Below are 72089 nucleotides of genomic sequence, written 5' to 3'. Positions count from 1 at the left end.
GTACGTCTGGAGAAAAAGCTGTCAAACAAACAAAACAAACAACTAGAACCAAAACATGCCAAACACACAGGTGTCAACAAGTAAAAAAAGAAAAGCTTTTTAAAAAGATAGCATAAACAGACCTAAGGGATCTAGAAAATGACCAGAATAAGTGTAGGCACACCCCATACACTTGGATTGGCAGATTCAACTAAGATGTCGATTCTCCCCCAAATTATTTTATAAATGTAATGCAATCCCATTTAATCCAAATGGAGTTTCTGGATGAGTAACTCGGCAAAAATCTCCTCCAAGTCGTGTGGAAGAATATCTGTGTGCAAATACTGAAGATGTACACACCCACAGTTATATGTGCTAGCAGCCACGGTGTGTGCTAACAGGGACAAAGGAGCCCAGGGACTCTATATCCCCCCCTTTCTCCACCTCTCCTTCTCCTTCCAATCGAGGTTGTAAGAAAAGAGCGACTGTCCTTTCACACTTAGCCCTGCAGCAATATTTTGAAACTTTTTTGACCATGACCCATGTAAAGGAATATGATTTACATAAGGACACACATATATTATTGAAACAAAAATTTTATAAATAATACTCTGACTACATGTGACTTATTTTATTTTATTCTATTCTGTGGAACTCTATAAGAAATAATACATGGTCAGAGCCCTCTTAATTGAGTTCATGGTTCCCTAATGTGTCAGGATGTACAGTTTTTAAAAGCACTGCCCTTGGGACATCTGTCCTGCTTCCTGGTCCTCTAAGGTGATCTCATCACCAAACCCATCTTACTGGCCGAGCAGCAACCCCTTTGGCTGAAGTCTCACTCACTTTGCTTAAATATGAAATTCAGAAAGTGCTTCCTTTAGATTTCCTTCTGGCCTGAGAATGGAGAGAACAAGTCTGTCTCAATTGATGGGGAAACAAAGGAAGGGAAGTGGAATTTGTGGTTTGTTTTTTTATATAATGATGATGGTGATTAAATAAAGCTCCCAGTCGTTGCTTGCCGGGAGCCAAGGCTCCCGTCTCTGCGTGATAGCTTTTCCTGTCCATTTGGTAGACCCATTCAGCTCTTCTATTCCATCAGTTTTTAAAAAACAGAAGGAGGATTTAAGAACATATTCAACATTATTTCATGGAAGACAGTAACCTTCTAATGCAAAATATTTGTTTTTAACTGCACAGATCTAAAATGCCTTCTAAAAACAAAGTCCAAGCTACAACTCTTCTCGTGCCATAAAAATTTTAAATCACACTGATTACCCATCTGGAATATCTTCAAATTATTCATCTCTTAGTAGACTAATACTCCCTTCAGAAGCAAAACAAGTAAATATACAAAGAGAAACATGATTAATAATTTATTTGTGTTCTGTTTTTCAGGACAAGTCCCTGCTCATTCATGCTCTCCACTGAAAATGTTTCATAACTATACCCCAAAACAGGTATGATAAACTGTCCCCTGACTATCAGTTTAAAGGAAAGGGAGAGACATGAGAGCATGTGTGTGTGTGTGTGTGTGTGTGTGTGTGTGTGTGTGTATTTAAACACGTTTTACCAACTCTTACCTCTATTCTGTCGTATATCTAAGAAGTTCAGTTTTGCCTCAACAAATCAGTTTTATGGATAATCAGACAAATGTATTTGATTGAACAAGCCACACTGCTTACACTTAAGACAACATACTATTTTTTAAGAAGTTGTATCATATTAGGCTCGCTGTTGCAGAATACCTGATATCCTACTAGACAAATTGCTAGACAAATTATGTACACTCAATCAAAACTGCACAGAGTCCCCTATGAATTGCCAGTAATTCATCTTTAATGCTTTTCTATCATTTTCTTTTCACCTCTGTCCCCTTTCAGCATCCTTTCCCCATCAACAACCTACAGGAACCTCTACTCCCTTGCTGCCATCCAAAGAGAAATCACCAGTTTCCTAGTAAAATTTTATATGCAGTTTCTATCATGAAAACTTCAAAATGTAATGTTTTCCTTCCTTGAAGTACATAAAGAGAAAAATCAGGCTATATCTTATATTGTTAGTTATCTATTCAGTATACATACCAATATTCTTTCTTGAGAATAGAACCCCCATATTCTTTGAAGTGGCAATATGGCTAATTAAATATTTATTTTCCCAGAATTCTTTGCCTCTTAGAGTGACAATGTGACATATTTCAGGCCAACAAGCCCTAAACGGAAGTCTACTGGAAGTCTTCAGGGAAGCCTTTATTTTCTTGATTTTTAGGGAACAGAAATGGCTGGCACTGCCTTTCCATCTTCTTTTTGCCCTGAGCAAAAATGTGATGTCTGGAGCTGAAGCAACCTTCTTCAGATCATGAGGCAAAAAGCAAGAAAATCACAAAGACATTAGCTCTGAGATCTCTGAGCCACTGAACCAACACTGGCAGCCCACTCCCTTCAGACTTCTATTTTTATGAGAAAAATGAAAAAACCTTATTTGTTTAAGCCATTGATTAGTCAGATATTCTGTTACTTGCATCCTAACTGAGGTAACATGAAAGATTTCATAGTAAGTTCCACAGCCCAGCGACTCTGTTGGGGGTGCCTCAGGGGCTAAGGTGGAGAATACAGCAAAGGCTAAGCCAGCAGAGAAACTCTCCTTTTACTGGTATCTGATTTCCCCAGACTAGCTCACCTTTTATCTTTTATACTGAGGTTATAATTAAGAATTCATTTGAGAAAAATAAATTATTCTGTTTAAGACTCTATGTTTAAAACCACTGGATTAGATACACTTGGATCAGAAGATTTGTTGGCTTTATTATGGACAAAAGCCTAAAGAAATGAATCATTACTAATGGGATTTTAGCAATATGATGTCTATAAGAGGAAGGGATTTTGATAACGAAAAACTAGCCTGGATCCTCTCTGATTACCTCTCTCTCTCTCTTCCCTGCATGTGGCCTGTTCTGAGTACCAGGCTGACGTCATATATTTTTTCCAATTAGGTTGATTGGTTGTTCTACCAAGAGATGCAAAGAGGGCCCACATAATCCTATATTGTCACAGAATTCAGGGATCCAAGCCTGAGTAAGAGGTAAATACAGAGACCTCAGGAATGTTTCTAAATTAATAACAGGTGCTGCATAAGAGCAGAAGCTGCACAGAGGTGGGGAGGCATTTCTCTGCTTTTGTATCTCTCTAGAGTCCCCAGTGACCCTGGTCCAGGGAGGAAGGCTGCTTTGTTGCGAAGTCTTGAGACCAACATTCTCATGAGTTTCCTTCTGTACCAAAAGGGCTTGATGCCTATTTTATGTAATGTTGGTGTCCTGAAATGGTCTTCATACCCTGAATTTTGGTGTTCGGACTGGAAGTTTAAATTCATTATGGCCTTTCACAAGTTAAAACCAAGAATTGTTTAAGAATGAGAATAGTGCCCACCCACCTCTCCTCACCTCTCACAAACACACCCTCCTGCACATTGAAACCTCCTCAGACATTCAGTGTCCGTAGAGTGTGGGCTTTAGAACTAGAGAGGCTTGGGTCTCATCCCAGATCAGCCATTTACTGCCTGTGTGACCTTGGCTAATCACTGAACGGCTCTGTGTTTCAATCTCCTCATGCCTAAATGGAGTATGTATAAGAATAGTACCTACCTGTGAGGGTGGTTATGAGGCTTAAATAATTTAAAATATGCAAAGTGCCTCCAACAGTTCCTGGAACTTGTTAAGTGCTAAATGAGTGTTAGCTATTATTGCTGTTGTTGTTACTTGCCTGCTCCCAAGTTTCATCTCCCCATTGGTAAATGGGGATAACAATGCCCCATACAGTTAGCTCTTAGCAAGTGGAAGGACAATCAGTTGACTTACTAGCCTTTGTTGGTGGCTCACAGTTTCCCCCATTGGAAATGCTTCTCCCCTAGGCTCTGCCTGCTCAGAGCTGCTCAGCACCTTAGATCCTGCATGATTCAAACTTCCTGTGTGAAGCCTTCTCCAGGTTCAGAAGTCCACCTTGTCTTCTCCTATTACAAATATCCACAGCTATTCGTATTGGTACCTTGCAATTTAGTACCAAATCATAGGTTGTCTTTTTTGCTCTTTATCACTTCAATTTCCTATTAAAACTTTAAGCTTCCTATGTGCAAAGATTCATTTCTCCATGTTTCTTAATACACTTTGGTATATCACCCAATGCTGGGAACATGGGACACGCTTAATAAAAATTTGTTGATTGCTCTACTTATCTTTAAGTCCATATTTTTATATGTATGCATGGAGTTCCTTTCAAAGCAGGCTACACCTGTAGGACAGCAAAGTACCACAAAAAGCATTCAGTTGATCTCACCTAAACTAGAATTGGGCATAAACCCAGTAACAGAGGAAACTTGGAAAGAGTTTCCTCCCTCTGTGATGCTGGGGGGGACACAGATGTTGAGTGAGGCAACATCTTCTTGATCTTATTGCATCAATTGAAATTCCCCCTTCCCCTAGACCTTCCCATGGCCAAATTCAAGAAACAGACGTTCGCATAAAAAAAAATCTCCCTGGAGTTAGTGTGGCTGTTTATCCAATTTTCACCCTGCCATCCAGACTTAGGTTATGTCCAACAGAGCCCAAACAACAAGCTGGAGTGTACGAACTTCAGCCTGTGGAAGAGGTCAAGGAGAGGTGAGATGGCCATACATGAGGAGTGCTGGAGAGAAGATCTCCCCTTCATGAGAAGTGGGACAAGAGAAATTCATTTCCCACAAAGAGAAAACTTCTTTTCTCAGCTCTGGATCCATAATCCTTTTTTTCTTTTTTATTGATGTATGCAGTTGATTTACAATGTTGTGTCAGTTTTGGGTATACAGCAAAGTGATTCAGTTATATATATATATTTTTTTCAGATTCTTTTCCTTTATAGGTTATTAGAAAATTTCTAATATAATTCCATAATCCTTTGATTCCTACTATTTTCTATGTGAAGACATTGTCTTTGGACCACCTTTCTCTGCCTCCATTACCCCTCTCCGGTCCCCCAACACAAAAAGTAATGTTTATAAATTTTCTAAAACTGATAGGTCCACAGAGCTGTTCCGTATTGATGAACTAAGGGTGTGTATTTCTTTCTTTTTGATTTTCCTGTTGAATCTGTACATTTTGATTGTAACATGAGCTGTGAGTAATTGCTTCAATGCAGATAATAGCTCTGTCTCAGTGATGTACGAAGCTGTTAAGTTCATCTATTTCAACTTTTTTCCTCCAACATTACCTTAGTAAGTTGTATGTGAAACATGAAGAGTGTAGGAGAGATGCTTTTTAATGCAATTTACAACATCTCAGAGGTGAGAATTGAAAGCCCAGCTCTGATTGCAACATCTGCTCTGAACAAGGGCATCAAGGGACCTGCCATCAGATTTTTTTGTCTTAAGGATGATCACCATGTATGTTCACAAATAAAAACGTGAAGCATTCTGACAGCCAAGCAAACCGTGAAGAATTAAACTTCCGAAACAGGAAAACACACTGCAGCATCCTTGCTGCTATTCATTTGAAGAAACTACTCCATTCAGAGCTTCTTCACTTCCTTCCCCGACTGCCTTCCCAATCCCTGTCAGGTTCATCCCTCACAGACATGTTTCTGCACAAGGGCAAGATTCCATTTGGAGAGGGATTGGTCCAATGTTGAAAGAATCAGTTTCTTAATGATAAAATCAGACTTCTCTAGTAAAGATGTTTGAGTCAGTGTATTCAGTAGCAGTGAAAAGTGGTTTGTAAAATAACCAGCACTGCTCAAGACATAAGTTTTCAGTGACTCACCAATGCCTTCCCAGCAAGTCCCTTGAAATTTCAGCCCCTCTGTTCTCTGGCCTCATTCTCTGGCCTCTGGTCTATCATTTTTACTACAATCCCTGCTATACTTCAGTGAGCTCCAGACAACGTGGACCAGCCTGTCTTCCCTGACCATTTTCATTCTCATGGTCTTCCCTGACTGCTTTTCTTATGCCAATATTTACAATGCAAATCCTCTCTCCACCTTGTCACTGACCAAAACCCTACCTCCCTTCAGTGCCTAATGCAAGGGCTCCTTCTTCAGGACCCTCTCTTGATCATTCAGCTGGATGTGACCACTCCATCCCTTACAGTGCTGTAGACCCTTGCTTTTAGCATATATCACATTCTGACTCATGTTGTAGACATTTGTTCACTTGCTCAGTCCCCCCTACACCACTGCAGTCTCCAGGAGAGTATCCGATAAATAAATATTTTGAGTACAAAACACAGTGCCTCGTTGCTGTGGACTGATCGTATCCCCTGCACCAAATTCATGTGTTGAAGTCTTAACCCCCAATATGACTGTATTTGGAGACAAGGCCTTTAGGAGGTAGTTAAGGTTGACTGAGATCATAAGGGTGGGGTCTTTCTTTCCACACACACTGAAGAATGACCATGTGAGAACACAGCAAAAAGTGGCTGTGTGCAAGCCAGGAAGAGAGCTCTCAAAGGAAACCAAACCCCGCTGGACCTTGCTCTTGAATTTCTCAGTCTCTGAGCTGTGAGAAAATACATTTCTGTTGTTGAGCTGAGTAAGACATTCATTCGTACATGATGAACCATCAATAAGCATAATGAGTTTGAACACTGACTCCATGAACGGGGATATCAGGAAGATGGTAAAGGTGATATCTGAGGGGTTTCATCCCATCTATTGACCACATTTGTACCCCTTTCACTGGCTAACTGGTAGTGTGAGATATTTGGGGGAATGGGGTGAAGGCTAAAGGTTTTTTTCGATGTTTTTATTTAATTTTGACTTTTCAAAATGTAAAGTAATATAAAAAGGAATACATTACAAACACAGTGTAAGAACTGCTTCTTGGTCATTTTCAAAAGCCAATCTTCACTGGGACGATTCAGTCCATTCCAATAAAAGCCGCGCAACGCTTCCACGGTCTTCAGACATCAAAAACTGCACACAATGGACAAATTCTTAGGGACTTATTCAAACCAGGTTGATGAGTAAAAAGAATGTATGTGTTTATCAAATAGGATATCTGGTATCATGTAGACAAAATCACAATGTGATTGGCTCTTTAATCGGTTTGTTATATCATGAAAATCTGGCCTAAAATCCAGTTCTATTTTACAGGCCAAGCAGTTAAGAGAACATGTTTTGTACTGTAAACTTACCACTCATTTTACTTAAATGGTGTAGTGGATTAGCTAGCGTTCTCCAAAGAAAGAGGACCAATAAGATGGAGATAGCTAGATAAATTTAAGGAATTGGCTCACATGATTGCGGGGGTTGGTAAGTCTGTAGAACAGGCCATCAGGTGGGAAATTCAGGGAGGAGCTGGTATTGTAGTCTTGAGCCCAGAATTTGCAAGCTTGAAAATCAGGCAGAGTTTCCATGTTGCAGTCTTGAGGCAGAATTTCTTTCTTGGGGAAGCCTCAGTCTTTGTTCTGATTGGATGAGGCTCATCCTCATTTTTAAGGATAATCTGCTTTACTCAAAGTCTACTGATTTAAATATCAGTCACATCTAAAAAAAACATCTTCATGGCTACATTTAGACTGGGGTTTGACCAAACAACTGGGTACCATAACCTAGCCAAGTTGACAAATAAAATTAACCATCAGAAATGGAGACAAAGCTCCAACTAAAGGTACTGAGCTTAGAGACATTTTTGGCTCTGGGTAATATTGTTTCCCAACAATCCTTGGGAATCCCTTCAACTTGGCTAACTTTCTTGAAACATCTAAACCAAAAAATCTACTGGACCCAAAACTGAAATAGTGAAATGTTCTGAAAGCTCCTCCAGTGCAGTAGAACAAAGTCCCAAAATGCTTTTGCTTATTTGGAAAACATTTTAGGGACCATCCCAATGAATCCTAGAAAAGTACTGGCAACCCAGTTTTCAAAGAACAACTTACTGATTTAATCTGAAATAAAGTCTAACAGTTTAGCTAAATAATTCTTCAATACTGAAACAAGAAGTTGATGAGAGAATAAAGTTGATGACAGAATAGAACAATGAGTGGAGTACTGCTCAATAAGAGAAAGATAGTTTTTTCTTCTCTACCTCTCTTAAATATTGTTTTTTATGGCTTCTTGGTAGGAGAAAAAGACTCTTTAAAACTATGACCCAATGTCAGGGAGAAAACAGACTAATCTCTTAAACTAATGGCTGCTGTTGAGGATTCCTTTAGCTGTATTCAGCCTGGAAAAAAAAAAAAAAAGAACTTTGCAATAAACGACCTTCATGGAAGAAGAGTATTCATGTTAATTAGTAGATCTTTTCAAATATGATTCATATATGCATTAGGCCATGCCATGCTGAACAATGCACACATTGTAGTAAACATCAAGATAAGTCTCAAGTATGGTTATCAAAATTTTAGAAAAATCTAGCAGGGATTTTATTTCATAAGATTGTGACTTGCTGCTCCTAGTACATTGCACAATGGTATCTCTCCTAATGGCTTTTAGCTTTTGCCACTGCCAACTTTTATATTTAAAATCCATACAATTATGAACAATTTATGAACATTATGAGGCTTTTCTTTCTTGCACTGATTCTTACTAATTCAAGCCAGCTTTTATCCTTTGCAACTCAAATGCATTTTGCTTACAACACGAAATTCATTCTCACATATTCCACTTTATTCATATTATTAGCATTCCTTATTATGCCTATTTAATTTAAGAATGCATTTTCTCCATTAAAAAATTAGAATATGTGGAAAGAAGTACCAGAAGGTGATTATTTGCTTTAGTTTGCTTTTATTAACTATGGAAGGCCTCATATGTTCTTTCCAAAGTTCCAAGCAAGAGACAGAAATGCTAAAAAGCAAAAGAATTTTTTTTAATTAAAATAAAAATCTTCTATCATGGAACTTCTTTATGGTATATAAGATATCAAATTCAATGAGGAGAATACTGAAAATCTCTTAATATTATGTGAATGGAGAAAGGATATACATTTGCTAGCATTCCTTAAGCAAATACACCACAAAGTATGGTTCTTTGGAGATTAACCCAGCAAGATTCACCTTGAAAAAAGCAAAAAGTATGAAGTCAAGTGTGCACTTACCCACCTCCACACCCCACACCTCCTCCACACCCCACTCTTCTGCTAAAACAGAACAATTAATGGGTCAAGTGTTAGCATCTGTCCTTACGTTAAACTCCTTCAATAAAATAGCTGGGAATTTAGGGTCTGCAAGAAATAAGTAACCAGTTGGAGTTCCTTTCTTAATTTTGCAAGCACTGATTGGGGGCTATCAGCCAACTGATCTGATTATTTTTTCCATGTGTTGCCTAACAAGTTTGAATCTTCCCACTTCCACTCCAAAGTTATTGATTTAACTGGTCATTTTAACAGTGAGGACAAATCAAAGAACTCTATGTGATTGATGGGAGCAGTCTCCTCTTCCTCAGGCCCCTCACCAACCTGGCTTCTCCACCACACACACTGTGTACTTTGGTTTGCAGAGTAGGGTCCTATATCGACCACACTGACTGCATATAACAGGAAGAACAGAGTATGTGTGTTATTTCCCCCTTACACTGTGTTTAAGGATTACAATTTGTTATTGGGTTGAGACTTTAAGATCTATAGACACCAGCTGATTTTGTCTTACTATGAAATCCAAATCAATTAATGCCATTTGATTTTTTTGGAACCTCAAGCATCTATTATGTGAAGGACACCATGCTAGCTACTTTTGATAAAACATATTACCCACTAATCATAATGCATCTACAAGAATTTCGGCCCAGATTGTAGAGATGAAAATCTTTGTTCCTTCACTTACTAGCTTTGTGAATATGCACAAATTATCTCTCTGTGCCTCAGTTTTCTTACCTGAAAAATAGAGACAATAATACTACTATCTCATAGAGTTGTGAGGATTAAATGTAATGCATGTAAAACCCTCAGAACAGAGGGCCCTATTCCTCCCTGTATATCTAGATCTTATGCCTCTAGAGGCCCCTGGGATATTTCTCTCCACCTATTAATCCCTAGTATTTTGGCATTTTCAATCTCATTCTTGGCTTAAAAAAAAAAAAAGGATAGAGTACAGTCAGCTCTGCAGGACCCCATACTCCCTGTTCTCCCAGATAGCACATTGTGCCGGTACTTGATTACCTCACTACATTTAGTGGGCTCTAATATCTTGAATGAAAATAGAATCTTTTAGTTAAGACCAATAAATGCCTTGAAAATACAACTATAAACTGATCTTAGTTAATTAGCCTCCTAATTATTCTTTCCTGAAACCATTTATTTTAGTTCTTCTACAACTATGATCAGAAACAAAACATCAGAAAATAGTAAGAGTACTCTTTTCTTTGCTATCTTGGCAATTAAGGTTAATCAAGTACACAACTGATCACATAGAGATCAGTTACTAATATTTGGAAAGTATGTTTCAGCAATATCATACATAAATTTTCTACCGAGTTTTGAAAAATAGAAGCAAGGTGGGAGGGGAATCTTTCTGTATTCTCAATAATGATGTAATGATGAGTATCAGCAATCTAAGTTTAAATTCTAAAAACCCAAATTAAAATATCAGAAGTATACCTTTTTTATAATGTTAATTGTCCTCTTTATTGGGGTCTAACCAGCCAAGTATTTATTTTCACCAAGTGTTATTTTTAACAATATATTTTAGGATTGATGCTTCACCCCCAAATGCCATGTTGATGTATCATTTTACAGTAGTTATAGGAGCCTGTGAATTTGTACCTCTTGACCCTCCCATGAGGGCTAGGTCAGATTAATCATGGCACTATTATGTCATGCATTCTAACAGTCTGCCTCTGGAAGAAAGTCATGTCTGCTGCTGTACAATTATCTAAGACTGATGATACAGACTAAAGTCATTATAATGCATTTATCTGGCACAGATCCTCTCAGCCATAGTTCCAACCTCACAACCCAGTTAGTAGGCACGTAGGACCCTCCTAAGCAGGACTACATTTTCACCATGCTGGTAGAAAGCAAAGGATCTTCAATGGACATACTGCATGCAAAATAATATATTCCTTTTAGCAAGGGAAGACCGGGAATGTTGCTTACTGGAGATGGATCTACATCATGAGTATTATTCCTCCATCAGCTGGAGAGAGACCAGATCTGGTGATTCTTAAGAAAATCAAACAAAGACCTATCAATAACCAGGGTAGAAGAACCTCCATTTCCTAATTTCTCCACATTGAACCTCTAGACAGTTGCGAAATATTTGTGAAGTTCAGATATGAGAAAGTAAGGTGGGATGATAATCAATGGTCAGCAATGTGCTATTCCCCCATGGACATCATAGGAGGAGAAGGGCCTGAAAAACCACTGAGAGCACAAAGAGGGTTCACCTTGTTCTGGAGTTTCCTGCTCATCCCTTGACCCTCACCTGTTTCAATTTAACCCTTTATTCATTTCTTGTTGACTTCTATAGTGCATTGTACTCTCCTCAACTACCAGCCCATCCGGGACCATCTCTCAGAAGACGTTATTTTTTGTTTGTGGAACATTTGAGGTTATCAGGCATGGCTACTTCAGATTCTCATGAGTCCACCTCAAATTTCCCAATATCCTGTCATCACTCTCCAAGTCCCATACATCCACCTGTACTCTGGATTCCAAGCCTCTGGAACTTTCCCTTCACCAAAAATCCCCTAGCATTTTGGAATCTTCAATCTCTTCTTTCTCAGTTCTCTCTCTCTCTCTCTCTCTCTCTCACACACACACACACACACACACACACACACACACACACACACACACAGAAGCAATTATAATTGCATCCCTAAATCTACTATAGCAAAACAATAATAAGTAGGAGAACAGGCAATAAGCAAAGGAGTAATCAAGATTGAGTAGATTTCAGCCAGCAAGGAACACAGGAAGAAAATAATCCTTAGATAACTTTATTGATGTATAATTTATATATTATTAACTATCAATACATCCATTTAAAGTGTACAATTCAATGAGTTTTGACAAATATATGTATCCATGAAACTGTCACCACTATCAAGATACAGAAAATTTTCATAATTCTCCAAAATTACCTTGTGTCCTTTGACCAACCATCCCTCCCTCTACTCCTGGCCATAAGCAACTATTGATCTGGTTTTGATTAGATTAGTTTTCTGGATAGATTACATTTATATAAAATGCTATAGAGAATGAAAACTAATCATACAGCATGAAATCTTTTGTATCTGCCTTCTTTTACTTAGCAAAATCACATTGAAATTTATTCATATTGGTGTATATATCAGGAATTCATTCTTTCTTATTGCTGAAAAATATTCGATTGTATAGATATACCACTATTTGATTATTTATTCACCAATTGATGGACATTGGATTATTTCCAGTTTGGGGCTATTTCAAATAAACTGCCAGGAACATTACACACAATATTTTGTGTGGGCATATATTTTTCTTCCTTTTGGGTAAACACCTAGGGGTAGAAAGGCTGGTGGTATGGTAGGTATATGTTTAACTTTTTAAGAAACAGACAGTTTTTCAAAGTGGTGGCACCATTTTACATTCACACAACAACATATGTGAGTTCTGCTTGTTCCACATCCTTGCCAACATTTAGTATTATCAGCCTTTAATTTCAACCATTCTAGTGGGTACGTAATGGTATCTCTTTGTAGTTTAATTTGCATTTCCATGATAACTAATGATTTTGACCACATTTTCATGTGGTGAGGCCATTGTATATCTTCGTTTGTGAACTGTGTATTCAAACATTTTGCCTATTTTCAGAATTGGGTTGTCTTCTCATTGAATTATAAGGATTCTTCATCTATTCTAGATAAAAGCAGTTAAAAACATGCATTGAAAATATTTTCTTTCATTTTGTGGCTTGCCTTCTAATTTCTTTAAATTATCTTTTGAGGAGCAAAATTTTTAAATTTTAATAAAGACCAATTGTCACTTCTTTTTTCTAAAATCATAAAATAGTTTGAGCTTTGAAATCTGCAACTGCCTCAAGGTCCTAAAGATTTTATCCTATATTTTATTCTAGAATTTTTATAGTTTCATCTTTCACATTTAGGTCTATGGCTCAAAATCACTTAAAAATAATATTTTATGATTAAGAAAGTAGCAAAAGTTATTCTAGAAAAAACACACTAGTGACTCATCATTAATTTTTTATTAATGTTCATGCTTCCAAACATTCCAAAGTTCATGTTGAGTTTAGTTTAGTTTTGTCTTGGAGAAGATGTTAAAGGAGAGAAGAGAGTTGCATATACTATGTAAATCCTTTGGGTTTTTCTATTTAAATTTTTATTTCACATAATTTTTTAAGCAGTTTTTTATATTCCAGCATATGTTAAGGACATTTTCCCACAACTTTTCATATATGAAAATATGAAATAGGTGCAGAAAATCCCATCTTATTAATATACAAAAGTCTATTTAGCCAGTCCCTTTCTTTGGTATTTGTCTTGTTTCCAGCTGTTTACAACAACAATAATAGACCATATTGCTTTAAATATCTTTCAACATAAGTCTTATATCTCTGATCATTTCCTTAGGATAAATTTTTATATGTGGATTTATTAGTTTAAAGGATAAGAAAAAAATTAAAGCTTTTGGTATATATTTCCAGAAAGAATATACCAAATTACAGAACTCCCAGTAGTTTGTGAAAGCACATTTGCACCCTCCTCGATTTGGGGCGTTGCCTTTTGTTTTAACCTTAAAAAATCTGTTAGAAATAAATAATAAATTATTGTTGCTTTCATTTGTGTTTCCTTGATTTTAGTAAGCCTGAATTTGTTTTCATGTTTTTCAATCCTTTGTGTTTCTTTTTTGTGGATTACTTGTTCAAATTCTTAGTCTATTTTTTTCTATTAAGATTTTTTAAATGTATTTATTAAGTGCTTCTTATATATTAACTTATACCAATCTATTAACGTATGTTAACCTATTTCTGTGTAAGGCATTTCAAATATTTTCTTTGATATTTGTTATTTAATTTTGCTTATGATACTTCTGCAAATGTTTAAGATTGTATAAAGTCAAATCTACCAAATTTTGGATTAAAAAGATTTTCTGCACCTCTGTATCATACATCTTTATAGATAGATACACTAATATTTTCTTTTTCATCTTTTATGCACTGTTTCTACGTTGTAATGCTCTAATCCATCTATGATGTATTTTAGTATGAAGTGTGAAGAAGGAATGTGAATGAGCCCCAGTTCCTTGTAAAGCAGAGCCTGAGGAAAAGCTTACATATTAGAGGTTTGGGCGGAAAGGAATCCCAGGGCATCAAGAGTGAGAAAAGGAAAATGAGGAAGTAAGGAAGGGAAGGAGGAAAGAAAATCAAACGTGGTGCATTGTTACGAGGCTAGCTACAGTTTCACAGGAAAACACAGCCATTGCCCAGATGCAGGATTTCAACAGAGGGAGAGGCTGACACAGCCAATGCATGAGTCCAATGGAGCAGAGGGGGATGAGGAGAGAGGAACTGATCTGTCCACTCTGTCTCCTTTCTTTTGATGGCCAAGGTTTGTGCTTCTGAGTTGCATTACCTAAACATTCCAGGCAGCTGCTGGGAAGTCTGGGCTCCATCGACTCAGTTGATTCTTACGTGGCTGCTGGAACTGCTATGTCTTCTGTGTGACAGAAAGAGCAATGGAGGCAGTGCCTGGAGCCTGGGGAAGCAGTGCTGTTAGGAGATGAGGGATGGCAGCTCAGGAGGAGGCAGAGGCCGGTAAATCCAGGCAGGCATTTACACTGGTCTAGTAGAGGTTATAACTTATAGTCAACCATTTATTCTGCTTCATCTAGTGGGTACTCCACCATTTTCTCACAAATTTAAATTTCAACTTTACCTTATTCTAGGTTCTTAATTGTACTAGGGTTTCTTTCTGGTTCTAAACAATCTATGGATATACAAATGTACATTTATAATAACTTATAGCTTTCTGATGGTACAAATTCCCTCTCATTTTTTTCAGTGCTTTTTCTTGGCTTTTCATACATGAATAAGCTCATGTATGTAGGTAAAGTTATAATTTTAACTAGTTTTATAAAACAATTGGGGATTTGTGTATAAATACATCTGTTTGGGGACAATCAATATATTTATACTCTTCTATTTCACCATTCATGAAAACAGCAGCAGCATCAACTTTTTAAAGTTTTTTTAATGTCTCTCAGTAAAAATTTCCAGTTGTTTTTCATGTAGCTCTAACAGAGCTTTTATTAAATTTTTTCCTAGATATTATAACTTTTTGTAATTTTTGTTAATCTGGTGGGCAGAACTGTTTTCATTGTGCTTTTTAATTGATAATTTCTAGAATCTAGTAAATTTTTCTATATTAATTTTGTAACTGATCATCTTTTTAAACCCTCTAACTAGTCCAAATAATTTTCAAATTTATTCTCATGAGCTTTCTAGATAGACATATAGTCTGTAAATAATAATTTTTCTTTCTTCTCCAATAATTATTTTTCTTATTTCTCTTTTCTGCCCTTTTCCATTGGCTATAACTTCAGAATAGCATAAAATGAATAATTATGATGTCATCCTTATCTTAGTCTTACCTTTAATAAGAATGTTTCTGCTACTTTACTTTTAAGTATTGTAAGTATTGGCTGTTGGTTTCAGAGAGAAATTTTATTTTATTTATTTATTTATTTATTTTAACATCTTTATTGGAGCATAATTGCTTTACAATGGTGTTAGTTTCTGCTTTATAACAAAGTGAATCAGCTATACATATACATATGTTCTCATATCTCTTCCCTCTTGCATCTCCCTCCCTCCCACCCTCCCTATCCCACCCCTCTAGGTGGTCACAAACCACTGAGCTGATCTCCTTGTACTATGCAGCTGCTTCCCACTAGCTATCTATTTTACGTTTGGTAGTGAATATATGTCCATGACACTGTCTCATTTTGTCACTGCTTACCTTTCCCTCTCCCCATATCCTCAAGTCCATTCTCTAGTAGGTTTGTGTCTTTATTCCCATCTTACCCCTAGGTTCTTCATGCCCTTTTTTTTTTTCTTAAATTCCATATATATATATGTTAGCATACGGTATTTGTTTTTCTCTTTCTGACTTACTTCACTCTGTATGACAGACTCTAGGTCCATCCACTTCACTACAAATAACTCAATTTCATTTCTTTTTATGGCTGAGTAATAGTCCATTGTATATATGTGCCACATCTTCTTTATCCATTCATCTGTTGATGGACACTTAGGTTGCGAGAGATTTTAAATTGTATCAAGTTAGTACATTTTTATAACGAGGTTACTAAAAGCTTTTTAAATTGATGATTGATGTTTAATTTCTATCTTTTCTCTTGATTAGGCTGGCCAGAACATTGTCTGTTTTACTGGGAAAAGGAGGTTGGAGCTTTTGATCCAATGTTCTTCTTAATTGGACACTGGCCTTCCATTTAGGGCTCAGATGTTTCTCCAGGGAAGGACCCTCTGCTCTGTCCTTCTGATACACAGGACACAAAAACCCTCCGTTTTGGGTCAGAATGGCCATCTACCATCTGACACTGCTCTAATGGCTGAGCTGCTAAGCATTCTCACAACTGTTTAAATTTATGTCACCTCAAATTTATGGTCTGAAAACCTATCTTGCTACAAGCATAGCAGTACAATCTACACTTGGGCTTGGAGTATTTTATTATTTGTTTGTTAATTAAGGGGGCACAATACATTGATTTTTATCCATGGACAATGCTATTCTTTCCCTCGTCTTTGACATTTGGACACTAGTGATTCCAGTCCCAATATATCCTAATGTTTAGTTGCTTGGCTTTTATTTTGATATAAAAACTGTGGGTTTTCATACTTCATTAAAATAGAATATGATCTCTGTTTCACAATTTATTTAGCTGATTGCATGTCCTTAGGAAATTTTTTTTCTTTTTCTGACAGTCAGAAACAAATTTCCCTCAAGAAATTAGGAGGGACGTGGGATTCCATGAAATCCTTCCATTTCTCTATTATGCTTATACCTAGTCAAGCCTTCTCCCAATTCCCAGATTTGCTATTCCACCCCTTTATCCATTTTCTTACTCCTTTGCCACCATCAACCCTCCTCTTTCAGCAAATGAATTTGCCTCTTACTTTACTGAGAAAACCAAGGTTAACAGGTGGGAATTCCCATCATTGAATCTATAACTAATTCTGGAGTCTTCCTTGCCTGGTCGACAATTTGCCCCCTTTCCTCCAGTTTCATGGGATGCACCATCTGCCCTTCAGTATGAGCTCAACCCCTTCAACTATTCTTCATCCAATTCCATCACTTCTCTTCAGATACAGTATTTACCTCTGCTGGACTTTCCACTTGTCCCTCTTTGTTGATTTGTAAATTTTAAATTTAATTCTTCACTTTGTCTTTGAATCTCTCTAGTTCCTTACTTCTTTATCTTTTTCCTGCCTGGTCAAAACTGTAGAATCCCAGCAGTTCCTTCTCCGGCTCTTCTTCCCCTGCCTGTTACTTAATGTTGACACACTCCCTCTATCCCAAGATTTTATTTTTCGTAATGTTTTTATTTCAGAATACATTGAATGAGATTTCTCCCAGGTAATCTCTTTTACTCCCTGAACTTCTACTGGTCTCTATGTTGCTGAGGCCAGTGTTGTCATTTCTATATCAAACCTCATTCCTAAACTGCATTCTGCTTACTGAACCATCTCAACCTGGTGTTCCACACACATTTCCAAACAATATGCACAAAACTTAACCAATCATATTCCCCTCCCCAAATCTGCTCCTTCTACCACCTCTTTTACTGTCATGAGTGGCATAACTGTCCACCCAGTCACCCAGGCTGAACTGGGAGTCACCTGACCCCCGCACTCGCCCACATATTCAGTTAATGCCTACACTCTGTCTTTTCTTTTTAAGTTCTCCAGTGTCACTTCTCCCTTCTGTGCCCCCTGCTGCAGCTTGACTCTAATCGTTTCTCTTTGGAACTCCGGGTATTGTCGCTCTGCTCTGAACATTTTTTTCATGAACCATGCTTTTTCTGACCTCTAGCTTTCCAACATTCTTCCAGCTGTTCCCTCTCCTTAAAACACGGTCTACTCTGATCTTGACCTCGTGAAAAAATTCCTGAATACAATCATTAACTGAGATCTTCCTTAACAACAACGCAAAAAGTAGTTTTATTTAAATCTCTTTTGTGTTTAAAACCCTCTAACAAACTTCCACTGCCCTTGAGATAAAGTTCAAACCCCTTAATTGGCATATATATTCTCTTCTCTAGAACCTTTCTCTCAACAAACTTCTGCCCGCAGCTTATGTTCTCATCACAGGAAACATCTCACACGTCCCATCTCTGTCATTCACAATGCTATTCTACATCACCATGATCCATACCTCTGCTCAACTTCATTTTTTTCTACCTGCAATGCTTCTAATATCCTCTCCTCTAACCCTGTCTAGCAAACCAACATTTATTTATCTTTTTAAAATTATCTCAAAAATCACCTACTTTTTAAATCTTCTTTGTGTCACCACCTACTTCTTAGAACTAATTACCTTTCTTTCTCACACTCCTTTGTGGACTTTAATCACATCACCTTTAATGGGCATATTTGTTTTCAAGTCTATTTGTCTCCCTGTAATAATATATAAACTTGTTATAGTCTTTCCCTTATTACTTTATCCAAAAAATGTATTTATTTATCCAGAAACTATTTTTAAGCACTGTGGTAAGCATTGGGAACACAAAGTTAGATAACATTGACTCTGCTCCAAAGGAGCACACATAGAGTGAACACAGAGACCAGCACACAAATATAATGTAGCACGTACCATGATAGTGATAGCCATCATCTATTTATCTCAGCTGCACAGAGAAAGACCATCTAATTCACTTAGTATTGCTAGCACCTCATACTGTGCCTGACATGATACTTCAGTAAATGTGTACAGCTTATTGGGTGCATCCTGATTTGTTGGGAAGGAGAAAAGGAGTGGGCAGTCAGACCATGGAATGACCCAAAGGAAGCTTCCCATTGACTCAGTTCATTTTCCCTATAACTGTTACCTTCATAGTCATTCAATTTTGCATCTGGACCATCCCTTCTGGGGGGCTGATGGGTCCAAGGCAATTGCCAAAGTGTATAACAGCCTATCTGTGGTCTGCAGGTAAGTTTACAGAAGTTCCTGCCATCCTCCGCTTCAACCTGGAACTCAAATCCCTTGCTTGATATTGCAGCCAGAAGATGTGTGGTAAGAAATAGCTAGTCAAGCCATGGCCTTCGGTTTCATGTTGGAGTCCAATAGGTTAACTACATCCCCCTTCCATCCCACTCAGAATCTGACAAACTATCCAAACCCAAGGGAGCCAAGATGATCTTTTCTAATCTGTGTGCATCTGAGTAACTTATAACCAAAGAGATCTATATCTGAATCTCAGCTTCACCACTTACAAGGTAGGACACTGACACAACCCTCAACCTCTCTGAGCTCCAAATGCTACATCTATAAAATAAGAATAATAACTTTCTTAAAGCTACTATCAAGAATAAAGTGATCTAAAATGCAACACTTGGTGGGCTTCCCTGGTGGCGCAGTGGTTGAGAGTCTGCCTGCCGATGCAGGGGACATGGGTTCGTGCCCCGGGCAGGGAAGATCCCACATGCCGTGGAGTGGCTGGGCCCCTGAGCCATGGCCATTGAGCCTGCGCGTCCAGAGCCTGTGCTCCGCAGCGTGAGGGGCCACAACAGTGAGAGGCCCGCGTACCGCAAAAAAAAAAAAAAAAAAAAAAAAAAATGCAACACTTGGTATTTACCACACAATAATCACAACCTTCCTTTAACTGAGAGCTTATTCTGTGCTAAAAGAGAAAATGGTTCCCTTTTATGGGTTTGTGGGGATTTTTTGTTTTGTTTTGTTTTGATTTCACTCTGTTTCATTTTCCCTTAATGTTGACTATGACCTCTTCTACCTCTTTTGGCTTAGCATGTATCTTCTCTTCAAGACACATTTAATAAATATTGAATTCAACGTGGCCATAAATACCCACCATTACTTACAGTCCTTTGTGATCTTACTATCCAGCCTAGAAGGGGATTTAGATTGGATTGACCACTCTAGCTTGTCTGGAGCTGGCATAGGGCCAGATTCATTCCTGATGCTCTAAATTCCAATCCCAGCACCACATATTGCCTTACCTAGGTGAATCCACATGCTTTACTTGTGATTATACTCAGCCTTTCACTATATTTCTTTTTTACTCACCACAAATGACCCTGGATAGTTCAAATATATCACTAGCACTGAGAAAAAGGGGACTGAAATGCTTTCTTCCTGTGGCCCTGTATTAAAAATGATTCACTGCTCATTTTGTAAGAAGAGGCAATGAGCAAAGAAAGACAGTAAAGTAGAAGAAGGGAGAAAATGAAAACAAAATATCCAGAGGTAAAGTCATCAAGATGATGACATACGTCATTCCAAACTTCAGTTCCCCTCACAAGATCAAATAAAAGCCATGCATAGATAATACACCATTGTGAAAATCCCAGAACCTGGGGGTAAGGCTGAAGTTCTCCACTGAAATTAGTTACAGGATACGTAGTATTAAAAATATGTAAAGTATAACATCAATAACCTAAAATATAAGTCCCCACTTATATTAAACTAAAATTATAGTTTCTGTAAGTTATCAAAAGTAAGTTATTACCAGCTTATATAGGGTGTAATAACTATAAGATTCTTTATGTAAGCATCATGGTAACCACAAAGGAAAAACTTGTAGTAGATACACATGATTATGATAAAGGAGTCAAAGCATACCACCACAAAAAGTCATCAAGCCACAAAGGAAGACAGCAAAAGAGAAAGCAAGGAATGAAGGATCTATAAGAGTCAGAAAATAATTAGCAAAATGGCAATAGTGAGTCCTTACCTATCAATAATTACTTTAAATGTAAATGGATTAAATCTTTCAATCAAAAGATACAGAATAGCTGAATGGATTAAAAAATAAGATCCAATGATATGCTGCATACAAAAAATTTAGGTTTAAATCTATACATAGACTAAGAATGAAGGGATGGAAAAAGATATTTCAAAACTTTGAAAAGAAATTTCAAATATTTCTTAACCAAAAGAAAGCAGGGATAGCTATACTTATGTGACACAAAATAGACTTTAATCTAAAAATGGTCAAAAGAGACAGATGTTCATTTTATAATGATAAAGGTATCAACTAATCCAGATGATAAAACAATTATAAATATTTATGCACCCAACACTGGAACACCTAAATATATAAAGAAAGTACTAACAGAACTAAAAGAAATAAACAGCAATATAATAATAGTTGAGGACTTTAATACCCCAGTCTCAACAGAGGTAGATCATTCAGACATAGAATCACTAAGGAAATAGCAGATTTGAACACTCTAGACCAAATTGAACTAACAGATATATACAGAACATTCCATCCTATAGCAGTGGAATACAACATTCTTCTCAAGTGTATGTGGAACATTTTCTAGGATAGATTACAGTCAGTCCCCTACATATGAATGCGTTCCATTCTGAGAGCAAATTCGTAAGTCCAGCTGGTTTGTGAGTCCAACAAAGTTAGCCTAGGTACCGAACTAACACAATCAGCTATATATAGTACTGTACTGTGATAGGTTTATAATACTTTTCACACAAATAATACATAAAAAACAAACACAAAAAATAAAGTAAACATTTTTAATCTTACAGTATAGTACCTTGAAAAGTACAGTAGTACAAGCTACATCATCACTGCTTTTATGCTTGCTTCCAGACATCCTGGGCTTGAAGTAAAGATACTGTACTGCTGTATTCTATACAGTACTGTACATTAAAATACACAAAAGCACAAGTATTTGTAGAGGATGCATGCATGTAACACTGTACACCAGACATGTGAAATAACTTACATGATTGGACATGTAAACACATGTTCACATCTTTGAAAGTTCACAGCTTGAAGGTTCGTATGTAGGGGACTTATTGTATATGTTAAGCCACAAAACAAGTTTCAAAAAATTCAAGAAGGTAGAAATTATCAAGCATCTTTTCTGACCACAATGGTATGAAAGTAGCAATCAAAACAAGAGGAAAGCTAGAAAATTCACAACTGTGTGGAAATTGAAAACACATTTTTGAACAATGAATGGGTCAAAAAAAATCAAAAGCGTATAAAAAAGATCTTGAAACAAATGAAGACGGAAACACAACACACAAAAACTTAATGGATGCAGCAAAAGCAGTTCTAAGAGAAGAGTTTATAACTATAAATACATATATTAAGAAAAAAAGAAAGATCTCAAATAAACAAACTAACATACCTCAAGGAACTAGGAAAAAAGAAAACAAAGATCAGTTAGCAGAAAGAATGAAATAATAAAGATTAGAGGAGAAATAAATAAAATAAAAAATAGGAAAGCAAGAGAAAAATTAACAAAACTAGAAGTTGGTTCTTTGAAAAGACATAATTGACAAACTTTTAGTTAGACTAACCAAGAAAAAAAGAGAGGGGACTCAAAAAAATTATAAACAGAAGAGAAGACATCACAACTGATATCACAGAAATATGAAGGATCATAAGAGACTACAAAGAACAATTATACACCAACAAATTAGACAACCTGGAAGAAATAGGTAAATTGCCAGACACTCACAACTTACTGAGACCAAATGATAAAGAAACAGAAAATTTGAACAGACCAATAATGAGTGAGGAGATTGAATAAAGAACCTCCCAACAAAGAAAAGTCCAGGACCAGATCATTTCACTAGTGAATCCTACCAAACATTTGAAGAATTAATGAATTTTGAATTAATTTAAAGAATTAATGCATTTTTTCAAACTCTCCTCCAAAAAATGAAAAGGAGGGAACACTTCCAAACTCATGATACAATGTTAGTATTACCCTAATATCAAAGTCAGATAAGGACACTATATGAAAAAAACTACAGGCCAATATCCCTGACAAATGTAGATGTAAAAATTCTCAACAAAATACTAGCAAACCGAATTGAACAGCACAATAAAAAGATCATATTCCGGGCTTCCCTGGTGGCGCAGTGGTTGAGAGTCCGCCTGCCGATGCAGGGGACGCGGGTTCGTGCCCCGGTCCGGGAAGATCCCACATGCCGCGGAGCAGCTGGGCCCGTGAGCCATGGCCGCTGAGCCTGCGCGTCCGGAGCCTGTGTTCCGCAACGGGAGAGGCCACAACAGTGAGAGGCCCGCGTACCACCAAAAAAAAAAAAAAAAAAGATCATATTCCATGATCAAGTGGAATTCAAGGAATGGCTCAATATTTGCAAATTATTAAATGCAATACATCACATTAATAGAATGAAAGATAAAAATCATATGATCATCTCAATAGATGTGGAAAAAGCATTTGACAAAATTCAACATCCTTTCATAATAAAAACTCTCAATTTGAGTATAGAAGGAGCATACCTCAACATAATAAAGGCCATATATGACAAGCCCACAGCTAACATCATACTCAATGGTGAAAGGTTGAAAGGGTTTTCTCTAAGGTCAGGAACAAGACATAGGCACCCTCCCTTAGTACTTCTATCCAGTATAGTACTGGAAGTCCTACCCAGACTAGTCAGGCAAGAAAAAGAAATAAAAAGCATCCAAATCAGAAAGGAGGAAGTAAAATTTTCTCTGTTTGCAGATGACATGATCTTATACATAGAAAACTTTAAATTTTTTTCTAAGTGTTAAAACAGAAATTTATTAAAATCTATTTATATAGTGTTTTACATACAAAAAAAATATAGAGTCCTCAACATTCAGGCAATCAACTCTATTCTCAAAAGTGTTTTGTGAGAAGACAGATTTCTTTGCTTCCCCCCTAAAAAGATACTTCTGTTTATACTCCTAAAAATGATGCATTTATTACACCACTTCTCATAAGAACAGTCTGGCTGAGATCACAAAACTTCTGCAGAGAGTGAAGAGATATTCGGAGAGAATATTCTCCAGAATGCAATGCCTCATCACAGAGGTGTAGTGCAAGAGATAATAAAATAGTAGCTGCATCAGAGGAGTGTATGTACACGCAGCATGTGGGCCATGAGAAAAGCCTGAGGCCCAGCAGGGTGGCCCCTAGCCACAAAGCATGGCCAGCTGGGATGCATGGCCTCTAGGGCCTCTTCCTCCCTTTCATCTTCTGAGGTGGCCGTCACTCCTGGAGATTCAGGTTCCATAACAGCATTGGTCACTTTACTAGGTGCTTTGTCCAAGGCCCCTGCTGTAATTTCAAACAGAATTTTGTCAATTTCCATTTCTGCTGCTTTTTCCATTTCTTCTTGATCATCTATGCTTTTAAAAGTGTTCTCTAACATCTCTCCATGTTCCCATCCTTCTTCATCTCTTTGGACAATGCCTGCATTTATTAATCTATTTATTTTATCTGCATTCTATAATCTATTTATTTCAACTGGATTTATATAATCTTCACAAGACTCTGAATAGCCTTCATCACTTCTGTGCTCTTCTACGGGAACCAGCCTCTCACAAGACCACAAGCTGGTTCTTCATCCCTGTGAGCACAGAATTCATGTGAGCTTTGGATGCATAAAGCTTGCCCACAACCTTCCTTGACCTGATCTCCTCTTTGGCCAGAACTACACAGATATCCTTCTGGCCCTTCTTAGCAGCATCTTTCAGAGATAGTTTTAGTTTTTCTGCTTCTCTTTGAATGTCCATATTTGCCTGTCAGCGACTCTCATTTCTTTTCTTAATCAATATGCAAAAATTGGTTGCATTTCTATATACTAACAACAAACTATCTGAAAAAGAAATAAAGAAAACAATCCCATTTAATAGCATCAAAAAGAATAAAAATACTTAGGAATAAACTTAACCAAAGAGGTGAAAGATCTGTATACTGAAAAGTATAAAACATTGATGTAAGATATTGAGGACACAAACAAATAAAAAGATATTCTATGTTCATGGAATGGAAGAATTAATATTGTTAAAACGTCCATACTACTGAAAGCAATCTACAGATTTAATGCGATCCCTACCAAGATTTTAATGACATTTTAAAAACAGAGATAGAAAAAGAAATCCTGAAATCTGTGTGGAACCACATTAGAGGCCCTGAATAACCAAAGCAATCTTGAGAAAGAAGAACAAAAGCAGGATGCACACTTACAGGTTTCAAACTATATTACAAGCCTATAGTAAATAAAACAGTATGGTACTGGCATTAAAAGCAGACACACAGACCAGTGGGACAGAAGTGAGAACCCAAAAATAAGCTCATGCATTTATGTCAACCAGTATTTGTCAAGGGAGCTAAGAATACTCAGAGGGTAAGATAGTCTCTTCAATAATGAAACTACACCCCTACCTTACACTACTCACACAAATTAACTTGAAATGGATTAAGACTTAAATGTAATATCTGAAACTACAGAAGTCCTAGAAGAAAACATGGAGCTAAGCACTTTGACATTGGTCTTGATGATAATTTTCTTGGGTTTGACACCTAAAGCACAAGCAACAAAAGCAAAAATAAACAAGTGGGACTATATCAAACTAAAAAGCCTCTGCACAGCAAAAGAAATAATTACTAATATGAAAAGGCAACCTACAGAATGGGAGAAATATTTGCAAACCATATATCTGATAAGGGGTTAATATGCAAAATATAGTAGAAGTTCATGCAACTGGTTAGCAAAATAAACCCCAAACCAAAACTAAAACCCCAAATAACCCAATTAAATATAGTCAAAGGACCTGAATAGGCATTTTCCCAAAGAAGATATACAAATGGCCAACAGGTACATGGAAAGGTGCTCAACATCATTAATCATCAGGGAAATGCAAATCAAATCCACAGTGAGATATCACCTCACACCTGTTAGAATGGCTATCATCAAAAAGACAAGAGATAACAAGTATTGGCGAGGATGTGGATGAAAGGGATCCCCTGTGCACTATTGGTGGGAGTGTAAACTGGTGCAGTATGGGAGAGTACAAAGTTTCCTCAAAAAATTAAAAATAGAACTATCATATGATCCAGAAATTCCACTTTCGGGTACATGTCCAAAGGAAATGAAATCACTATCTCAAAGAGATATCTATACTCCATGTTCAAAGCAGTGTTATTCACAATAGCCAAGGCATGGAAGCAACATAAGTGTCTGTCAATGGATGAATGGAGGAAAAAATGTAATATAGATAGACAGATAGATAGATACAGATATATATAATGGAATATTATTCAGCCATAAAAAAGAAGGAAATCATGCCATTTGCAACAACATGGAGGAAAATTGATGGTATTATGCTCAGTGAAATAAGTCAGAAAAAGATAAATACTATATGAGCTCACTTATACGTAGAGTCTTAAAAAAAACCAAACTCATAAAAACAGAGATTGGTGGTTGGCAGGGATTGAGGGAGGTGGGATGGGATGGATGAAGGTGGTCAAAGGATACAAATTTCCAGTTTTGAAATGAATGATTTCTGAGGATCTAATGTACAGCAGGATGACAAAACAGTACTGTATTGTATACCTGAAAGTTTCTAAGAGTCAATCTTTAAAGTGTCACACACACACACACACACACACACACACACATACACACACACACACACACACCCACAAGGTAACTGTGTGAGGTGATGGATGTGTTAACCAACCTGATTGGTATAATCATTTTGAAATATACACATATATCAAATCAAATCATCACAAATGTACACCTTAAACTTACACATTATATGTCAGTTATATCACAATAAAAATGGTAAAAAAATTCAAGCAAATATGAACAAGGAAAAAAGAAAACAATAAGGCAAGAAAGCTGGAGATATGTTCCATGTAAGTCTGTAAGTCTTCCAGGACAAAGGGACAGAAGCCAGAGAACTTCCCCTTCCTTTCCCCCACTGTGACACAAATAAAATATTATAATTTATCTCCTCTAGGAGACCAGAGAATTGCTGTCTCCAGCAGGAACTGGATTCCTCACTAATCTCTGAGACTGTACATTTTTGTAACAATTCTGAACAAATCACTGAATTAATTTCCTTACAAGAAAACTAAATTACTAATATTACCAAAATGTTCTTCCTCACTGGAAAATTCCCCTGATTCTAGTGTTTGGGTTTATATGACTCCATCTGGAGTTGGTTTTAGGAGACATGATTTTTTTTAAAAAGGAAATATTCAGTACTAAAGTTGGTCTAAGTGTTCTACTCCCTGTAGGCCAATATAAGCATTATTTTTTTGTTCTTGAGTTCTCCCTCTTGTAGTTTTTTCACGCTCTGCTTTTATAGTGCTACTTTCCATATAACATTTTTCATCTTTAAAAAAGTTTACAGACTTTTCAAGATAAATGCTGTGCCCCCCTCCCCACAAATACAAACCCTGGGACTCAGATGGATCATTTGGGGTTAACTCATCAGCACCATACGGAAAGCCAAAATTTTACAAACAGCCTCTGGCTTTACAGTCTTATCTGAGCACATTACAGGAAATCGAGCTTGCAGATACTTAAAGCATCTCATGCCCCCACACCCCCATCCCTGTCTTTGTCTACTGGGGCTGCTGTAACAAAATACCACAGACTGTGTGACTTAAACAACAGGAGTTTATTTTCTCAGAGTTTTGGAGACAGGGTAGTCGAAAATCAAGGTTCCGGTTCCTGCTGAGAGCTCTCTCCTGGCTTGTAGATGGCTGCCTTCGTGCTGTGTTCTCACATGGAGAAGAGAGAAAGAGAATGAGCTCTCTGGTATAGCTTCTTATTAGGACACTAATCCTCTTGGATGGATCAGGGCTCCATCCACCTTTATGACCTGACTTAACCTTAATTACTTCCTTATTCTAATTATAGGCACACTGGGGATTACGCCTTCAACATATGACTTTGGGGGGACACGATTCTGTCTGTAGCATCCCCCCAAAACATTATAAAGTTAAAATGGACAAAACCCCACAACAGATGTCCATTTCTTTAAGTCAATTACCCAGTGGCATAAATTCACTATGGAAAAGAATTAGCAAGTTATATCATCCACCACTACTCCTTCTGCCACTCAGTAGGTTGAAAACAATTTCTCTTGTGTTTCAAAGCACTTTAGGAGAATTCTTTTGCTATGTCGAGTCTAACTCTACAACCTTGGCACCTGACACTGCAGAGTGGCGGTGCCTGCTGTGGTTACAGGCAGTGCCACTGAATGCCTGCAAACTCCCCATCTTCTATAATCCTCCTGTCTGCAAGGGCAGAAGCCTCCAGGGAGCTGAGAAAATCTGAACCCCTGAGATGTGATTGGATGATGAGAGAGTCTGGCTGTCTTTCACTCCTTCTTCCAGGCTAAAGGGCACTGCCTGCTGGGGCTTTTCCTTTGGTGTCTTGAATGGGGCTGCTCACAGAACCAACACTGTCATCAGTCCCCTTTCACTGTAATTCTGTGGACCTTCTCCCCCGCATTGGGGGATATAAACATATGATCAGGATATGGTAGTTAGAATGTGTTGGGTCACTACTAGACCTTTCTCTGAAAAGTGCACACTATGAAGGAGCAGAAAGCATGAAGAAATATGAGAACATATAATGAAAAGATGCTTTCATTCTTCTTCTTACTGCTTCTACACAAACACACACATACACACTCAACAGTTTCTATCTCCACCATCAAATTAGTCTCATATCTTTCCTTCTTTCTTCCTTTCCTCCCCCTTCTCTTCTCTCCCTCTTTCTTGCCCTCCTTCCCTCTCTCTCTTTCCTTCCTTTCTTATTTCCTTCTTTCCTCCCTCCTTTCCTTCCTCCTTTCCTCCTTTCCTTCCTTCCATGGCCTCAGACCAATCACCAAGTTCTTGCTCTACATGATATAATCTACTTGCTTTGCATAATTTTTACTAAAATCACACATATACAAAAATAGTTGATGCCAAGTGTTGTTGAGCCAAGAATTAAGAGGCAGTCAGTTAAAGAAGCACCTTAAGTGGACATTCCCCGAATTCAATGTTTTCTTTCTTTTCAAAACCACTCATTACTTTTATTTTTTTATATCTTTATTGGAGTATAATTGCTTTACAATGATGTGTTAGTTTCTGCTGTACAACAAAATGAACCAGCTATATATATACATATATCCCCATATCCCCTCCCTCTGGAGCCTCCCTCCTACCCTCCCTATCCCACCCCTTCTAGGTCGTCACAAACCATCAAGCTGATCTCCCTGTGCTATGCAGCAGCTTCCCACTAGCCATCCATTTTACATTTAGTAGTGTATATATGTCAGTCCTATTCTCTCACTTCGTCCCAGCTTCCCCTTCCCCCCCATGACCTCAAGTCCGTTTTCTACATCTGCGTCTTTATTCCTGCCCTGTCACTAGGTCCATCAGTACCGTTTTTTTAGATTCCATATATGTGAATTGGCATCCGGTATTTGTTTTTCTCTTTCTGACTTACTTCACCCTGTAGGACAGACTCTAGGTCCATCCACCTCATTACAAATAACAATTTCATTGCCTTTTATGGCTGAGTAATATTCCATTGTATATATATGCCACATCTTCTTTATCCATTTGTCTGTTGATGGACATTTAGGTTGCGTCCATGTCCTGGCTATTTTAAATAGCGCTACAATGAACATTGTGGTACATGTATATTTTTGAGTTATGGTTTTCTCAGGGTATATGTCTAGTAGTGGGATTTCTGGGTCATATGGTAATTCTATTTTTAGTTTTTAAAGGAACCTCCATACTGTTCTCCATAGTGGCTGTATCAATTTACATTCCCTCCAACAGTGCAGGAGGGTTCCCTTTTTTCCACACCATCTCCAGGATTTATTGTTTGTAGAGTTTTTCATGATGGCCATTCTGACTGGTGTGAGGTGATACCTCACTGTGGTTTTGATTTGCATTTCTCTAATGATTAGTGATGTTGAGCATCTTTTCATGTGTTCGTTGGCCATCTGTATGTCTACTTTGGAGAAGTGTCTATTTAGGTCTTCTGCCCATTTTTGGATTGGGTTGTTTGTTTTTGTGATATTGAGCTGCATGAGCTGCTTGTAAATTTTGGAAACTAATCCTTTTCAGGATTATTTTCTCTCATTCTGAGGGTTGTCTTTTCATCTTGTTTGGATTGGAAGAAGCAACATTGTGAAAATGACTATAGTACCCAAAGCAATCTACAGATTCAATGCAATCCCTATCAAATTACTAATTGCATTTTCCACAAAACTAGAGCAAAAAATTTTATAATTTGTATGGAAACACAAAAGACCCTGAATAGCCAAAGCAATCTTGAGAAAGAAAAACAGAGCTGTAGGAATCAGGCTCCCGGACTTCAGACTATACTACAAAGCTACAGTAATCAAGACAGTATGGTACTGGCACAAAAACAGAAAGATAGATCAATGGAACAGGATAGAAAGCCCAGAGATAAACCCATGCACATATGATCACCTTATCTTTGACAACAGAGGCAAGAATATACAATGGAGAAAAGATAGCCTCTTCAATAAGTGGTGCTGGTAAAAATGGACAGCAACATGTAAAAGAATGAAATTAGAACACTCCCTAACATCATACACAAAAATAAACTCAAAATGGATCAAAGACCTAAATGTAAGGCCAGACACTATCAAACTCTTAGAGGAAAACAGAGGCAGAACACTCTATGACATAAATCACAGCAAGATCCTTTTTGACCCACCTCCTAGAGAAATGGAAATAAAAACAAAAATAAACAAATGGGACCTAATGAAACTTAAAAGCTTTTGCACAGCAAAGGAAGCCACACATTACTTTTAAACTGAGTCTAGTGCCTGCATGTGGTTTAATGGGCTGTGAATCTTTCAGCCTGGGTGGAATTCAGCTCCACCACTTCTAACTCTATGATCCTGAACAAAAGGCTATTAGTTCTTCACCTCTGAAAATGGTGATAATACTGCTATCTCATTAAACTATTGTGAGGATAATATTAATCAACACATATAAAGCAGTTATAAAAGGACCTGACATCTCTCAAGTGTTTAACAAATATTATATATTATCATTAAATTAGTCTTAAGGTTTTATTGAATACCTATTATGTGCCTAGAACTTTGCTAGGCAGGTGAGGTGTGGGAAAAATCTAATTATTGTTGAATGACCTTTCTTACTGAATTGATTGACCAGGTAGATGTTTCAGAGCCCTATGAACAAGGCCTTGCAGGGCACCCATTGTGCATCCCAACTGTGAGGCATGTGACACCAGAGTTTGAGATGCCATTGTCATGACTAGTAGCTGTCATCTTGAGCATCTGTGATTCCTTCCGATTACATTTGATTCCTTATGAAAACCTTAGAGACCACTGTGCAATAATCTTCCTCATGAAGCAACACTGAGATGTACTTATAAAGAATACTGGACTTGAATATATCCACACCTTCCCATCATTTTCAAGGACAGCCTTGATTCCTTCCATCTTTTCAACTTATGGCCAGGGGGAAGATCACTTCACCCAGCCTGCTCAAAGTGTACCCCTTGTGCACTGGTCTAGGGAAGTGGGAAAGCAATAAATGCCTGTTGAATGAAACCATTAGGCTCGCAGGCCAACTGAGGTAACACATTTTCAAACACACCAGGAAATTGCTTCTCTGTCCCATCACTCCCCCAGGTAGATGGCTCACATGCTTGCTGCCTTCTCTGGTAGAAATCCTCTTGCATTCCCTCACTGACTGCCTCAATACACAGCAAGAAGTGCAGTCCAGGCAGCATCCAGGCCCAACCTTGATTCTGCTCAGAAACAGTCCCACCAGCACACCTGCTACCTCCTCACTGGAATCAGCTCATCAGAACGACTGCTTACCAATAGGCCATTGGTCTCTCAAGGGTTTGGAAAAATGCTTCTACTTCTTCTTTTTGATTTAAAATTAAATTCTCCACTTTTTAATTATTTTTATGATTACAAACCAGTTACTTTATTTATTATTACCTTGTGTTTTTATAATTTTTTTGAATGAAAGATTCTTTAAATTCTATAATTCTTCACAATTTTCAAAAGTTTCCCATCGATTTCATATAATCCCATAACAACCCTTTTTTGCCCCTACCCCTATAGTCCCTCCCCACTTCCCTCCCCTCTGGTAATCACTAGTTTGTTCTCTCTATCTGTGAGGTAGCTTCTTTTTTTGTTTTATTCACTAGTTTGTTGTGTTTTTTAGATTCCACGTATAAGTGATGTCATACAGTATTTGTCTTTCTCTGTATGACTCGGTAGCTTCTTGTTTCAAAAATATTGGGGACTCTTGGTCAGAGAATCATGTTGAAACATGTTTTGACAGAGCCTCTGTATGCAATTACCCTTCCTTCCCACTGAAACAAGCATTCCTCACATATGCTGAGTTCTGAAGATTCACAGAGCACTTCAATATCAGTTATTTCATCTTCACCACCACCATGTGTCTTAAGTAAGATATATATATGAATAATAATGATAATAATAATATTAATAATAAAAACTTTTATTAAGAGCTTCCTCGGTGCCAGTTACTGCACCAAATGCTTTATATGGATTAGCTCAGTTGTCATAACAACAGCTCTGATTATGCCTGTCAAAAGATGAGGAAACCAAAGCTCAGAGAAAGTAAGTGACTTGTCCATTTTACAGACCCAGAACCAGGCTCCCCAAGGGCCTTTCTAAGGCACCATGCTGCTTCTCAGCGTCTCCAAGTCACCCATGGGGTCTGAGACCACTTTGGTGCCACTTTGGGAGCTCACTGGCCCAGCCTAGAAGAAGTCAGTCACAGTGGTCCATCAGTTGTGCCTGCAGGCCATGGTTTGTGCACACACACAAAGATATCTCATAACCAAAGCAAAGGGCATGATCCCAGTTGGAAATGACTAAGGGATCTTTTGCCTCTGAGGCGAGAGCTCAAATCTACAACTAGTAGTGCCAGTTACACTGGCGTGCTGTCTACATAATGCAAACCATGGTATTTGGCAATGGCTCTTAAACTTGGCACAGTCCACACTCCTCCTGGACCCAAGAGATAACATAACCAAATGTTTTCTGGGGTTGTAAGAAATGAGGGTTTTGCAGGTAGGAAGAAATACAAACATCATCCCTATGAGAGCTTGCTCCATCCAATCCCAAGGGCAAAATGGCTCACTCTCTGCTGGCCCTTCGAAAGGTTAAATGTGAGCAAGGGCCCAGGTAAATAGTCACAATGCAAACAAAGTCGTGTAAATAAATGCATCTCTGATCGACGCAGGCTGGTGATGCCAAATATACCATCTGCACCATTTCTCATGATGAGATTAATTTTTTTTCCCTGCATGTCCCAAGCAGTGAGAAGATGACCATCCTAATTCAGACCAAGGCATACCTCGTTTGACACTCTTGGAAATTTTTTTAAAATTTCAGATCCACAGAGAATCAGTAGCATTTGTGTTTTTCTAGGTAAGGTTGAAGTTGGAAGAAAGAAATCTCACTGGAAAGTAAAAGGGCAAATGTCCAGGGCCTGAGAAAGTACTTGCCATGTACTGTGATTTTTAGAGGGTCTAGTTACATCTGCAATCTAAGGTTCCTCACCTTGCCCAGTCACTCATTCACTTGACAAAAGCATTATTTGCATCTAATTATGTTTAGAGCAGTGTTAGGCATTATGGTTACAAAGGTAAGTAAAATATGGTGCTTGCCTTAGAGGGACATTCCTTGTGCTATGAGAATTTGCTTGGCACGATTTATGGATAACTTCTTGAAAAATAAAAATTAAGAGCCTGTACTCAGAATCACATGTGGAGCTTCTTGTATACACAAATGACCAGGTTTTACCCTTCCAATTACTAATCTATCTAAGGTAGGACTTGGGCATCTGTTTTATTTAAAAAAATGAAACAAAAACGAAACTTTTAGGTCAAAAGTCAGCAAACATTTTCTGCAAAGAACCAAATAGTAAAATTTTCAGTCTTGTGGGTCATATAGTTGCAACTCTTCACCCCTGCCATTGCAGCCTGGAAGCAGCTATAGACAATTTGAGAATACAAGGGCATGGCTGTGTTCCAGTAGAACTTTATTATTACAAACACAGGCAGCATGCTGGATTTAGCCTGTGGGCTATAGTTTTCCACCTCCCGTTCTAGATGATTCTTATGGGCAATAGCCTTAAGATCTGCTTGTCTAGAAAATATTGTGACTTTGGAAGGTGTATAACAGGCACTGCCATAGATATGAAATGGAGTAATGCTGCTTTTCCCATCTACATCACAGTACAGAAAACTATATTTTTAGCATTCCTTCGATGCAGTCTTTGTAGGCTTACATTGAATCTGATCAGACACTTTTCAGAGATCTATACTTAAGTGCCATTCTCGCTGGAGGTAGGGAGTTTTACTAGATACACAGTTTAAACCAAGAAATCAATCTACTTACATTCTAAGTTTTTCTAAGATCAGAAAAAAATTAGATATTTTTGTAATTATTAGATGTATCACTGCATCTTATGGTCTGGAATAGGAAAAAATATATATCCCCTGGAAGAAAGTTCTTAAATTTAAAGAATAGGTCTAAGCTCTTAATTTATACATTTTTATATTTGATAGACAAGGAAAACAAACAAACTTTTAAATATAAACTCTTTGATGTTCTTTCAGTTCTAAGATCTTGAAATACTCTTAGTGTTTATTAAAGGGCAAATTCACTTCAACAAATATTTATGAAATTACAGCTTTGGAGTTAGTATTCCAACTTTTGCATAATACACAATTTTGTGGGAGAAACAACAACAAAAATACCTACAGTGTGAATGATAGTTGCTATAGTAGGGGGATCACAGCTATAGGGGTGAATAGTTCTTCTTGAGTGGGAATAGGGTGGAGGATGTGGAAGGAGGAGAGAGCACCGGGGGGGTTCAGGAAAAGCCATAGAGATGAAGAGGCATTTGAGTTGGGCACTGAAGGATAAGTAGGAGCTCTCCATGCAGGCAAAGGGCAAAGGAGGGAGTGTTCTTCGAGCAAGGACACAGTGAAAGGAAAAGCACTTCTGTTTAAGGAGTGAGGTCTAGGCTGCTCTGACTTGAGTCCAAGGTGTCTGGAGATGATGGATGAAAAGGAAAAAGCACGGCCTGAGGGGTGGTCTGGGGTCAGAGAGTGAAGGCACGGTTGATAATGCTAAAGTTTTGGGATTTCTTTTAATAGGCCAGGGGAAACCATTTGTTACATTTTGAAGCAAGGAACTGTCCTAATCTTAGTTGAGTTTTAGAAAGGTTATACTGGGCTAAGAGCAGGGTGGGCCTTGAGCCTGTCAAAATGTTCATCATTTGCCCCCAAAACAGGGGTGGTGGAAACTTTCCCCAGGAAGTTAAACAAATTCCCCAAATGCCAGGATCCTAGGGAAATGTATCCAGGGAGCAGGCCCTTATCCCCCCACTCGCTCTAGGAGAGGGCAGGGTACCCACTTGGGCCCAGGGCTCAGCTCTGTTGCCTACCTCACTGATAGCCACCCATGGAGAAAAATGTTACAAAGCAAGGAAAACAAGTAAACCAACCAAAAATAAAACACCTCTTCAGTACTCTGAGAAAGAGACTTTTTAAACACAAGACTCTTTCCTGTTAGAAAGACAGGAGCTGTGGTCCTTGTTCTCTCTACATTCGAGCCCACTCACCTCCACAAATGTAGGCAGTTTTTGGATAAAAATGCATTCGCCACCAATGCTTCTGTCAGGCACAGGCTTCCCTGTTTTTCAACCTTTATGTTTTTAACACCCTCATTAACGTAACATGCCCTTAGCTGTAGGTATGATGCAAACACTCCACTGTCCAGCGGTGTTTAAATAAACGGTGTTTAAATAAACGTGTTTAAACGCCACTTAAATAAATACTTTTGTTCTCTTGACTATCTATCCTGCCCGTGTTTAGCCCCGGAGTCAGAAGCCAATGGCTCCCCATTTCCCTTCTGCATGCAGCACCTTTAGCTTCTTCAGCGGGCAGCTGCCCCCGACCTTTCCGAGGGCCTCCATCACTCTCTGTATGTCCCTCACTCTCCATCTCAGAGGAGTCGTGGGACTCAAAGAGGCTGCCAAAGCAGGGACCCCTCTACTGAGAAGGAGGGCCAGGTGAGCAAAGTTCTGAGTGGAAACCTGCACAACCCTGGCAGGCAGGCACTTAATTAGGGCTTTTAAAGAGATTCTTCCAATGAGCATTTATCGACCATTTGCTGTGCCTGTTACAAAATCCTAGTAAGGCCAGCAGCAATAAGAATCTGCTCTGCAGTGTCTACTGCTTTATCACTGAAGCCAAGAGGTTTTTCTAAAAACATGCAAAGGGAAGAATAAAATCCTTCCAGGCCACATTTAGCACCAGGGTCAGCAGTGTGGTCTCAGCAGAGGAAAAACAATGGGTCCTGGGCCAGAGAGCAAGCCGCTGGGCTAAGGAGAGACAAAACCCACAGAAGTATGTGCTCACTTGACTTTATTTCTGGTCATAAAACAGCCAATCACTTTACTAGGATAAAACAGCAAGGTTTTTCTTTTCTGCTTTCACAATCATCTTTCTTCCCTGTTTCTAAAATTGATTTCATTCCCATTTAGCTATGAGCCAAACAGAGCCCTCAGTCCACTGTCTCCCAGTTCATTTTCCATCATGTCATTTTATTTCAGCTTTAGAACCCAAATCCTTGTTTACATGTAAATAACTCAGTGTGATTTACACTTATTTAAAAACAAATAAGAAGAGACCACTAATCATCAATTGTTTTACCCTTGATCATTTTTCGTTATTAAAACATCATTTTTAGCTCTTTTTCTCTCAAGGACTGGGTTTGGATCATTGAGCTTTGAAGAAAGATTGAAAACTTTTTGGATATAAATTGAGGGGAAAGCCCTGAAATGTTAAGTACTAAGTTGTCGTCCACTATTGCTCTTATCTTTAATAATGGAAATACAGTTTAGTGCACCATGCAAAAGAGCATCCTTATATTTTTCAATTGCAAGTGTCCAATTATGCACAAGGGTCAAGGCAAAATTGATCTGAAGGAGCTCAATTTTAAAATCATTAAAAAAAAAATCAGGACAAAGGATGCCGTAGTATTAAGCTAAAATGTCTAAAAACGAAAAGTATTATGCATGCCGCATGGCGGAAGATCAGATTTTTGTTAATGCAAGTTTAAAATGCTGATTAATCCTCTCGAGAGTCAGTTTCCCAAAGCACTGGACTGTATTCAAGTCTTTTTCAAAACGGCGCATCATTTCCATTATTCTGAATATTAATTGAACAACATTATGACTAAGGATACAAAGCAAGATTTAAAACATGATTACAGCTGTCAGTGCTTACATCTAAATATGTCATTGGAAATTCAAGCTTAGAAGGAAAAAATGGTGTAAATCGGTCTTAGAACGGTGAAGCTCTCTCTTAGCTTTTTCAAAAATGAATTTGCTGTTTAGGACTCGAGAAAGCTTCACCTGTGACTTGGTCTTAATATATTTATCTGGGCAATTCTCAATCAGAAATCAAAGTTATGTTTTGACTTGAAATTTGGGACAATGTCAAGGACATTTTCTTTGGGGGAGAAGGAAAGGAAGAGCCAAAGAATATTATTAGTTCATAGAATTTTCCCATTTCCTTATTTTATATTTCTGTTTCAGTCTCTTGTCTATACTCAAAAATCAAAGAACTAACCAAATTTAAGCCAATAAGATATTACTATGGTTTCAAGACAACTCATTAAGCTCAGAGTCAAGCAATGGCAAGTAACTAATGATTTATTTTCACAATAATCAATTGTCAATTTCAACTTCTTTTATCTCCCTAATCCAGTTTGGGGATAGCTAAAATCCCCATTTCCCCACCAGAAGCAGTGTAAAATATTGACTTCTATTACAACCTTGGGGAATTTTAGTTTAGTTTAGTTTTGTTTCCTTAAATGGTTGCTGTGTATTCGAGTGATAGCTCTTTGTTCAAAAGGATGCAAAAGCCACTCTCACATCTAATTCTAGTGAGATAAATGGCATTATGAAGGGAATATTAAAAATTTACAGCCCTTTTTACTAAGTTTATTTGTCAGCCAAACATGCTGAATATTGCATAGCACACATACAAAAGCATGCCATCCTGATGATGAAAAAGATATGAGCAAATAATGATGCAGTGAGAACAAGTCTGATGGAGTTTGCATATCTCCATTGCTATTTGGCATGTCATTTAATTGCATTGCACCAAACCAGCAGAATCACACAATATGTTAGTGTAAAGGGTCCACAGTTTAAGCGGAAAATCTAGAAGTGTTAACTATACACTGTCTAATTATACAACCCTACTGTACCGGAATGTGATTTCAGAAACCATTTCTGACATATGGGAAAAGGGTAGAACAGCTGGTCATTAAGGTTTTCTCAAGACTATTTAGCAACACACTTGAATGTAATTAAAGTGAGACACTAAATACTGCACTTGTGGTACAATGTATTTTTAATTTTTATGGCACGTGGTAAAAGTAAATAAATGCAAAGCATTCAAGTTTCTCCATTCGGCATCCAGCTTGTCAGAGATGCAGTGACTGTTTGGCTGATTGCAAGCCAGGTCCTGGTGTAAGTCACAGACATCCATTTGGGATGTTTAAGGCTGCCTTAAAGGGACTGAATTCGGCAATATTCAGAGGGATGTCTAATTGGAATCCCCGACAATTCATGAGATGAATTCGTTCATTTACTTATTCATTCATTCAGTCATCAAACGCGACCTGGAATAATTTTAGATGATAAAGACACTAGCCCTGCCCCGAGTTGCCCACAGCTTATGATACTTAAAATACAGAGTGATGCAAGGTGATTAAAGGGTACTACGGAGCCCCAGGAAGGGGCATCTGGCCCAAACTGGTGATGTCCAGCAAAGCCCCCTAAATTGGAATCATCTTAGGTAAGTAGAAAATGAGAGAGGGATAAGACGTACAGCAGGACAATCTAAGCAGAGGGAGCAGATTACGCAAAGGCTTGGAAATGAGAATATTGTATAATAAGAATATAATCTTTACATTTATCGAACACTTACAACATCCTGGCACTAGGCTAAGTCCTTCACACATATTATCTCATTTAATCCTCACAGAAGCACTGTGTGCTAAGTACTGTGATCTATACTTTACAGATGAGAAAACTAACAGAATAGTCCATGGCAAAGCAGTTTGTGGGTGACTGAACCAGGATCCAAACCCAGGTTTGCCTGAGTCCCAAATCAAACTTTTCTCCATATTGCCTTCCCCCAACTGACAGAAAAACAGCATGTTTATTTAGTTTTTAAAGAACTTAGTGTATAAACACATTAGTCCTTATTAAAGCCCTATGATTAAGAGAAAGGAAAAGACAAGCTACAGAGTGGGAGAAAATATTTGCAAATCACATGTCTAATAAAGGACTTATATCCAGAATATATAAAGAACACTCAAAACTCAACAGTGAGAAAATAAATCACCCAATTAAGTAGCTGAGCAAAAGATTTGACAGACACTTCTACAAAGAAAAAATATAATGCTAATTAAGCACATGAAAAAATGCTTACCATCATTAGCCATTAGGGAAATGCAAATTAAAACTACAAAAAAATACCATTACATTCCTAGTAGAATGGCTAAAATAATAAAAAATCATGACAATACCAAGTGCTACCAAAGATGTGGAGCAACTGGAACTCCTACACACTGCTGATGGGAGTGCAAGATTGTACACCCACTCTGGAAAATTTTAACAGTTTCTTATAAAGTTAAACATACACTTACCATATGATCCAGCAAATCCACTTCTAGGTATTTATCTTAGAGAAATGAAAACCTCTGTGAATATTTAGAGCAGGATTATTCATAATCTTTGAAAACTAGAAACAATACAAATGTCCTTCAAGAAATGAATTGGCAAACTGTGTCACCTCTATGCAATGGAATGCTGCTCGGCCGTGCAAAGGAATGAATTCGTATACACGACCAATATGGATGAGTGGCAAAGGCATTAAGTTGAAGAAAGGAGACAGTCTTAAAAGGGTACACACTCTATGACATTCTGAAAAAGGAAATCTTATAGGAACAGTTGCCATGGGTTAAGAGTTGGGGGATAGTTTGACTACAGAGGGAGTTTTTAGGGGGAGGAAACTGTTCTGTATCCTGGTTGTTGTTGTGGGTATATAAATGTATGCATCAAGACTCATAGAACTACACTCCAAAAATAAAGTCAATTTTACTGCATAAAATTTTTTTAAAAACGCTGTGAGGTAGATGTCTTAGTTTGGGTTCCCCCAAAACAAACCCTGAGATAAGAAATTAGGGACTAGAAATTTATTTGCAAAGTGAGTCCAGGAATCGTAAGTGAAGAAATGGGGAAAGTGAGACAGAGAAGGGAGAAATGTAAAAAAAAGTTGCATTATTGAGTGGGTTTCCATGGTGGGTGGCTTCAGCTCAATCACACTGAGAATCTTCTGAGAAACCATGTGGAGTATGTCTCAGAATTGCTCCACCTATAGGCATCTTTCATTTGGTTGGGGCTGAAGTTGCCCTTGGAGCATAATCTCTTATGCTTCTAGGTTGTGTAAGTGCCTTTGAATGCCCTTAGGCAAAGAAGAGGAAAGACCTAGGTCCCTGAGGTGGGAAGAGGTCACCTGCCTATTGCAGCTGCCTGTGAATTCTGGTGGGCTGAGGAGTAAGGGAAGGCAATCGACAGCATCTGCTAATGAGGTATTAGTAATAGATGCTCTATACATTTGGTTTTGCAATCAAGTGGGGGAAATTTGTCAGATGATTAAAATAAATATATGCAATGTTGATAATAAGAACTCTAGTCATCTGGGAAAATACTTACAATATGCCAGGTACCACGTTAGACTTGCCAGACTTCTCCTAATTCTATCATCTGATTCTTCCAACAGCCCTATGAGATAAACATCAATACCCCCACTTTACAAGCAAGGAAACTGAGGCTCAAAGCAGTTAAGTAGCTTCCCCAAGTATGCACGTGCGCGCGCACACACACACACACACACACACACACAACTGGGTGATAAGATCAACTTAGAAGCCCACAGTTTTTCCATCATGCTTGGTCAGTGCCTACTTTGATTTACATTGCTACATAACATTCCAGAAGATACAGTAATTCTGAGAAAACAGTGCATAGCATGAGGAATTATGAATTGCGATTAAAAAGCCAGGTCTAGGGCTTCCCTGGTGGCGCAGTGGTTGAGAGTCTGCCTGCCGATGCAGGGGACACGGGTTCGTGCCCCGGTCTGGGAAGATGCCACGTGCTGCGGAGCGGCTGGGCCCGTGAGCCATGGCCGCTGAGCCTGTGCGTCCGGAGCCTGTGCTCCACAATGGGAGAGGCCACAACAGTGAGAGGCCCGTGTACCGCAAAAAAAAAAAGCCAGGTCTAAGTCACTCCAGGGCTGAGCTCTACTTGTGTGAATACTCAGGCCTTCTATTTCTGGGTAACTGTGGGCATTTCATTGTTCATTAGAATCTTCAATAGATAGTGGCTGAGAAAAAAAAAAAAATTCTCAAACCAATTCACTTTACTCCTTACACAGATGTCTAGAAATGTTGAAACTTTGGCTAATAAGAAATTGAAAATTGGCTGTATAATAATCATCTGTGCAACTGCTATCTTCTTATTAGCATAAATGACCAAGTGATGCTCTAGCTGTGAGCATTGATCCTGTAGCTTCAGCCTCCTTACCACCACTGTGGAACTATACCTTTCATTTTCCTTACTGCTTCTTAATGGGCAGTCCTTCAACCCTGAAGATGACTTTGCCGCAAAAGGACATGAACTTGTTTTCCACTGTAGGAAGAATAGGATTATAGACTCATCCACATTCCCTTACTCTCTCCCAATTGTCGCCTCTATTCTCATCATAGTAGCTGGACACAGTTAAAGGATATAGACTTTTGGCCAGAGAACAAAAGAAAGATAACAGACCCACGTGGGCACTGAACCCCTGACCTCATTAGCATTGTTTTCTCACCACCTCTGCTAACAGAGAGCCCAATTACGAACACTGAATCAAAGAGGGAAGTCACCTCTTCACCCGAAGCCAAGAAAAGCCTACGACAGCTGGTTTTTAAGAAGGGAATGCTTCTCCAGTCAAATAACCACAGTATGAACATGCACAAGCAATTTCTAAGCATCTTCCGTCCTTGCATGGCTCAGTATAACAAGAATTGCTGTCAATGTGGTTTCCAGTCTGGGAGGTGACGAAGGCTTTGGGAGCATCACCCTACGATGGATGTGATGGAGTATGCTGGGTGTACCTTCTTACAAAGACTCTCAAGAGTGAGCCAACTTGAATCTTCTGCAGTTGTAATCCCCCGATCTTAGTCCCCTCTTTGAAACCCTTCCACACTGTCTTTATTTTTAAACTTTTTATTTTATATTGGAGTATAGCCAATTAACAATGTTGTGATAGTTTCAGGTGCACAGCAAGGTGACTCAGCCATACGTATACATGCATCCATTCTCCCCCAGACTCCCCTCTCATCTAGGCTGCCACATAACATTGAGCAGTGTTCCCTGTGCTATACGGTAGCTCCTTGCTTGTTCCACACTCTTAGTCTTGACACTGGAAGCTCTGCCTACTTCTTTTGACTGTCCACTGAGGGATCTGTGGCAGAGTTAGTTCCACAGTGGGTTTTACAATTGAAATGACTCATTACTCTATGGCATTATATAGATTCTTCAAAGTGGTCCTTAAACTGCTAATTACAACTTCCTTGTTCTGAAAGGTAGAGAATTTGTACGATTTGTGTCTCTGTGTGCATGAGTGTATGCGTGTATATAGTTGTTTAGGAATTTTCTTAGAATATAAGTTGAGTTACGTCTAATTAGTTGTATTCCATTTTTTGAAAACTTAAGTTATTTCAATAAGCTCCTGGGATGCAATGACTGAATAGGTCGGTCAAGGCATGATGCTGATAAAACCAAAGATGACTCAATTCCCAGACCAGTTACAGGGCTTTTTAGTAGCCATGGACCACAGCTTTAGGCAGAGCCAACCAGCTCATACATGGTGTGATTTGCATAATGAGAACAAGGAGAGAGAGAGCAAGGACAGTTCATTGCAGAAACACCTTCCCTACCGGAAAAAAAATACAGCCAATTCTGGTGGCAGTGGTTTAGCTTTATATTGTTCTCATATACTAAGGGTGGCACTACTTAATGAATTAGAAGACATATGTCCAGAAGCTAGAGTTGGCCCATCCAAAGGTGAATTCTTGCTCTAGACTCCAAATTGCGGTTATGTTTCAGAATATATTTTACTTTATAGAAGATTTTTGACACTAAGGATTGGGCTGCTAACTCTTCCTTCTACTCTACTCTACTCTACTCTTCCCAGCACCAGACAACAATGAACTTCCCCCCCATTTCCCACCAAGCCTATGCGTATAATTTACAGGCATACCTCGGAGAATTTGTGGGCTCAGTTCCAGACCACCACAGTAAAGGGAATAATGCAATAAAGCAAGTCACACCAATATTTTGATTTCCCAGTGTGTATAAAAGTTACATGCATACTATACTGTGGTCCGTTAATTATGCAATAGCATTATGTCTAAAAAAACAGTGCACATATCTTAATTCAGAATACTTTATTTCTAACCATCATCTGAGCCTGTAGTGAGTCATAATTTTTTGCTGGTGGTGGGTCTTGCCTCAGCGTTGATGGCTGCTGACTAATCAGGGTGGTAGTTGCTGAAGTTGGGAAGATTGTGGCAATTTCTTAAGATAAGATGACAATGAGGTTTGCTGCATCAGTTGACTCTTCCTTTTCATGAACGATCTCTCTGTAGTGTCCAGTGGGATTGGATAGCGTTTACCCACAGTAACACTGCTTTCAGAATTGGGGTTGGTCCTCTCAAACCCTGATGCTGCTGCTTTATCATCCAAGTGTATGTAATATTCTAAATCCTTTGTTGTCGTTTCAACAATCTTCACAGCGTCTTCACCAGGAGTAGATTGCATCTCAAGAAATCACTTTCTTTGCTCATCCATAAGAAGCAACTCCTCATCTATTCAAGTTTTACCATGAGATTGCAGCAACTCAGTCATATCTTCAGGCTCCACTTCTAATTCTAGTTCTCTTGGCATTTGACTATATTTGTCATTACTTCCTCCACTGAAGTCTTGAACCCCTCCAAGTCATATATGAGTGTCGGAATCAACTTCTTCTTCTAAACTCCTGTTAATGTTGATATTGTGACCTCTTCCCATGAATTATGAATGTTCTTCATAGAATCTAGAATGTTGGATCCTTTCCAGAAGGTTTTCAACTGACTTTACCCAGAGCATTTGGAAGAATCACTATCTATGGCAGCTATAGCCTTATGAAATTTATTACTTAAATAGTAAGACTTGAAAGTCAAAATTACTCTTTGATCCATGGGCAGCAGAATGGACATTGTGTCCAGGCATGAAAACAACATTAATCTCATTGTACATTCCATCAGAGCTTTTGGATGACCAGGTGCATTGTCAATGAGCAGTAATATTTTGAAAGGAATCTGTTTTTCTGAGCAGTAGGTCTCAAGAGTGGGCTTAAAATATTCAGTAAACCATGCTGTAAACAGATGTGCTGTCATCCACCTTGGTTGTTCCATTTATAGAGCCCAGGCAGAGTAGACTTAGAATAATTCTTAAGGGTCCTAGGACTTTCAGAATGGTAAATAAACATTGGCTTCAACTTCAGGTCACCAGCTGCATTAGCCCCTAACAAGAGTGCTGGGGGGCTCTTTGAAGCTTTGAAGTCAGGCATTGACTTCTCCTCTCTAGCTATGAAAGTCCTAGATGGTATCTTCTTCCAATAGAAGCTGTTTCATCTACACTGAATATCTGTAGCCACCTTCCTTAATTATCTTAGCTACATCCCCTGGATAACTTGCTGCAGCTTCTACATCAGAATTTCCTGCTTCACCTTGCACTTTTATGGTATGGAGACAGCTTATTGCCTGAAACCTCATGAACCAACTTCTGCCAGCTTCAAACTTTCCTTCTGCAGCTTCCTAACCTCTCTCAACCTTTTGAATTGAAGAGAATTAATCCTTGCTCTGGATTAAGATTTGGCTTAAGAGAATGTTGTGGCTGGTTTGATCTTCTATCCAGACCACTAAAACTTCCTCCATATCAGCAATAAGGCTGTTTTGCTTTCCTTTGTGTTCACTGAAGTAGCACTTTAAATTTCCTTCAAGAACTTTTCCTTTGCATTCACAACTTTGCTAACTGTTTGGCCAAGAGGCCTCACTTTCTGCCTATCTTGGCTTTTGACGTGGCTTCCTCACTAAGCTTAATCATTCCTAGCTTTTGGTTTAAAGTGAGAGATGTGCGACACTTCCTTTCACTTGAACACTTAGAGGCCATTGCAGGGTTATTACGGTGCTTTGCGACCACCTAGAGGGATTGGATAGGGAGGGTGGGAGGGAGACGCAAGAGGGAGGAGATATGGGGATGTATGTATACGTATAGCTGATTCACTTTGTTATACAGCAGAAACTAACACACCATTGTAAAGCAATTATACTCCGATAAAGATGTTTTAAATAATAATAATAATAATTGGCCTAATTTCAATACTGTTGTGTCTCAGGGAATAGGGAGGCCTGAGGAGAGGGAGAGAGATGGGGGAATGGCTGGTTGGTGGAGCAGCAGAACATGCACAAGAATTATCAATTAAGTTAGTTCTCATATGTGAGCTTAATGGCGCCCCCAAACAATTACAACAGTAACATCATAGATCACTGATCACAGGGCACCATGACAAATCTAAAATAATAAAAAAAGTTTGAAATATTACCTCAATTACATAACTGTTACACAGAGACAAGAAGGGAGCCAATGCTGTTGGAAAAATGGTACAGATAGACTTGCTCAATGCAGGGTTGCCACAGACCTTCATTTGTAAAAAACACAATCTGCGGGGCACAATAAAGTGAAGCGCAATAAAGCGAGGTCTGCCTGGATAGCCATAGAAAACCCAGCTTATGAGTCAATTCTGACTCTGATAGGCATTGCTAGTATTCCAACATCTCGTTCTCCTCTCCTTCCAGGTACAAAGAAGATTACGTAGCCCTACTCTTTGAAGTTAGGTGTGTAGTTACGTGAGTAGTTTGGGTCAATGAAAGGTGAGCAAAAGAGTCCAGAACATTTAACTGCTTAAACTCAACTCTCCAGACTTCATGGCAGCGAACCCAGAGGCAAACCTCAGAGGCAAATTCCCCAGCCCAGCCTCCTGGTGATATATCAGCACCAGAAATGATGCTACCTCGTCAGCCTGTGAGCCTGAGTGACGTCTCTGTGAAGCAGAGCTGCCCCTGACCCTACATCACCACGTCTAGATGGTAGGAAAGCAAGCAATCAACCTGTGATGTTTTAAGCCACTGACAGTTTGAGGTTGTTTTTTTCCCCAGTCTATCCTGACTGCCTCACTAGAGAAGAAAGTATTTCAGCACCTCAGCCATTCTGACTTGGGGACTGGGTATCTGAAGTTTTGCCAAGAGTTCCGGGATCCGAAGGGCTCACCGAGGCTCTTCCTACAATACTGGCCTTGTCTGTGTTACCGGGTTCATGCCTCAGTTTCCCCTCTGAGTAGGGACCTGACTCTACTGTGGTCTAGCTCTCTTAGGCCCTCCATAACATCATGATTCATGTAGCTGTACGTATCTCCTGCCTCCACCTGGACTGTGACAGCAGCCCCTCCCACTTGGTTTGAGCTCAGAGCCCAACTGAACCTCTCCTGGTTACCAAGCTCCCCGTTACGTCTTCACTGCACTGCTCTCCCAGGGTTCACCCACAGACTCCTCCTTTCCCCGCCTGTCCTTCACTTCACGTCTTGGTTGTCAAGTTGTCAATGTACCTCATGCTGAACCTTACTTGAGTTTTGATGACATTTGCTCTTATTATTTCCCAGCATATGGTTAAGTTACATATTAGAGACCAGGACAACCTGAGAAGGATGGAGCTCAGAATAAATCCCACTTGTATGCTAAAGCAGGCAGAGTCCAGACTTTACCACAGGCCTGAAAGAAGTTGACTCCAACAGATAGAGTGTGGACTTAGGTGGGAATTAGGCAAAAGACTGGTGTCAAGATATTTAATATGATTTTAAAAGGGAAGCCAGTTGAGGGCAATACCAGGAAGCCAGAGAGGGAGGCAGAAACAAGGACGTGTGCAAGGCAGTATAAACCCTCTAAAAGACAGATGCTGGAATACTGGTTGCATTTCTGAGACAGAGAATAAGACAGGATCCAGATCTCAGACCTAGAGCGAATGTGGAGCTCAAGTCTCCAAAGTAAGGCCAGGGTCAACTATTTGACTTTCCAGCCCAAGATCTGGAGGATTGGAATCACAAAGGACTGCTGTCATTCCTTAAATGTGTCATGGGAAAGCGTATGCTTTTTCTTGGAGTTTGGGAGATGGATGTGCCTATAAGTGGGGTTAAGGATGCTTGATATGAGACAAAGAGGCTGAGAACCAAGCGGCATCTGACAGACGTCGTTAGTGAAGTACATTGGCAGCATGGTCAAACCACTGTGCAAAGCAGGAAGTCAAGATTTCCAAATTGGTGGAAAAACTGACAACTCATGGTCTTACGTAAGGGTTGATACGTCTTTCGATGCATAGAACTTTTCTGGATTGGGCGGAAGGGGTGATAAGTGTGGACTTTGATTTATCCCTCAGAGTATGTGTGGGGTTGTACTACTAGCTTAGATGGTTTTGGCTGAGGGATAAGGAAAGAATAGCTCCATCAGCTAATGTTCACCAACAACTGTGTGTGCCTATCAAAACTGTAGGAAAGGGCTTCCCTGGTGGCGCAGTGGTTGAGAGTCCGCCTGCCGATGCAGGGGATGCGGGTTCGTGCCCCAGTCCGGGAAGATCCCACATGCCGCGGAGCAGCTGGGCCCGTGAGCCATGGCCGCTGAGCCTGCGCGTCCGGAGACTGTGCTCCGCAACGGGAGAGGCCACAACAGTGAGAGGCCTGCGTACAGCAAAAAAAAAAAACAAAAAAATGTGTAGGAAGATTAGGACTCCTTCATTAAGAATCCCTTATTTTTTAGGGCAAAAACGGTTCATGCACATGAAACACTATGCAAGCTTCATTAAATAGGTACTTTATTGTCAGCTTGCATTGATACGCCTCTGGCTACCAAAGGATTGCAGAGAAGCGAAAGATGAATCACTGGGAAAAGTCAAACGATTTTCACACAGAAGGTAAAATTTTATGTGGAACTTAAAGTAAGGGTGGAAATTGGATAGCGCTAAGGAAAGAATAAATCTGACAAGAGAAAGAGAACGAGCAAAAGCCTTGAAGTAAGAAGGGGGAGGGAGTCATGTTAGACAGCAGGAAGGCAGCCAGTGAGAGAATAGGGGTGCTGAGCAGTGAAAATAATTTGAGGTTGGCGGGGAGGTTGTCTAGAATGTAGCAAAACTTGGCAAGTAGCAAGCAGAGAAGTTTACACTTGCTGGGGTAGAAATTGAAAATCCCTAGTACAATTCACACAGAAGACAGAAATGTAACAAAAGGAAAGGAAACGGATGTGAAATAAGGTACCTAGATCACAGTCAAGGGAGACCTTGGGCAAGTAACCACGCTGCTCCAAGGGGTGTTCTGGCTCTTGACATCCCGTGCCTCTGTGACTGTGAGTGACTTACACGGTGCTATGAAATAAACATCTGTTGAAGGTCCACTCTCAACTCAGACAACAGCCTCACGATGATGCTCAGCAATTCCAGAGGCCACTCTTCCTCGGACTGAGAACAGGCCTGGGTTTTCAGCATTCGAACCCATGCTCTTTCCATTCTTGCCTAGCCCTCTCTAGCCTCTGCATAACCTCACCAGCCATGTGTCCCTAGGCAGCTCCTGTCACCTGCACTCTGACACCACACCCTAGACTGAGCAGAGTGACTGTGCCCTGATATGGAGGCTGTGACAAGTCAGAAACTCATTCTCACCTCATTCACTCTGCGCCCCTATTCCTGGGCACCTACAAAATTCACCTTTCCACCCCTGTCTGGAGCCCCAGGGCAACCCAGGTCCTCCTTTTGCTTCCTGTTTTCAGAGAGTAGGCAGAAGAGATCCATACCAGCCTGTATGGCCAGAGTTACACTGGGCCCTGGGGACTTTCCGAGAGGGAATTTTCCTCAATTTGTTGTGAAGTTCTTTGGTTTGTTGATTGAAGTCTGTGGTCTCTAAAACATACAAATCTAAGTTCCAGAATTCACAAACGCTTTATGTGCTAGACATCATGTAATTCAGTTTAAAAGTTAAAGTGGCAAAAAATCAAGCAATCACTTGGCTAATTAGTCTTTACCAATTTTCAAATATCTGAACATTTTTAGAAATGATTTAAATCTAAATTTTCCTGCAAATTTGTGAAGTAGAAATCCCAGACTCTGGTGGCAGATGGTGGACAAAGGGACCAAAAGGCTCAGAGAGCTGGAAATGTTAGAGTGGCTTTCCTAGGTATCGTGGATGCTGCGATGCACCTCCCAGATCCCTCTTTGGGCATGAAGGGCTTATTCCCCAGCCGCGTGGAGTGTACGAGCAGCTGACTGCCCCCAGCCGTCTGCTTTTTCTGGAATTGCCCACAGAGCTGCCCTTTCCCAGGGCCGTGGCCCCTTCCTTCCCAGGACCAGTCTGCACACAGGACTGAGGTAGGAGTATAAATGTCTGGCCCACTTGCTCCAACTCAGGACGACTCAGAAGGGCAGGCCCTACCTCAGCACCACATGAGGAGACAGCCGGGTCTGTTTGGAAACTGCGTCAGAGGCAATTTCTCTCTCCCATTTGCTGATCCCAGGAGCATCTTGAATAAACTTCCTATGCACTGAATTCCATCTCAGGGTCTGCTTCCTGAGGATCCCAACTTCTGATACTAGGTAAGTGTAAAACACCTAGTTGATGGGAGATCTAGAGCAGACTCCATTCACAGAAACGATGAGGAATACATTAGTGAGAGGGGCACCAGTGTCACTGGGGAACCCAGTACTGGCTGTCCTCTGTTGACCAGAGGAGAGAGATAATAGGAATTACTGTTATAAAACTGGGCTCCCTGTTAACAACGGGGATGATAGCCCGGCTGGAGCATAGAAGTCAGGTGGTCATACGTAATGATCAGAAGCAAGGTGAGTCCAATTATAATAATGAGCCTGCAGGTCAGTAAGGCAGCCGGGGACAGACAACTGTGAGAGGACTAGTAGAACATAGTGTCCCCAGGCTTCCCATACTGTATGAGCAGCCAGCAGGGTACTGCTGACTTTATACAACCAAAAGAATCAAGGATGAACAATTAAGAGATTGGGCACGGTTTCCTCAATAAAAGGCATGATTCCTTGCCCAGTTTCTACATCTGAGCCCCTGGTCTGAAGGAGAGACCAGGCCCTTTGAGAAGGATCCTGAAACACCATGGCAAATGCTGACAATAATCATTCCCCCAACCCTTCCCTAAAGGTACCTCTAAGGTCATTGATTTAGGCAGCCATACACTAGAGAAAGGGGACTGTCCAGCTATTTAAGGACTGTCGGACAGACAGCCTGGGTGGTATTGATAGTTGGGGGTCCGAAGTGTCATGATCCCTGTTAGAATGGGAGCAGATGGGGGCCAGGGAATAAATGAAGCCCTTGTCGGGCCCAGCTCACAGTGGGCCCACTGGGTCAATGGATCCCCCCTGTGGTCATTTTCTTGACTGCTGACTGTATAGTTGGAAGGGACACACTTGGTAGTTGAAAGAACCCCCAGACAGGCTCCTTGGCCTATGGAGTAAGAGTTATTGCAGTGGGGAAAGCCATGCAAAAGGCTCTAAAACTGTTCTTGCCTCAGGCCAAGATAGGAAATAAAAGATAATATGGTTTCCTATGTGGGAATGGCAAAGACTAAAGCCACCCCTAAAATCTAAAGCATGTATGAGGTGGTGGTCCCCATCACATCCCCATTTAAGTCTCCAGTATGGCCCCTACGAAAAACAGAGGGATCATGTTGGATGATGCGATCTCCCCAAAACTCAACCAAATCATAGCCCCAGTTGGAACTGTCACACTAGAAGTAACATCTTTCTACAGCAGGTTAACACAGCTTCAGTTACATGGTATAAGGGCATTGACCTACATAACGAGTTGACTCTTTTCCATCTCTATGAGCAAGGAGAATTAGAAGCAATTCAAATGAAACTGACAATGGTATACATTTATGGTCTTGCCCCAAGGTGACGTGAACTCACCACCCTCTGTCTCAGTAGAGTCTGAAGAGACCAGGACCTTCTGGGCAGTCTACACGTATAGAGAACATATATGTTCACTATATCCACACTATCTTGCTAATCCACCTGGATGACTGGCAAGGGCGTTGGAGACTTTGTGGGAAAAAAGTTCAATCTATCAATAGGTAGAGATAGAGAGATAAAGGGCAAGGGTGAGAGTACTAGCTAAAGGGAGAGAGAGAGAATGCTAGCCAGAGACAGAGAGAGGGAGAGAGAGAGAGAGAGAGAGAAACTAGCTAATGAGAGAGATGGAGAGGGTGGAATACAAACTTTATGTCAATATCAAATAATCTGCAGCATTCCAGGCCATCCCACCCCCTGAAGATATTATTGTATCTTATACCTCTCACAACTAAGAAGAAAGCACCATGCTTGCTTGGTAGTCCTCTTTGGGTTCTTGAGAGACAGTACATTCCTGACTTGAGAATACACAAGTGACATGTAAGGTTGCCAGCTCTGAGTGGGGCTCAGAAAGAAAGGACCGGGCAACAGGTTCAGAGTGTGGTAGGAGCAGCCTGCCACTTGATCTAGTCAACTCATTGGATCTTATGATACAAAAAGATGTTGTGCAGAGTGTATGGCAAACCCCACAGGAGAATCAGAATTTAGAACTCTAAGCTTCTGGGGCAAGGGTATGCCATCTATAGCAGAGAACTAAACACCATTCAAAAGAGGGTTCCTTGCATGCTCCTGGGTCCTGGTAGAGATGGAACATCTGACCATAAGACACCAAGCGACCATGCAGCCAGAGCTACCCATTGTGGGGGGTTTATCAGACCCACCAAGTCATAAGGTTGGTCAGGCATAAAAGCCATCAATTGTAAGGTGGAAGTAGGACATCCAGGATCAGGCATGAGCAGGGCCAGAGGGTGAAAACTGCAGAAGCCCTTGTCATCCACCATTGTTGCACTTGCCCTTAGCAAACATCTATGACCACATAGGAGGCCCCTTATGACCACCTGATGAAGGTGGGAAAAGGCCAAATTTGGTTTATGGATGGCTCAGTGTGTGGGTACAAGCTGAAAATGGACTCCTGGTGAACTGCAGCCCCGTTAAGTGGTGGCCTGCATGAATGAGGGGAAATCCTCCCCAAAGGCAAAGCTTTAGGTGGTATATCTGATCATACACTGTGTATGGAAAGAGGAGTCAGCCGAGGTAAGAATTTCCCTAGACTCATGAGTAGCGGTGAGTGGCTTGGCTGGGCAGGGACCTGGAACCAAGATGTTTGGAAAATCAGAGACAAGAAAATCTGAGAAAGAAGCATGTTGATGGATCTATAAGAATGGGTGTGAAACATGAAAATCTTTTTATATTATGTTAATGACCATCAGAGAGTAAACACCATGGAATAAATAGTCAACTAAATATCCAACTACACATAATAACTAAGCCAGTTGATGTCATCCAGCCTCTGTCCTTAGTCACCCTAATCCTGGTGTGATGGGTTCATGAATAAGATAGCCATTGTGACGGGGATAGAGGGCATGCCTGGGCCCTAAAGTACAGGCTCCCACTTATCAAAGCCAACTTAGTTGTTGTCACCACCAAATGTCTCATCTGACACACAAAGACTGGTGTTGAGCCCATCCCTTGAGATCAACCACCCACTTGGTGGTAAACTGATCAAAGGAGATTCTTTTTACCCTGGATGGGACAGCAATTCTTCTTAATCGAAATCAACATATATCCTGTTTGCAAGGCTGTGGCCTGCTCGACTACAGACGTTTAATCTACTGACATCCACTTAATATGTCACTTACTATCCACTTAATAGTCCACTTAATGTCACCTCTGACTAAGGGACCCACTTTATAGAAAAGGAGGTGTGGCAGTGGGCACACAACCAAGGGATCCATTGGTTCTGTTAAGTATGACAACACACAGAATCTGTAGACCTGATAAAGCAACGAAATGGTTTTCTGAGGGCACAGCTGAAGTGCTAGCTTAGAGATGATATCTGCAAGAACTGGCTACCATCCTCCCGGATAAGAAATACATCTTTAATCAACAACCAACATATGGTGCTGTGCCCTGATAGGGGGAGTTAATGGGGATGGGGACCAAGAAGTGGAAGGAGGAGTGGCCCTGCTCACCATCACTCCCAGTGGCCCACTTGAGAAATCTGAGTTTTCCATCCCCACAACTTTAGGCTCTAGAAGTCATGGTTCCCAGAGACGGGGAGGGGTCCCCTGCTCCAGAGCAGAGATGGCCTTGAAATATGGATGGGCCTGACCTACTCACATGATAAGCACATAGGTTATCCAGTGATTCCCAGTGATGTCCAGTGATACCCAGTAATAGCTAATAATGTCAGGCAAGTCCCCAAGGAATCCGTATGTAACTAAATTTCCCTAGAGTAGAAGATTCTTGTGGTTAATTTCTTGGGCGCTTTGGAGACAGCCCTAAAAGAGCATCAGAGACAGGCTTGCAGTCAGACATTCAGAGGTTTGAGTAAAGCAGTGTCCCTCTCCTTTCAGAGAGCCACCCCACAAGCACACGTGGGTAGAGGAGAGCCACGCTTCCTCACAGGTGTGTCACCACACACCCAGGTTCCATGAATGGGTTACAGGTGTGTGGGGGGATTCTGCTCTCGGAGCCTGCAGGGCAGCTGGGCGGGGCCTGGGGCAGCCAGAGAGAGCCTCCAGCAGAAATCAGCCTCTTCCAGACCTCCTCACTAGGTTTTTCTAAAGAAGCAAGATCTGATGTTGCTTCCGTCATGAAAAACTCAACAAGCATCTGAGTAGAAGAATGAAGGATATGGGAAGCCAGGTGGGTCCTAGAAAGATCTTGTTTTGACGTTTGCCAACTTAACGCATACTTCGTGGTGGCCATATTAGAAGGGATCAATGTGTGAGTTCTCTGGACTTTATTTAGATTTCCCTAAATAATCCTCCATAGAGCTGTGTTGTTTCTCTATTCTGTGGCCAATTAAATCGGCCATCAGATCTTACTATGAAGAAAAATTCACCTGAAAGGGCGTCACCCGGGTAAACATCCTTGAACAGAAGTGCTGAGTCAGTTTAGAGCTGGTCCTCACCCAGGCAGGTATTCTCCCTTCCTGGGGTGAAGGGCTGTTTCGATATTGCTCGAGAAATGAGAAAACATCTTCTTCTCTCATAGTAGTTGCCCTTGAGGTATCCAGCATACTTTTGAATCTTCCCAGGCATCCTTCTTCCCACTCACCCCGCCTTGATGGTGCCGTATGCTTTCATCTTAGAAAGAAGTGCTGGTTTTTTACTTTCCCTTTATTTGCTGCAGGGAAGTGTCAGACAGTGCATCTATCCAGGGAGTGAGGTTCAAGGAGACTGTAGGGGAGAGGTATTGTTTCTGTCAGGAAGCCACGCTTGCTGAGTTTGTGGTCTACTTGGACCCTCCATCGTGGCCTTGGGCAGATCACTTGGCCTGGGCCTCAGAGGAATTCAGTCACCAATGTAGAGCTGGTGGTGGCTTAGGGTGAGCTATTCTGACACCCAAAGAGAAAAGAAGCCTTGCAATTACCAAGAGCTTCTGCTGTGACAGGCTCACATGGAACTCCCCAACTCATAATAGAACATTTCTCACTTCTTTGTGTGAGAGTTTTTTGGTGTTTGAGTCAGAAGCAAATACAGGCAAAGTTACACTGGTTCCTCCAGTCTCACCAGCATTGGCTCCGGGAGCAAAGCAGTGACCGTTCCAGATTTTCATCTCAAACCAGTGCCAACTGTTTGTCTTCCCGCTGCTGGGTGGCAGGCCGAGCAGGGGGCAGGATGCTGAAGGGTCTTTTGTGTTTATCACCTCTTGTTTTTTATGATAACTTTATATGGTCGTTCCCAGCTACTAAACTCATACAGAGATCAGGACAAGGTCTCTTTGCTTCTACTTTTCTCCTTTATAACAACAAACAGAGTCTCCTGAGACTGGAAACATTTGTTTTCTCAGCCCACTAACTCCAACTACAGTACATTTCCTCCTTATCATCACTATTTAGTTTGTAATTATTCCAGTCTACGAACTCCCACAGAGGTTGGGGATATCCGTGGCTAAATTACATGAATCACTGATTTGGGGTCCTTCATTGTCATTAATAAACTCAGGACATAGGAGTCCCTAGAGGTCCAGCTCCTCCAATTTGATGAACATTTATGTTTACACTCCAGGGACAGAAATGGAAGCTGTTGGCAAGGACCTTGCCATGAAGATCAGAAGTTTCATTTAAGTCTATCATGATTGCAGGTTCTGTTTATTCTCTTGCTGTAAAATGGCTAATGAGAAGCTGACCTGGCTAAGTTATGAGAATGGCATCTAAAACAATGAAGAAATGAAACTCTAATCAGGCACATACCACCTCTTCCCAAAGCTACAGATCACCAGATCTCAAGTTACCCTGACTTTCGGCTCTATAGGGAATTGAAAGGAATCAACCTAAAAGACAGCTGCTAAAAATAGCTCCTCCCCAAATATTTTAAACTTACATATGAAAGCTATGTTTCATTGAATGGCTGTGAACATCAACAATTGTTGGTGGCAGTATGGGGGATGGGGAGACCTTTAGAGTTTGCCCTCGGTCTTAATTAGAAATCATATTGGCTTGCAGGCCTACATTAATTTACAGGACCAACTAAGCTATGTATGACTAGATGTGCACACGTAGAGGCACCAAAAGGAGTGTTAAACAGTCATCTTCATCATCAGCCAGCCAACACACAAATTGCATTAAAGCCCTGGATACACAGAGAACAAGAGCTACACAACACCCCAGATGTTTTAGAATCAGTTATCCTGCAGGAAGCTATGCAGTTTTCTGGTGTATCTTAAGTGAACTCATCGGCTAGAAATCTAGTTGTCGTGGATATTAGGAAATAGTGGTACAGTGGCAGAGACCTGGGCTGTTGCTTGGCTTTGAGTTGGTGATACATAGTGGGAAGAAGGTAGCCTAGGGAGTCCCTGCAGGGCTCCGTGGAAGTCATTTACATATGCTCTTTAGAAGTGCCCCTCTCTCACCAGCCCTTGGGGACATCACAGATGGCAAACAGGGAAGGCTCACAGAACCCCAACATCTGGTCAAATGGTTCCACATAAGGAAAGAGAGTTAAATCTCTTTGATTAGAGTAGGTTACACACTCCTCTAGGACCTCCATTCTCTCTGCTTCAGGAACAATGATCTTAAAGTTTCAGACAGATTTTGAACCCATTCAAAACCCAAGAATAGGGCTTCCCTGGCGGCGCAGTGGTTGAGAGTCCACCTGCCGACGCAGGGGACGCGGGTTCGTGCCCCGGTCCGGGAGGATCCCACATGCCGCGGAGCGGCTAGGCCCGTGAGCCATGGCTGCTGAGCCTGCGCGTCCGGAGCCTGGGGTCCTCAACGGAAGAGGCCACGGTGGTGAGGTCCGCGTACCGCAAAACAAACAAACAAAAAACCCCAAGAATAGCTATCTCAGTAGAAGAACTTATTAACACAGAGATTTACATGAGTGAAACTAGTCAATAAGAGAAGAGACTTAGGGAGGATGAAAGGAAATGAAGAGAAAAGGGAATGAATAACTAAGCAGTTCAAGTCAGAGTTTGATTTTATTTCCCATCCCCTAATCTTCATAAACCAAGATTTTTATACATTGGTTCTATCGATAAGAACCAGTTAAAACATAAGGGAGAAGAGAGCCTTAAATAAATAATAAAGCTAACAGAGACCCAGGGACAGATCCTTTCCTCAAATGCACAGCTTGCTGCTCCACATATAGTCTCTTGAAAAATCTTTACTGCCTTCAAAGATACAGCCCTTGGCACCGAGCACCATGCCTCCAAGTTTAAAATGTGGACCTCCATATTTATGTTCCCCAGATGGTGGGATTTATAAATGCACCATGGGGTGCTATTGAAATTAATAATTTAATTCATTTCCGTGATTGGGCCGTGATTGCTAGTCATTATGGCAATAGCATAGTTAGCAGAGTCTCTCAGTTCTGGGATGTAGCTGAAGGGTAATCTCAGTGAGAGTAATTCCTCTGTCATCCTATTTCAAATGCAGTCAATCCCTTCTGAATGGGGAATAGCCAAAAGTTTCTGGAATTAAAATGAAGACAGCATCAACCTAGTTAGGTGAAGATGGCTTCAATTTATGTGATTTCAGAAGTTTGAAAGCAGTTCTCTAAGGACCAGTGAAATGATCTGTGATTATTTAGCTTGGAGAAGGAACAGATAAGGAGAGACCCCAAGCACTGTCTCCAAACACACAAATCTCTCACTCTCTGTCTGTGGACAATCTACATCCAAACGCTTGAGAATTAACTGCACTTTTACTTTCTATTCCCACTTGTCTGCTTATCAAGGGAATATATTGGCAGCTGGGCTAAATGACTTCTGAAGTCTCTTCCAGAGATTCTCAGAGATTCACCGAGTCAATGGTGGGGTGGAGGGAATAGTGGAAAAACAGTTCTGTATTTCCTCAAGGGAAGTCCTGGCTTCTCTCAGCCTAACGATCTGGAAGCCTAAATGTGTAAGAGGGAAAATTATTGGGCAATGGCACACATAAGTTTGGCCAATGTGAGCCCATTGGAATTTTGAACCCAAGAGGCTGTATGAAACTGCCTTGGATTTATAAAGTACCTCTTCTTCTTTGAGAAACCTAAACCTATTTCTATATTTCCCTTATTATCCTCAAAGTTTTTGTTAATCATAGAAGTAAGGCCTGACCTATAGATCCTCATTCAATAGCTAAAGGAACTAATCCATGAATAATAACATAATCCCCCAAAATGTTGGAAATAGATTCTGCTACCTCCACTCCTCTCCTTGGCTCCAACCATTCGATTTCGCCTTTGGACGACTCTATTTCTGCCCAACGCTCAGAGCCTGAATGAGCAGGAAGAGAAGCAGAATGATTTCTTACATCACTTCCACCAGCAACAACCCTGCACAGGGCACAGGCTCAGACTCTGCCCACCACTGCATTCAAGAGAGGGGAAGAGTTAGTTAGCAAACATAAAGCAGAAGATGAACACAGATACCTCCAACTCCCAAGAGGAGGAATGGGACCTAGCAACTCCATAAAGACCAGACCCTTCTCTTTTGCTTCACACTCCTGTCTCATGTGGGTCAAGGAGCTCTCAGGATGGATCCAGGACACAGAAGCGTAACTACCTTTTTGTCCCAACCTGGTATCAAGGAAAGCTTTAAAAAGGCTGTGGGTTTGGGGAAATGGCAACAAAAATTTGCCCTACTGTTGTTTTTCAGAAACTACACAGTAAACGTCACTGATGAAGTAGGTACATGGTGACTGCAGGCAGGACACCCCAGTAATTGTTCTGAGTGATAACGGTGAACATTCCATGCTAAATGCCCAGGGCTCCTTCCTTATCTCCCTAACTGCCTCACCTCTTACTTTCCTGACAGTTGTACCTCTTCAATAGTGCTTCTCATACCATGTTTAGACTGCAGACTCTGAGAAAGTCTGCCCTACTCACCTCCATAGCTGTCTCCATGACACCAACACAGGGGTCCCCACATAGGAGAAGGTCGGGAGATGTTACTGAATCACATTCATCTGATTAGTGGAAACAGTAGGTATCACTAAAGGGTGGGTGGTGGAATTTGCTCTATTTTCTTTCTGGTAATGAAAAGAAGAGGTAAGGAGGACCCAGACTCCTTAAGTATATTGCACCTTACCTATGTGACAAAAGAGAATGAAGTTAAGGTGGCATTTTTCACAGAAATGAAGGAGCTCCTCTACTTGGCAACATTGAAGATGTTGAGGGACAGCTGGGAGATTTGGAGCCACTGATTATTTTTCCTCTTCCCATTGCTCTCATGCAGTTGTTATGGTGGCTGCTGTTGGTGACATTTCACAGGGCATTACTTACTCTTGAAAACGCCTTCCAGTGACCTGGCAAAAGTATGTAGTAAACAGGCCCTTGGACTAAAAGTCAAGTGAATTATGTCCTAATCCCAGCACTTTCCCCAACTTGCTGTGTGAACTTGTGCAAATCTTGGAGCTGCCCTTGTTCTCGGCGTCCTCTTTTTAAGGGTGCCGTAGTGGAAGGAGAGTGGGCTTGGGGGTTAAACAAACATGGGTTTAAATACCACACCTTACTTTTATAAGTTACGTGGCCTTGGGCAAGTTAAGTCTCTCGCATAGTCTCAAGTTCTTCATTTTTAACATGAGGATAGCCTGTCCTAATACAGAGAACTTTAAATGAGCTCATACACGTAAAACGCTTCGCCAAATACCTGGCATAAACTAGGCATCCAAATATGTTATTTGCTTCACTTTTCTATGAAATGGGTGTTATAGGCTGAATGTTTGTATTCCCCCCAAAATTCATGTTGAAACCTAATGCCCAATGTGCTGGTATTAGGAGGTGGGGCTTTGGGAGGTGATTAGGTCATGAGGGTGGAGCCCTCATGAATGGGATTAGTGCCCTTATAAAAGAGGCTCTAGAGAGCTACCTCGCTCCTTCTACCCTGTGAGGACACAATGAGAAGTCAGCCATCTACAACCTGGAAGAGGGCTCTCACTAGAAGCCGACCATGCTGGCATACTGGCCTCCAGAACTTTGAGCAATAAGTTTCTGTTGTTTATAACCACCTGGTTTGTGCTGTTTTGTTATAGCAGACTAAGACAATGGGGTTTCATCACCTCCTTGTCAAGTTGTTTTAAGGATCAAATGAGATTATAGATGATAAAGTTCACTGAAAACTGCAAAATACTGTGCATTTTTATTCACATGGGAATGAGAGAAACAGAACATAAATAACTACACACTATTGTATTATGCTCCAATATCCAAAGAAAATTATCTAGTGTTTTCAAAGTTGTTTTTTTTTGTGTGTGTGGTAGACGGGCCTCTCACTGCTGTGGCCTCTCCCATTGCAGACCACAGGCTCCAGACGCACAGGCTCAGCGGCCATGGCCCACGGGCCCAGCTGCTCCACGGCATGTGGGATCCTCCTGGACCAGGGCACAAACCCGTATCCCCTGCATCGGCAGGCAGACTCTCAACCATTGCGCCACCAGGAAAGCCCTTCAAAGTATTTTTAAAACAATTTTTAAGAAGGAAACCAACATGAATTGTTTTTATTATAAGAAGCCATTTGTGGGGTTGGGCTAGGGAGAGGAAATGAAACTCCAAGTGTGATAAGATATAGAAGGATGACAGAGGTGGCTCTAATTTACACCTATATTCTGGCTCATCAGCCAAAGTGAGTTCCAATCCAAACTAAATGTGTCAGCACTATTTACAATAACCAGGACATGGAAGTAACGTAAGTGTCCATCAACAGAGGAATGGATGAAGAAGATGTGGTGCTTATATACAATGGAATATTACTCAGCCATAAAAAAGAATGAAATAATGTCATTTTCAGCAACATGTATGGACCTAGAGATTGTCATACTGAGTGAAGTAAGGCAGACAGAGAAAGACAAATATCATGTGATATCGCTTATATGTGGACTCTAAAAAAAGGCTACAAATGAACTTATATACAAAACAGAAATAGAATTACAGATGTAGAAAATAAACTTATGGTTACCAGGGGGGAAGGAGGGGAGGGATAAATTGGAAGATTGGGATTGACATATACACAACTACTGTAGATAAAATAGATAACTAATAAGGACTTACTGTATAGCAAAGGGAACTCTACTCAATACTCTGTAATGGCCTATATGGGAAAAGAATCTAAAAAAGAGTGGATATATGTATATGTATAACTGATTCACCTTGTTGTACCCTGAAACTAACACAACATTGTAAATCAACTATACTCCAAAATTTTTTTAAAAAAACACACAACAAACTAAATGTGTCAGAATAGAAGGATTAGTCCAATGACCATTTCAGTCAATCTTGAGTGATTCATGCTCATTGAAGACTTTGTGAAGATGGATAATGGCTAGAGTTCTTTGTTATAGCCTCCTGCTAAGTGTGCCAGACATATAAAAGCACCTTGGCAGCTCTAATTCAGTAGGACAACTCTTTCCAAACTCTGATGCAGGGAACACTTTTCCACAGAATGTTTATGGTGCTCTGGAGTCAAATATGTTTAGGAAAATCTTTACCTTTATCTCAGATATTCACAGCACGCATTTCTAGAGTAAAGCTTCTGGGAGGTCTTGGAGAATTAAGTACATTTGTTTAACCCAGAATTTCCCAAACTAATTAAACCATAAGATTTTTCCCCTTTCCTCTGCAAAGTCACAATTCATGGCTGTTAGAACAATGTTTTATGTAAACACAAATCCAAGAAGAGATCTGTCTCCCAACCGTGGACCCTGTTCTGTTATACAGCGGCCATAGTCAGTATGCCGCAGAGTGAGGTTGGTGGGAAAAAAGAGCTTCAGGGCCTTTGCTAGATAATTGTGCATATTCTTCCATCAGTGTTGTGGAACCAGGATGTCACTTGGAAGAGCAGAGATCATAGATGTATATTTCAGTATGGCAAATATTCACCACCACATGGACGCTGCAGAGGGTCTTGGGTGAGGGAGGTCTATGTAGCACCACCCAATGCCAGAGCACATTTCATTCTCAGATCGAGCCATCAGCAAAGGGGGGTATGGAGAGAGAAAACTGAGGCACTGCCCTCATTCCGCAATGATGCAGCAAATGCACTAAAAGTCAACCCCCACCCCTTACTCTCCCTCTCCTGCTCAAAACCATTTCAGATCCAAATAATAGCTAAACTTGTCATTGAGAGAAATCTGGCATCTTCAAGGTGGTTATACAGTTTCTTAATTCACTCTCTGAACATGGTTCTAGCTTAAAGAGCAGAAGCTTAAACTGAGTAGTAAAAAATCATACGGAGTAACAGGACACAGGTTTCACATCCTTTTCCCCCAGCGCCCTGTGCCCACACACACACACACACACACACACACACACACACACACACTTATTCTTCTATTTATTTTCCTCCACTATTCAGATTCATTGGCATCATCCTTTCCTCCCAGCGATGATCTACACCATTGTCTTCTTGCCACACAATCCAATTCAAGACAATTGTTTCTTATCCACTGTGTGCCAGGCACTGACTTAGAGTCATCCGTTCTCGGGGTCATCTTGGAGCAGACTCATCTTGGCTTCTGCCTTCTCATGCACGGTATTTAACTGATTACAAAATCCCATCGATTCTACCTCTGAAATATCACCCTACTGTTACCAGATCTACTTCCTTAACTATCCTCCCACGGCCCTCCTTCTGGTCCTCATCAGTTCTCACCCAGAAAAATGCAGCAGCCTGATGGGTCTTCCTGCCTCCAGAATTAATCCACTTCCATGCTTGGGCAGCCAAAGATCTGACCATGAACTAATGATGCTCTGCATCATCTACAGAAAACAGCCTCAACTTTAGGCAGCAGCATGAGGGGTCCTTCATAGTCTGGCCCCTCACTACCTTTACAATTCCAAGTTTCCAGGACTCTTGCCTTCTCCCTTTCCTCCATCATACCTCCCCCAGCAACAATGGAGTCTTATTCATTATTCTTAGTATATAATGCTAGGTCTGGCACAAAGCATGTACTCAGCAAATTCCTGTCAAATGATATGTGGCATAAATGTATGAATGAATGGATGAAAAAGTAAATATATTACTTTCGTACTGCTGCTGTAAAAAGTTACCACAAATTTATTGGTTTAAGACAGCGGTCCTGGGACATCCCTGGTGGCCCAGTGGTTAAGAATCCACCTGCCAATGCAGGGGACACGGGTTCTATCCCTGGGCCAGGAACATCTCACATGCCACGGAGCAGCTAAGCCCGTGCACCACAACTACTGAACCTGCACTCTAGAGCCCGTGAGCCACAACTACTGAGCCCGCGTGCCACAACTATGGAAAGCCCGTGCGACTAGAGCCCCTGCTCCACAACAGGAGAAGCCACCACAATGAGAAGCCTGTGCACTGCAATGAAGAGTAACCCCCACTCGCCACAACTAGAGAAAGCCCATTCACGGCAATGAAGACCCAATGCAGCAAAAAAAAAAAAAAAAAAAAGACAGCAGGAGCTTCCCTGGTGGCGCAGTGGTTGAGAGTCTGCCTGCCAATGCAGGGGACACGGGTTCGTGCCCCGGTCCAGGAGGATCCCACATGTCGCAGAGCGGCTAGGCCCGTGATCCATGGCCGCTGATCCTGTGCGTTCGGAGCCTGTGCTCCGCAACTGGAGAGGCCGCAACAGTGAGAGGCCCGCGTACCGCAAAAAAACAAACAAACAAACAAAAAAACCAAACAAAAAACAGCAGTCCCCGACCTTTTTGGCACCAGGGACCGGTTTCGTGGAAGACAGTATTTCCACGCAGGGAGGGTGGGGGGTGCGGGTGGGGGGATGGTTGTTCAGGCAGTAATGTGAGCGATGGGGAGCGGCAGATGAAGCTTCCGTCACTTGCCTGCCGCTCAACTTCTGCTGTGCAGCCGGTTCCTAACAGGCCCCGGACTGGTACCGGTGCGCAGACCGGGGGTTGTGGAAAACTGGTTTAAGACAACACAAGGTCATTATATTATAGTTCTGGAAGTCAGAAGTCCAAAATGGGTTAACAGGGCTGCATTCCTTCTGGAGGCTCCAGGGAAGAACCTGTTTCCTTGTCTCTTCCAGCTTCTAGAGGCCACCTTATTCCCTGGCTTAATGCCCTTTCCTGTATCTTCACATCACTCTAAACTCTGCTTTGATCATCCCATATCCTTCTTCTCTCTATATCTCTGACTTTGATACTCCTGCATCCTTCTAGTAAGGACCTTTGTGACTACATCATGGAGTCTATCTGGATAATCCATAATAATCTCCCTGTCTCAAGTGCTATAACTCAGTCATATGCAAAGTTCCTTTTGCCGTGTAAGGCAACATAGTTAACAGTTTTGGAGATTAGGATGTGAATGTCTTGGGGTGGGAGGCATTCTTCAGCCTTCCACAGTGAAGCAATAGATTTTTTTTTTTTAATGAGAAGTATCGTAGTATAAGCTGCCAGGGAAAATATAAAAAGGTGAGTCTAAACTCTGCCTAGAAAATCAAGGAAAAGCTTCACAGAGGGAATGGTGCTTGAGCTGAGTTTGACGCATATGCAGGAGTTCTAAAGGGACACAGGGAGGCAGCTCTTCTATGTGGAGGAAAGGGCATAACCAAAAGCAGAAGCATGGGGACAGGGGCCAGTGGAGGGTACAGTGAAAGGGAGAGTGGACTGGAGGGCAGGATCTTACATGCCAAGCTAAGGAGTTTGGAGTTTACTCTGAAGTATGTGGGGAATCATTTGGGAAGCAAGCAGGGATATGAAACGATTACGTTCTAGAACAGCACTAGCCAATAGAACTTTCTGCAATGACGCAAATGCTCTCTATCTACACTGTTCAATGGGCAACCATGAGCTGCATGAGCTATTGAGCACTTAAAATGTAGCCAGAGTAACTGAATTTTAAATTTTATTTAATTTTAATTAATTTAAATGTAAGTAGCTATATGTGGCTTGTGGCTACCATATTGGACAATACTGTTCTGGAGAGATCACCTGGAGGATGGATTGAAGGTGATTTGTAGGCATGGGAGACTAAAGGCAGGGAGCCCAGAGGCATCTGCCCAGATGAAAAGCGAACACAACCTAAAATACTGGCAGTAGTGATGACAGTTGGTGGAGACGTTAGAGAGGGTTGTCATACTAGGAGTGTTTGATTGATTGAATGTAGGTATAGTCAAGTCTAAGAAGAATCTCAGTATCTCATGTGGGTGGTTGAATAGTGCTATTCAGGTTAAAGGAGCAGAGTTTAAATGTCATGATGATAAATTTAATTTAACAGACCTACTTTTAAGCTTCTTATTAAATGGAAACATTCTAAAATAAATATGTCTACAGCTCACGAGACAGAGATCTGGGCTGAAGGTATAGGTTTGGAAACTGTCAGCACATAGGTGAAGGCTGAACCCCTGGGTGTGGATGGTTTTACCCAGGAGGAGTAAATAGCCTAGAAAAGCAGAGGATACAAGACAGAACCTCAGGGAGAACGAGCATAGGCTGGGAGGAATGGATTCTTGAGCTATGAGGAAAACTAGGAGAGAGTGGGGTTGTAGACTCCGAAGGAGGAAGAAATCAGGAAGGAAATGATGAGTTTTTCTTACGGAGCTCAGAGGCAATAGTGACTGAAAAGTTGTCATGGGATTTGAGACAGGTGACTTAGCAAGAGCAGTTTCAGCAGAGTGGGGATGGAGGTTGATGGGCAATGGAAGCCGGAGGAGTCATGGGTAATTGTGAGGGAAAAGGCAGAGGCACCATGGTAGACCCTAAGCGTTAACTCTTGTCTCAATGAGCTTGACTGAGAGAAAAGGAGAAGGAGACCAGAGGGTAAAGGGGAATACAAAGGTGAAAGATAGGTGAGATTTACTCCCATTTACATGCAGAAGGCAAAGAGACTAAAGCTCGGGGGATGCTGAAAATATAGGAGAGAGAAAAATGGGGATGGATAACGCTGCCAGCTGTCCAAACCAAGCAGTCTATACTTTAGTTTTCCACATGATAAAAGCAAACAAAAACACATAGGTGTAGATTCCATTTTAAAAATTCCATTTGAAAAATATAATTATATGTGCACAAGTAGTACAGTCTAATGTAAAATGTAAGCTATAACACAGATTTTTATCAGTATGCTTTCCCTGTCAGGCCATCTTTGGTCCACAAATTTAATTAAAGAGCCTCTGGTATTTCTGTCGAAACCTCTGACACATCAGAGAATGACTGATAGAGCAAGGTCTCTGCATCTCAGAGAATTAGCCCCTTGTCATTTGCTGAGCCAAGGCCAGAATGACCTTCTTTCCAGAGGCATCAGAGGTGACTATAGGAGCAAAGTTACAAAAGTATAAAATCATTCCCAACTTGCCCCTCAGGTTTCCCCACTGCTCCACTACCAGCACCCTATACACACACACACACACACACACACACGCACACGCACACACACACACTTACACAGACACACGCAAACCCTACTTTACATAAGGATAGCTGTCTTAGTCTGTTCTGGCTACAAAATACCATAGATGGGGCGGCTTATAGATGACAGAAATTGATTTCTCCCAGTTCTGGAGGCTGGTTGGCTTCCTGGTTCATAGATGGTCATCTTCTCACTGTGTACTTACATGGCAGAAGGATCTCTCTGGAGCCTCCTTTATAAGGACACGAATCCCATTGATAAGGGTTCTGCCCTCATGACTAATCACCTCCCTAAGGCTTCACTTCAAACGCCATCACATTAGGGCTTAGGCTTCAACATATGAATTATGGAGGGGGTGGGAGGGACAAAAACATTCAGCCAATAACAATGGGATAGTTGTGACCTGGGCTTATCTCCCACCTTCAGTCTGATAGCCACCAGTAGGTTTAGAGTTGTCTCTAAGAAGTGGCCTCAGTAGAGTCAGGGCAAATGAAAGGAAGAAGAGAAGGGTCAGGAAGAAAAAGAAGATGGAAATACAGAGGTTCCTGCAGGAGAGAGTGTGAAAGTAACACTCATGACACTTGAGGACACCTGGACATTTCATTAGCCATCATAGATTTTGGTCTTGGGAGTGTCAAGCACATACAAGAGTCAGATTAAGTAATATGGGAAGAGTGACTATAGGCCAGCGCTTTGTAAACCCTCTGAGGAAGAGGAGTGGGGCGGGAAGAAGGAGAGGAGAAAAGGGAAGGGGAGGGGGATAGAGAAGGTGAGGAGAGGGCTGCAGAAAAGGCCAAGGCAACTATGTTCTGCTACTCCCTGAATTCTTCACATATCCCCATGTCATCAGCCCATAGTCCCAGTCAAATGCTGGGGTTGAAAATCTGTTCAATGCTAATGGCGCTCGAGAAATCGAGAGATTTCTTTCTCTTTCCTGGCACTCCAAACGGTGGCAGCCTGGCCCTGTCTATTCATTAATGACTGTTAGTCAATACTGAAGGAGATGACAGAGTACTTGCAAATGACGCAGCCAACATGTGTTCCTGTGTCTCCAAGGAAGGGAGAATTTGCCAAAAACTCAGATCTTTTTCTTCGGAAAGCTAAACAATAAAAGAGAAGAAGAAGAAACTGGGAGCTGGAAATTTCAGGTTCATTATCGTTTTCAGATAAGGAATATGTGGCCCACAGATACCTAATGAATTGCCCAAAGAAACAAACCAGAGACCAGGTCTCCTGACTCCCCAGCATGTTCCCTTTCCACTGCTTCAGAGGCTTTCAGATTCAGTTCCCTGGAGGCATCCTGGAAAAAAGGGTGGAAGGAAGCCCAGTTGAGTGGGCAGACTCTGGTTCCCCCACCCCTTCAACCACATTTAAACATAGTGATTCCTTTTGTCTCCCCTACACACACACACACACACACACACACACACACACACACACACAGGACTTCTACATAATATTTCATTTGAAGCAAATTTCTGTTCCTAAAACTAAGTTAAAAAACAGTGCGTATACCATACTTCTATTTATGTTTTACATACAGCAAGAAACCAGTCCTTGTTCTAAAGACTCATTATCAAATACAGAAGGCTTTTTTCAATATGAATATGATGTGAAACTGATGAGGGAGTGAAGTGAATAGTGAGAGTGGGTGGAAAAAGAGTTAGTGCAGAAAGATTCCCATGCAGCAGGCAGACCTTTCTCTGGAGAGTGTATGACAATGTTTCTCAAACTGTTTTTGTACATTGAAATCACCCAGAGAGCTTGTTAAAGCACACATCTCAGACCCCACGCCAGAGTTTCTGATTCAGAAAGTGTGGGGTGGAGACGAAGAATTTTCACTTCTTACAAGTTCCTAGATGCTGCCGATGCTTCTGGTCCAGGGACCGCATTTTGAGAATCACTGGTGTAGAGTATAGACGGTTGAACAGGAGTAAGCTTCTACAGGAGGTCCTCACGATGCTCCCAACTGAACTTTTGGTATAAAGCAAGAACTTCTTTCTGAGGTAGTATGATTCAATTGGTGCAAATAATATCTGGGACTTTTTTTTAAAATATCTTTATTGGAGTATAATTGCTTTACAGTAGTGTGTTGGTTTCTGCTTTATAACAAAGTGAATCAGCTATACGTATACATATAGCCCCATATCTCCTCCCTCTTGCCTCTCCCTCCCACCCTCCCTATCCCACCCCTCTAGGTGGTCACAAAGCACCGAGCTGATCTCCCTGGGCTATGCGGCTGCTTCCCACTAGCTAGCTATTTTACATTTGGTAGTGTATATACGTCCATGCCACTGTCTCACTTCGTCCTAGCTTACCCTTCCTCCTCCCTGTGTCCTCAAGTCCATTCTCTATGTCTGTGTCTTTACTCCTGCCCTGCCTTTTTAAGACAAGGAAAGATGCTTATGTTATGATGTTGAATAAAAAAGAATATGATTTCAATGAGAAAAGATAATAGGAAAGAAACTGAAATGTGCTAATTATTTTCCCTGCTGCACAAAGCAGACAGTATTTGATCTCTAGACATTATGTAGATATGGTAGTTGGTGGTTGGTATGTGAATAAATGCTTATATCTATATGTGTATCAGAGGTACTCATCCATTTAAAAACCATTCATAAACATTGGGGTTTGGGGTGGAAATAAATTTCTATTTATATGCATATGAGTGTCGTATGCACTCATTCCTTCCGCAAATATTTATAAATGCCTACCAGATGCCAGGCACTGTGCCAGGCACTGGGGAAGAGACACATGTTCATTGCCTGCAGTCCCATGAAAGAAACAGGAAGTGAGATAAGAACTAATAGAAGTTTATGGAAAATTCTGTGGAGAGGGAACCATTTGGTTTGACAGATATTGAGCTCCATTTTGGACAATTTAAGTTTGGGTTTGCGGGACATACAGGGTGAGAGATCAAGTAGGAAGCTGGAAAATGTGTAACTCTTGAGGGAAACCTGGGTTGGAGGTGTAGATTGGAGTCTCTAATTACAGGTATAGATGATTCCTCCATGAACATGAGTGACATATGAGGAAAAGAACAGCAGCTAGGTAAGGAGGAGCCCGTAAAGAAGCCTGAGAAGACAATGCATAAAATTAAGGACATATTAATACTTCCTTTTTAAACAATAGTGATTTATTTGCTTGTTATAAGATTCCTGTAGTAATTTAGTCAGTATACCCTTCAGGAAAGAGAGGATATGCTGAACTAGTCATAACATGTCTAATACTTCCTGGTGAGAATCAAACCATACTCAGTATTTTCATGTAAATCATGGTGTCTTATTTAAGTGAGCAAAGGTTTAGCCTCACAAACATAATGCTAAAATCCTTATTAATAATTTTTCTAATAGTTTTCTCCTTAAGGCCATTAGCTTTCACTCATTTAGTCATATATATGTGTGTGTGTGTATATATATATATATATATATATATATATATAGTATTGGTCATATGCAAAAAATAAGTCAATTTCCATCAGTCTAGGGCACTAACGGATTTGTAGTGCAACCTCACACGTGCTCATGTGTGTGCATGCACACACACACACAGACACAATCTTTTACCTTCTTCCTTATTACCTCATCTCTCTTCGTGTGTTTAAGGTACAATTACAATGCTGAGACTGTCACATCTCTAGTTATAGTTGTCATGAGCTTTTACAATTTTAAGTAAAAATCACTCCTCAGTCTGTGGGTTAATATTCAATTCAATGTACATTTAGTAAGCTCTTTTTTGTCCATGTTGATACAATAGTGGGTTAGAGGACTATTTCTGCGCTCACTGAACTTACTGAGCAATAAGTAGCCTTTTTGACAAAAGAAAGTTGGCTTTCCAGTTATTTATGTATACAACAGTATATATATATTTAAAATGTATAGATGATGTTTTTGTTATTTTGTTATATATATGGTTTCAGGTTGTCATTTTGGTCAATGTGCAGGTTATACATGTGTCATACTGTATTTATAAGAATTTAAGATTTTTAAGGTTTGGGAGTGAAAGATTTGACTACAAAGAAACAACGCAAGGGATTGTTGAGGGTGATGGATCTGTTCTGTATCTTGACTGTGGTAGTGCTTACACAATTCTGCATTTGTCAAAAGTATAGAACTCTACACCCCCAAATTTACTGTATGTAAATTTAAAAATAAATTTAAATGCTGAATCTATAATAGTTGCTACTTTAAAGGATATTGTTTAAAATAAATTCAACTTGTCACTTTATGGTCAAACCACTGATACACACACACACACTCTTCTCTTTATAGAACTTCCACACAAGGTTATTTATTTGCTTGTAATCTTACTCCAGGGAAGTTCGGTTGACTTTCCCAAGATACAGTGGAAGGGGGCTGTTCAACAATTTTTGCCTGCGATACCTCAAATTTCTACTTGTTTGTTAAGAGAATTCTCCAGAGACAGATGTATTACAGCACTTTGAGAACAATATTCACACCCACTGATGAAGAGTGAAAAGAGAGAGCTCAGGGTTCAACTCTGGGAAACAATTTAGTGGCTACATGTGTTACTTAGGAACTAACTTGGAGCAGGTACTTGGGAAGAAGCAATTAAAAATGGTGACAAATACCTCCCAGAGTATATGGGGATTAAGACTTGTGCTCAAGTCTTCCATCGCTGCCTCTGTGAACACACTGGACTTCAAGTACATATCTCTTTATCCACTCTATTACCTCATGGCCGTTACTTGCGGGCGATAGACGCTGGTGTTCACAGAACAGCGTGCTGATGCATTTTTTCCTGCCATTGTATGTAACATGTTTTCTAATTCTTTTGCTCTATTCAGCATTTGACCCCAACGATAGGGGATTATGGTATTAACTCTCTACCCAGCACACATTCTTTACAGACTCTCACTAAATACTGTAAGCCTGCTGCAGATAGGAATAAAAGTGAAAGCATACCGTCTGGTCTTAAGCTGAGCACACAGAGGGTCGTGATCCAATTGGAAGGGAAGCAGAATTTTTAAAAAGAAAGAGGTTTGACCAAATTTTAATCCTTGTCATTTTCATTTCTCTTACCCTGTGGATTTGGGTGATTTTATTTACACTGTCAGCTTGAGCCTAGGGATTGGAAATCAGGCTTTTATGGAGATTATTAAAAGTACATAGAGTACACTAAAGGTTGGGCTAACTGATAGATGCTGCTAAAAATATGAATGTGAATGCCCTGGTATTAGATGCCACTGGCGTACATTTCATCCTCCTTAGAAGGTTATTCTTGGGAGCTGGACCTGCTGCAATGGTAATGAGATGCAGGCTGCCAGGATATTTCTAATAGGTAGTGAATGACCAGGGATGGAGACGAATTAGCATTACTCAGATGAGAAGGTAGCTCTTTATACCATTAATTCCAATGCAAAGTAATTCCACCTCCGTCTCCTAAAAGAGAGGGTATTGTAAATTGGGGGCCAGGGGTGGGGATAGGAGGAGGGCAGGGTTAAAGCTTCAAGGATTTATTGATGGTTTGGATGGGCTGTGATGTCATCCAAGTCTCTAGGCTGGGTTTTTTTGGCCTGAGCTTCTCTAGTGACTAGATGCATGACTAGTGACTTGGTTACGTAATGTTATATAGGCCTAGATGACAAAGATAAAGCTCTAGACCTCAGTCACAGTCTTTAAGATCTCAGCAGATAAAAATGAAATGGTTTACTCAATCTCAAAATACTAGGAGCATTCATGCTTTGACAAAGCAGGTTTAGGATCTCAAAGACATGGAAATACCACGTTACAAAGTAGTTGACTATACAAGACTGGTGTCCTTGCAAGGTTATCGATTATGATAATCTTAACAGGGTTAAGAGGGTTTTAGATAGATGCATGGGTCACAGCTCTATGCTGGCCCACCATGAGAAAATGGGGTATTTTAGGGACTTATTTCCAATTATGAGGGCCAATAGCATCCCCAGGCCTGCTGCATAGCCTCCTTGGGTGTCACTGATAGATCAAGAGTCACTGCTATGCTGAAGCTTTGAAGTGTGATC

At 40.4% G+C, this 72089-nt stretch overlaps 1 pseudogene; it reads right to left on the bottom strand.

Moving 5' to 3' along the window:
* Window positions 1–24014: 24014 nt before the first annotated feature.
* LOC116739688 lies at window positions 24015–70853 on the bottom strand (annotated as a pseudogene).
* Between the last annotated feature and the right edge of the window lie 1236 nt (window positions 70854–72089).

The sequence above is a fragment of the Phocoena sinus genome, chromosome 1 (assembly GCF_008692025.1).
Source record: "Phocoena sinus isolate mPhoSin1 chromosome 1, mPhoSin1.pri, whole genome shotgun sequence".
Lineage (NCBI taxonomy): Eukaryota > Metazoa > Chordata > Mammalia > Artiodactyla > Phocoenidae > Phocoena > Phocoena sinus.
Note: the sequence above shows the minus strand (reverse complement) of the source record. Positions and strands in the feature narration are given on the sequence as shown.